The sequence below is a fragment of the Ixodes scapularis genome, unplaced genomic scaffold, assembly GCF_016920785.2.
Source record: "Ixodes scapularis isolate PalLabHiFi unplaced genomic scaffold, ASM1692078v2 PGA_scaffold4__175_contigs__length_147842914, whole genome shotgun sequence".
NCBI lineage: Eukaryota > Metazoa > Arthropoda > Arachnida > Ixodida > Ixodidae > Ixodes > Ixodes scapularis.
In genome coordinates this window covers 117,325,613-117,397,701 of record NW_024609879.1, presented here as the reverse complement: position 1 = coordinate 117,397,701, position 72,089 = coordinate 117,325,613, and the positions used below count along the sequence as shown (strand labels likewise).

Here is a 72,089-nt window from a genome sequence, read left to right as displayed (position 1 = left end):
CATCTTGGAACTACCGCCCCGCCACCTATAGGGCGTTGGAGTTGCGAATATCGCGTAAGCAGTTGAGTGGAAAGGTTTTCTCCTCAGTGCCATCTGGATTCTGAAAAAGTTCCTATCGGAGATAAAATTCTACTGAGATATCCTCTTAAGCTTTTGTGCTGAGCTGGGCACCTTGCATGCTTATTGTTTATGCAGCCCGAAATGGTAACAAAAACGACCCTCTTCCCCCTCACCGGAGAACACGAACTCTAGACGAACGCTGACGCCGCGTTCGGGTATGTCAGCCGAGCGCCGAGTCATTGTATTCATTGTCCCGATCCGTGCAGTTTTAAAGTTAACCGCTTGGGGCGCCACGGTCTGATCTCCTGGATGGATGGATGGATGGATGAATCCGGCTGAGCCCTTTGGATCGGGCGGTAGCTTACGCCACCTAGCCATTTTGTTTTACCATTTAAGCTGAGAATATTTAAATGTGAAAATCTACGTTCACTCCGCACTGCAAATAAAGTGAGGCTATAAAACCCCCTTGCCATCAGAAGTTAAGCTATTGGGGAGTTCCCTCCCCAATAGCTAAAGCGGCCTCTTTCTTGTTGTCCCAGAAATGTTCTTCAACTAAGATTCCGTGTTTTCGGAGTTTATTTCTTGTGAAATTCGGAGGGTGTTTTTCGGAGTTTATTTTTCGCTAGGGATTCGGAGTTTATCGGAGTTTATTTATGTCAGATACTGAGATACCCAATTCCTTGAAATTCAAAGTTTTTTGGGTTTTTTTTACTGCGTAAAATTAAAAATAATAATAAAAAAAAAATAAGGTTTGGGTTCCATCACCCGTCCCGAAGGAACCTCGGCTTGCTAAAAGGCAAACCCCCTTCGTCTGTAGTTCTAGATTGCAAAGCAAACTGATGTGAAATCTCCTCAGGACCACTGACCCTGTGCTGTTATAAAGTTTAGTTGTAAAACTTTGTCTTTTTTGCTGTTTATTTTGTCACTATGACCTCGAAATTCTTAGTTTTTCGGATAAACTCGAATTGACGAAAAATATGCCAGCGAGTGTTTTTCAGATTTTTTCGGATTTATTATTATCCGAAAACACGGAACCCTACTTAGAACATGTATCAGTGATATTGCCACGCGCGTTGCCGAGCAAGCGCATGGCCAAATGGATTCTTATTCCGGCAGCGACAGCAATCGGACGCAGAATCATAAACTCCTCCACCACAGCCGGCCGTCCCCGCCGGCTGTGGTGGCTCGGCTTTTTCCGGCTCCGATGATTACAGGATTGTTCAGCCCCAGCTGCCTTCAGGGGAGGCGATGAAGCGTGCCGTCGTACTCCACGGCAACATAGCTTGTCGCCCATATCGCATCGTGGACTTCCGTCAACCTATCGGTGAAGCAGGCGTGCTCGGTGAGGTTGCCAAGACTGGGGCGTTCCAGATGTCCCATGTCTGGCTCCTCGACCTCAAGACCGACACGGCCAAGACGAAGCTCCTCGAGGCGGGGCGACTCGCCGTCAAGGGACGCACGTGCCTCGTCGTGGACTCTTTTCGGCAGGAGGTGCGGCAAGCTGCACTGGGTGGCGCTCGGCACCACCAACGACGTCATCCTCCGGGCCTTGTCCGAGTTCGGGGAAGTCAAGGAGGTGGCGCACGAGCGTTGGAGGGTGCCGAGGTTTGAAGGCGCCGAGTCGACGACCAGGATCGTACGGCTTGTTCTGCGAGAGGGCGTCAGCCTCGACCGCTTGCCTCACCAGCTTCGGCTCGGCGGTGGTTCGGTGCTCGTGGTCGTGCCAGGGCGGGCCCCCATCTGCATCCGGTGCCGCATGACGGGTCACATACGTCGTGACTGCCGGGTGCCCAAGTGCACCGAGTGCCCGGCCTTTGGCCATGAGCGGGCCTGCTCGTACCCCAGGCAGCAGGACGAGGTTCGCACGACGAAAACGACGACCAGCTCATGGATGAGGAGGAGGTCGAGACAGCGGCAACCTCTGCGATGCCCCCGATGGAGAAGGACGAGGTGCCCGACACCGTAACCGAGGGGGCGAATGCCCCGTCGCCGGAGAAGCCCTCGGCCGAGGCTCCAGCCACTCGACTGGCAGCTGAGCACTAGACTGCGTCGTCACCCTGCAACGTCGAGGCAGGTGCAGCTCCGGTTCCTGGCGAGGACTCAGCCGGTCAAAAGGTGGACGTCGAGGTGGGTGCTGCGAAGCACCCGCTCGAAGATGTCGGTGCCACTCAGGAGTGTCGGCTGCGCCAGATCGAGAAGTGGAAGGTGGTGGCAGGATGGACGGAAGCGGAAGGCCAGCAGCGGCCTTCGGCACCAAAGGGACGTGACAAACTGTCACAGTGAACTGGTACGTCAGCTGACCGTCTCAGGAGTTAGGCGACAGCAGCATGTGAAGGTGAGCGCCGTACGTTCGGTCTGGTCCCACTAGCTAATGGTCTCCTTAAAAAGGTCTGTTCGTTTTGCGACCCTAAACGCTCGAGGGCTCAACGAACGTAGGAGACAGAGGCAACTGTATCGCCTGGTCGTCGAAAAGGACCAAGATATCGTTGCGGTGCAAGAGACCAAAGTAGAGAGCGAGGATTGGACCGAATTTATGGTGCGTCCTTTCACGACACTTTATCATGTATGTGTCAGCCACGCGGTAGGGACCTCGGCGGGGTGTTTGCTGCTCGTGCGCCAGAGTTTGGGCGCGACAGTTCAGGCTGTAACGACGTCTGATTTGGGAGGTTTTGTTGTCTGTGATTTATTATTTTCTTCTTTCGTATAACGAATAATTCGCGCTTATGCTCCAACTACGGTGGAAGAGCGGCGTTTTTTTTTGTTGTTTTTTTTCGGTTCAACACTATTGTAACTGCGAGCGCCTGCTTATTTTGCTTGGGAACATTAACTGCGTATGTTCCGCGCGGGACTAAACAAGTATTACGCCGCATAGTGATGCAAGTACTGTAAGTCTTAGTAGAGTGATTAGTGAGAACGGCCTAGACGACGTGGGAGAATGTTTGAGGAAAGGGAGGGAGGTATTGTTTACCCGCTTTTAAGGGGCCACGCCCGTTTGGATCGAGCGTATAGGTTTCGTTGGAGCTTTTTGCCTTTTCGTTTCGAATACCGCGTGCGACCTGTTTCATTTAGCAACCATTGTTTGGTATCTTGTTGTCTGCGGAGTGAAAGAAAATAGAGAATGGTTTAGCTGGGAGCTATGGAAGCTTAATTCCAAACTTTTAGGGGATGATGTTTTTTAAAGCCAGCGTTCAGGCTTCTTTACAAGAACTAGAAAACTGAAAAACATCAGAGTAGGGGGCGAAGTAGGATCTGTTTAAGCAGGAAATTAAAAATTTAGCCTTGGAAAGGGCGAGTGCGATTCAAAACAAAGAAAGAAGCAATGAAGCGTTACTGTGCAACACATTGCAAATTCTGATTAAAGAGGGCAAAATGCCGGGGTATTTCAAATATGACATTTGTTCGTTGAAGGCCAAACTTGAGCTTATCGATAGAGAGCGATATCGCGGTGCGCTCATCAGAGCGAGGGCAGGAAAGATGATAGCCGGGGAAACGCCCACGAAACGAGCACTCGGCCTTGAAAAGCGTAACGCGCGTCGGAATGACATCACCGAAATAGACTGTGGCGGGACGGTCTCTAGCAGACATGTACAAATTACTCAAAAAAGGTAGTTAAGTTAAGTTACTGAGTATCGACGCCAAAAGTAATTGGAGTAGAGTAGAAATTACGCATTTGTAATAGTAATTGAGTAAACTACTAACTACTCTAAAAAGTAGTGAGTTACTTTGAAGTCACTTTCGAAGTTACTTTTTTATATTTTTGTGGTAGCAAAATGAACAGCAGTTTTGATCAATGAGAAACCATGCGAGCCTAAAATAAATGCAGTCTATTTATAGCTGGCGTTTTCGCCAACATAGTTTATTCGCTCGAAAAAGCAATTGACTTTCAAAGTTCTTGATAGGAGAGTTTTCCCCTTTTCCTTTTAAAGACGTCCCCAGCCGAGGTAAATAGACGTCCCACCGTGGCACTGAATAGAACGGCAGCGTTGAATTTGAGAAACAGGCTGTGCAGGGTCGGGTAAGCGAGTGTCGGCATCTTAGGTGTCCATGACGAAATATGTGGGGTTTGCCTCGGGTAGGGAGGGTCTTTTATAACAAACTTTCCTCCTTTTGTTTTTTTCCTTCGTCAAGTTGAGATTGTTGTGACTGGCCCCTCTTTATGCCGACGTCGTTCTGAGAGTACGCTGAGCGAGTGCACCAGACCGTCAAGGGTTCAAGTCTCGCGCCACGACGATGAGATCATCCGGACGACTGCGCGTCCCGTTGTAGTGCTAGTGCTACGCTACTGAAAAAAAGAAATGTTTTGGTTTAACAGAAGATGAACCGAAGTATAGACCTTTTTCGCATAACCTCAAACCAGTCAGTAACTGACGTACCCTCAACCTGGTGCATTTTTGGATTGCCCGCTGACACAGGGTATGCAACCGCCAAGGGTATGGGCGAAAAGGCTTAAAAACGGACGTCGTGCATGAGTTAGTTCCGAGTGCTCCTTTTTTCCGTACTGCAATTTCCGAAAATCTACGGTTTTCTGGCTACCACCGCGTGGTCGATGGATAAATAATTTTAAAAAGCCTAAGAACAATAGCAGCAAGTGTCCCATCAGCACAAGAAGCTGCAGCGCGAGTGTGGCTCCAATTTTATTGAGCTTCGTATTTTCCCCAAGAATCCTTATTTATGAAGTCAGTCGATTGCGAGCTTGAATCGCGAGAGATTCGTATCAGAATCAACGTCACGTTTAAGCTCACGACCACTTCGTCTACGACAAGAGGACCGATTTTAATCCCCGGTGCAGGTGGTCCAATTAGGTTATAACTGCAAGCCATATGGTATGTGAAAGGTATGAAAAGTTTACATGCCATCACTCAAGATGGAGCTATCAAATGTCGAGAGCTTACCTGCATAGACTACATTAAACTGCTCATATATACTTCGCTGTGGAAACTCAATCAAAACACCCCACCGTCTTCGTCTTCGTTCTCTCGAGGAGGCAAGGTGATGGCCTGGGAGCAGCCAGCTGTATTCAACCGGACAAGCTCCAACCAAGTTATTGCAGCCCACCATAGCCAAGTCTAGCCAAGTTCCCCCCATACCCACACCGTTGCCTACCCAGATAGCTGTGCTGCCAGAACTAGCCGGTATTTCTTTTTCTAAGCCGCTAGACGGCGTCGTCGGCGCCGCAATTCTCAAGATGGCGGCGCCGTTAAAGAAAAGGTCTATACTTCGCCGCTGACGCCGGGTCCAACAAAAGGATCTCCCAAGGGTAACTCGCAATCCTCGCCGGCGACAACAATATTCTGACGCGCCTGGCACGCCTGACAAGTAAATCGTTTTTAACAAAGAGGAGGTCTCCCAGGCATGGATGGTCGGAAGGACACGAAGGATTACGTGAACAAGCATCGTCGCTCGTATACAGTTGTAGCTGGAAGCGGGAACGTGCTCCCATGAACGGATTATCCGTGCCAGGGTTTGTGCGCGGGGAGTCCGGCTTTGCAAAGGCATATGCGCTGACGACAAGGCGACCATGGGAACAGGCGCCCAGCTGCGAGGTCATTACAGTGGCGCCTCTTGTGGAACCTATCGCTTGAGTCAGAACTCTCTAAAGACAGACTACAACTCTCGGAGTGTCCCCGTCTTTCACGGTTGCAGCTGGAAATGCGGCGCCTGCGTGCATTACCGGATTAGGTCAATACCCGACCAAGGCTTGTTAAGCATCTCTTCCTGCGTTCTTGCGTGCCGGTGTTATGTTTTGACTGCTCGTCGCCACCTTGACCCAAGGACGCCTTCCCGAACAAGGGGGCCCCTTGTTAGGGACTGCCACTTCATCAGCCGGCGTCTTATTCATTTCTGCGCTCAAACTTTCGTGATGGGCAAAATTAGCACTATATAATTTCGAAAGCAGTTAGTAATTTGAGTAGAAGTTACCTGAAAAAAGTAGTTAAATTAAACTACTAATTACCCAAATCATGTTGTAATTGAAAGTTACCAAGTTACTCGGAAAAGTAGTTAAACTACAGTAGTCTGAGTAGAGTAGTTGAACTACGTCCAAGTCTGGTCTCTAGTGATCAGTCTGATATAGAGCGTGCCTTTTACGAGTATTACAGTGCGCTTTTAGGGGCGAAGCTCCTTAGGGCTACCCATGTCCGTATGTCCGTCCGATGTCCGGCGTTGGGTACTCCTGCTCACGAGCACGTGAGCACGTGCTCCTGTGCTCGTGTAGGGCAAAAAAAAAAAAACACATCTCCACGTGGTGAATGATGTTGATTGGGGCGAAGCTCTGGTGGTGCACGCTTGTCTGCGTAGACGGTGAGCCGCTGCATGCCGAGCCTTTCGTTCGTTTTCATCCATGTCAGAAAGAGAATGTGTGGTATAGAACGTGGTAATATACGCATTTGAGCATTTGTCCGCAGCGTGACATGGATGAAAACGAACGAAAGGCTCGGCATGTTGCGGCTCAGCGTCTACGCAGACAAGCACCACCAGAGCTTCGCCCCAATCAACATCATTCACCACGTAAAGACGCGGTTGTTGTTTTTTTGCGTACATCCCCGTTTCAGTGGAGCAATTTAAAATTGCATTTCTGTCTTTTAGGCCTCGCCTCGACGGCGAAACGAAGGAGTGGTTGGAAGCCTCCATTTCGGTGGAGGATGTTAAAATATCAATCGAGACTTTAAATCCGGGCAAGTCTCCGGGTCCCGACGGGCTTAGTGCAGCCTTCTATAAGGCGTTCAAGAATGAGATTGCCCCTGTTCTGTGCAGCGTGTTTAACGAAGCTTACGAGCTTAACGTACTTCCGCCATCTTGTTTTGACGTCACATACTGTACTTATTCATAAAACAGAGGACGCCGCTAAATTACGTCAGGTTACATCGCACCGTCCCATTAGCCTTACAAACGTCGATCACAAAATGTTTATAAATATATCGGCTAGAAGGCTGCTATTTGTTATAACAGACCTGGTAGAACCCCACCGAACGTGTGGGATAAAAGGGAGAACTATTGTCACAAACATTCAAAAAGCCCGTAGCCTGCTGGAGTGCTGCGATGTAATAAATAGGGGCGTAGCAATGCTTCAAATCGATCTTGAAAAAGCTTTTGATCGGGTGCCCCATGTTGTTCTTTTAGCTGTTTTAGATCGCGTGAAGGTCGGCTCCGTTATACGCGAAGGCGTGCGGATGGCTTATAGCGGGTGTACGACTAGTCTCATAGTTAATAAGTCGGTAGGAAGCCGTATCAAAGTGCAACGTTCTGTCCGCCAAGGATGCCTCCTTTCCCCTCTTCTTTTTTGTATTTACATAGTCATTTTGCCTAAGCATTATCAGAAACAATGCCATCTGTGGGTTCAAACTTATTTCATCCGAGGTGCGCATATTAGCTTACGCGGACGACATTGCTACCTTTTGTGTAAAACAAGAAAGCATAGTTGAAGTAGTGAGCACGGTCAAATGTTTTTGTTTTGTTTCCGGTAGCGCCGTGAATTGGAGTAAATGCTTGGTTCTTTGGCATGGCGATTGGCCTTCAAGCCCTAACGTTTTATTTTTTTTATGTAAAGTGGTTAACCACTCCTGGTATTTGGGTGTTCCACTCGAGAACTACCGGGACAGCGAGCCTTACTGGCGTGGACAGGTCGCTGAGCTCCGGGAGAAGGCGGAGAAGTTCAGGGGTTCTGAAGTTTTTCTGAAGAAAAACTTCAGAGGTTGGGATTTTTCATTTTTCGCGCGTGCAACAGTTTGCTTTTTTTTTTTTTTTTAGATAGCGAACTGTGGTACGTGCTACAGGTTTTACCCTGTTCAAGAGTTAACGTTCAGAAACTGCACAGCCTTTTGCCGTTTTTATTTGGGGCACGACATGGGAACGTACAAGCCGTATGAACCTGTTCCGGCGCGTACGCGACGGCGGACTAGGACTGTCACATTTGTTTTTGCGGCAGATTGTTAATCGTTTCCTTTTCTTTCGCGACGTCAGTGAGCCCTTTTTACACACCATTTGCCAGGTCAGACTGAGTAGTACTCTATATGAGTTTATTGTTTCTACGTCAAGTGAGTCAGGCGGTGTCCATGGTAACCTTAAAGATGTTGCTGGTTCATGTCGGTTTTTGGCAGCGCGTTTTTCTTTGGAATACTTAAGCGAAGTGTCGCGGAAAAGGTTTATTGGGATTTTTGTGATGTTGTATTTCAAATTCCTTTCTATAGAGCTGTGTATTGTGCAGGCCCAGACCAAGAACTCTTAAAACGTGTTAAGAGAATGATAGTTCCGCCGGCTGTAAACAATCCTTTTTCCTTTTTTTAATTGCACACCGGCACGTTAACTGCAAGGACGTGGATGGCGGCGAAAGGAACCCTTGTCTCGTGGGGTGACCATTGTTCGCTCTGTAAAAACCTGAAACAGCCGAGCTCGTCTTTGTGGAGTGCTGGGACGGCGTCTTTCTATGGGACGTCCTCCAACGCACTCTGGAGAAAGGATTTCCGTTAGACGTACACGGCATCAGGTATCTTTCCATAGAAAATGAGGACGGGGTGCCCTTATTGAGCCTGCACAGTATATGTGGAGGGGTCAGATGGCTACGCGCCATGTCGATATTGACGCGCGCGAGGCGGGGCACCGATTCCGCGAAAGTATTGCTTCTTTGGTTGAAACGCATAAAGCTCAAGTGTGCGTGCCAGACTGGATTCCACTCGTAGAATCCTTAATGACCATGAAAATATTTTAAGCGGTTGCGCCTTGCCCAGGGCGGTCTGGACATTTCATTAGTCACTGCTTCTTTGTGTGTTTTTTGTGGGTTTTTTTTTTTGCATCGTCACTCTCCTGTATATATGGTCATCTACACAACGGCAATAAAGAAGAAAAAAAAGTGCATTGCCGATTGGTTACCGCGCTTGGCTCTCGCGCGGAGGCTCCGGGTTCGATACCAGGGAGCGGACTCCTCTTTTATTTATTCTTTCAACTTGACATTCTCGTGAGTTCGAGAATCTTGTCGTCTGATCGAATTACGGATGTTCTACGCGCCGAACGTTCTACGCCGAATGTTCCGGGTACAAAAGGTGCTCCGAGCGGCGGTTTGGAGTCTCATCCCAGCCCTCGATGCTGTTGTTTCGCCGACATCGACGCCTGCGACGCTATCCTTTCTCTATTGTTTGGCGCACAAGTTCGCTCCCTTACCGCTCATTCACACTAGAAGTGGATCCGCGCTCATAAAGCGGTTGCGAACGCGGTTGTATATAGATCCAGTGCAATTGCACGCGTACTTGATGTCATCGAGTGCGCATGCAATTGTTCTGGATCTTTATACAACCGCGTTCGCAACCGCTTTGCGAACGCGGATCCGCTTCTAGTTTGAATGAGCGGTTAAACGTTTAGTTTCTTCGGTTATTCGCTACCTTATTATTTGTCATTCGTGACAATATCCTGATTCTTATGCGTGCTAATAAATTATTCTGGTAAATTAGGTTTGCCCAGCTGTATAATTGTCGTTGTCACTGACGTCTATACAAATTACGCATTGGGGAAGTATCTTCAAAAATATTTGAATTACATATTTCTAGGTATTTGTACTCTACATAAGATACTTTACACTGAAAGGAACTTGAGTAGTATTTGAAATACTTTACGAAGCAAGTATTTAGTAACTTAACCTAAATACTTTTATCGAGTATTTTGTCCAAAATTGCGCTAGACACGCCACGCCAGGCGTGTCAGAGGTGCTCCCCTCTTCAATCTGACTTCTACGCCTCCGCACATCGACGCGGGGACTGCGCATGCGCATAAGGAATAATTAGAGAGATGGATAGATGGACGCGGCTTGAGCCGGGGCGTCGTGTCATGTAGCATATCAGCCCTCGTGGGGCATGCCAGTTCTACTCCTTTTCATAAACCTTTCACTAGTCCGTAGTGCATCAGACTCGAGATCACCTGGTGGGCTTGTTGGTTGAACATTCGCTGCATGTAAGCGATGGGAAGTGCTCTGCTTTGATTAGCCCCCACGAAAATCTTAAAGTGCTTAGGGTAAGGAGAGCTGTACGAGACACAAGACATTCTGTCCTGGGGCGATGCCTGAGTCAGCGCGCTTGAGCCACCCCAATAATGTATTACCTTCGATGCTTGACGATTCCTGGCCCACTCTAACATTTTAGTTGAATTTGTTCTCAAACTTCCTCGTTCCTGTTTTTTTCTTTTAACGAAATCTTTGTTTACAGTTTTCTGTTACTTCAACATTAAAAAATATATATATTGTAGCGCGCTACTTAAAGCTAAGTAAACTAAGTGGTTTCTTTTTCATTGATGTAAATGGGATTATATTATGGTATGGGATGTATTTTGAGGGTCTTCCTTCTTCGTTTGTCGGTAGCAACTTGGTAGCAACCTTAGCTTCTTTTTTGTCTTCCCCTTTCTTTACCATTAAGCGTCAGTTGCCAGCAAGTGCGGAGCATCTATAGGTCTGGCGAGCCTAGCGCAAAATAGAGCAACACATATTTGGCGCCGGGGCACGCCGCCGCCGTTGAAGCGTAGCAGCCGTCGACGGTTGCGCTGGCTATATATTATACGCCGAGGCGCCGGACACTAAAGGCTCTTTCACACACTTGCAACCGAGTAGCTCCGGCTGGGACGAGACCGGTTTTGAAGCCTCTTGTGACGGCTTAGGACCGGATGCGCTGCAGCGCATCCGGTCCTACGCAGTCGCAAGAGGCTTCAAAACCGGTCTCGTCTCAGCCGGAGCTACTCGGTTGCAAGTGTGAATGGACCCTAAAGTGCCGGCTCTTCGCCAACCTCTCGTAACCATGGCGCGCGCACGCGCTGCGCCACGTTACGTGGGACTATATCGAGCCCTTAACTGTGTCCAGCAGTGTCCAGCGTCTCGTCTGTCATGCCTCCGTTCATTTGAAAGTCACGGCAAGGACCAAAGGTTTTTTTTTTGTTTGTTTTATTTTCTTTCTGAACAAGATGTACGGCGGGGAAGATGACATCGGGTTAACAAAAATGCAAAAAACATTGTTTTTCTTTTATGAGCGGTGGTCAATGCTGCTTCGCTCCATTGAGTAGCTCTGCTGAACAACTCGTGGGCCTCGTGGAACTTCAGGGGTAGATCAAATTCAACTCGTGCGACCCACAATAGTTTCTTTTTCTCGATTTGCGGCAAAAATCACGGAGTAATAAAGCGTATGACAGGATGTTCTCAGTTCAAAATTTACGACCGGATTTCCTCCGGTATTTTTGTCAGACCAGCTGCATTTCAGTAACAAAACATAATGGTTTATAAAATAAAGGGATACGTCCGGTTGAAAGGGCTCGACGCTCGTTGTTTTTAGCAGGAGCAATTATGTCGAGCTGGAAAGGCTCGTTATTCGACGCGCGCTCTCAAAAATAGCTTTAAGGTAGCGGTCCCACGGCGGCCATGATATATGACACTTTCCGCGCGTTTTCGAAAAGCGATTGGGGCGTGTTCAAGCTTGCTAAAATTATGTGTTATATATCACCTTGTAGTGCACAACATTATCTTTCCTCTGGTGCAGGATTTGTTTTCCTAATGCAAAAAAGCTAATTCAGTGGGCACCCGCGAATATCGGCCTTTTTGGCAAAACATGGTTTCGTAGGACAGTGGCGCAGGGTGCACTATTGGAGCAATTTCTTTCAAATTTTAGAATGTCATAGAAGAAGGGTGCGTTCATTGCCAACCGAGGCCCTTTTTTCGTGTTTTATGTTATTTTGACAGATATTTACTTTAGAAAAACTGACTTTGCGGACGCAAATTCAGTCGCGAATTTTTAGGCGCCTACTCAGTCATTTTATCTAAAACGTCGTACAGGTGTTTACAATTATAGTCGAAAGAGCTACGCTAAATTTCATTGTAATATGACCTAACGTTGTTCAAAATTCTCACGTAAAAATTGACAAAAACAGTTAATTTTGGCAAACTTCATTTAGTAGTACAGATGTACAGCGCTTAGGGATTGGCACAATTGAATACAATTGTAGGCCCGTAAAGAAAAACCTATCCTGCTTTGTCAACCGAGGCCCTTTTTCTAAATTTCACCTTTGATTTTCCATAAAAAAAGTTTGAATATAGGCGAAATCACAAATCCATTGATAGTCAAAAGCGAGTATTTTGACCCCTTTTGTCAGACATTTATAGGCCGATATTTTTAGTATGAAATAGAGTTTACTGTCCCTTGTCCTGATTATTAGCCCATATTTTCGCTAATCGTGCCTAATTATTAAAGAAATCATATGAAATACAGAGAATATAAATTGGATGTCGATTTAGTTGCGCCCTCTATGTGGTGGTGGCTAAAATGTGACTACGCGAGGTTCAGGAAACTGCCAAAGATGTCGCTCATTCCAGCTGTGGTGGCCAGCTTCGGAAACTAGTTGTACACTTGGTTTCTTGTAAAATAACGTGCTAGAAAACTTGGTCGAAACTCGTGTGGTCCTTTATAACACGGTACATTCTGCTAATGTAGCTTTTAGGAAGATTTTCAATCGCTTTTCATATTATCAAACGATTTTGTTTTTATGCCAGGCTCGACCCAGGGGGGTAAAGGTGGGTGAGGGGGAGTGGCAAATCCCGTGCGCCGACATCCTGGGTGCCGAGTGAAAGATCGCGAAAGAGAGCGACAGAACACGAGAGAACGAAACCAATGTTGCCAGTTGAAGGACGACAGTTGCAATGGTAATCGCGAAGACGGAAAACTCTCAGCAATATAAACAGTGATAATTTAACGTTGTAAACTAAATTCTGAGCTATTCTAACGCTTTTAAAAAGCAGTATACTCATTACGCGGCATGAACTTCTCTTCTGTCGAAATCTCAGAAATCTGGTGGTTGCGCGGTTTCGTATTCCTGGGACGCGGCCACCCGCGAAGTCGGTTATCTGGTTTAGTTTAGTGCAGACGGGAGGCCGTACATCTGCGCGATATGCAAAAAGAAAGCTCTGAAAGGTACGCGAATATCTTTCCACCGGTAAGTTCGTGGATTGTTGAATTCATGAAACTGCTCTGATGATATAATTATATTCGTGAGATCGTAGGCCGTTGATAACCATGTGTGGGACCCCGAGGGTTTGCCTGCATACTTCGCCGCTTGCGGCAGCCAGAATGCATGGGAAAATAACGGACCTTTTCCTCTAGAGTTAGTATGTATGATCTTTATGGCTCCGCAAGCTCACTCTTTGCTGAATACAATCGTTCACGCAATCGATATCGAAGTTTCAAATCACCAAAATGCTAAAATCGTCAGTTCCGCGTCGATACGCAGCGTGACGCAAGTGCTTCTGGTGCGTGTCTACGTACGTGTTTACTGCGTGGTTCTTCGGTTGCTGCGAGTTTTCGCGTATTTATTGTGCACTGCTTACCTTCGTCTGCGCATGCCTCTCATCCTTGTAACTATCCCTGCTCTGTGTGCCTAGCGTGAAGTTTGTGTCCGTCTTTTCGTTCGCTGACAAAGCTCTTGTCGGTGTCCTTCCTACTGGCTGCTGTTCGTGTTTGCGTATCGTGTGTGTCACTTTGATTACTCTTTAGGTCGCCTGTTTATGGGGTGGAGCAAGCGATGGGCGTCGCTCCAGGCGTGGGTCGTGATTGGGGAAACAGCATAGCAGCCGACGCCGACTTTGGCCTGTTTCTTCTGCGCACGCACGCACTGTGGTTGATATCGCTACTTCGCGCCGTGGTAATGCGCTGATCTACAGGGCGGTCGGCGCTCGCGTGATATATTGTTGAAAATTCTCGAGCGTGTTACGTGTCGAAAGCCATAATAGAAGCAAAGTGGATATTTTGCCGGCAGCCGGCATACCGTGGCTCTGAAAACAAATTGCTAGGAGTGCTGGTTCCACGCCGGGGTGCGCGCAGTCCGTGCTTCTGGCCGCCCCGGCCGCCCAAATGCGTTTTTCTGATGCTTGTTTTGTTTCGAATAAACAATAGATTGCTGCTGGTATTTGCCTTTGCAATCTTCACTCTCGACAACTCTCTAGTGCTCGCTGGAACTCCGTCAAATTTGATGATAATGCATGTGTAGGTACAACCGGAACCTCATGGTTGCAAGAATACTTTTCTTGGATTGTGTGCATCTTTCTGATAAGATGATCGGGCTCCATAAATTGCACTTGCCCGCTTCGGGAGCACGGCCAGCGTAGGTTCTCTGTCGGTCATCGAACCTCATACACGTGAAGCGATGTCAAAGCTGTGATATACCCGGAGTTTTATTATTATTATTTTTTTTTTCTGAAAGAAATGACACTTTTGGTAAAGAAAATATTCCTACGGGATAACATTATCGGCTGCGGCAGACGTAAGGGAACGGGCGTAAATTGACAATTAGTGGCCTACTAAACTAAAATTTGCCATTTAACTTTTTAGTTAGAGGTTCTATGGTCCATGTTGCTGTTGCGATTTTCAAGACCATTAGTAAAACGTTTCTGACAATGAGGCCCGTGTATATTTACGCTCGTGCTTTTACGTCCGCCGTAACTGATGCTATCCCGTAGAAATCGTATTTTTATCGCCAGTGTCTTTTTTTTTTTTTAATTAATTTTCACTCTTAGAAAAGGTCACTGTCGTTTATCAAGGAAACTATTTTGAAAATTCGTGGAAGCGTTAGCTGCTGCCTTGGGGATCCGAAGAACATTCACAAAAACACCGCGCCACAGGAATTTAGGATCGTAGATTAAAGGCAGTTAGCGCCGAGCCGGCCGAGTGCGGTAAGCTGTCACTGGGCGTGTCGAGGAATCGAGTGACGGGTGTCTTTTGGAGTACGCCGCTGCCACTCCGTTGGGTCGCCCCGTTCCGTTGAGCCAGCGGAGGCTGACCAGCGGACCATGTGCTCCGCTTGTCAGCTCACATGAAGGCACCCGGTTACGGTACCTTCATGTGGGCTTTGCTAAGGTGATGCCAACTGCCTGTTTCCCTTTCCCAGACCCTCTCCCACCGCCATTTTGTTGCTTCCATTGTTTCCTCGTGCGCCGGAAAGTGGCCTTTGTGTCCACTGGGGGAAAACGCTAATCCACCCTCCGTGACTTCCACAACGCTGCTCTGAGCTTGTGTGATAAGGCATCATCACCCTAGCACAACGGACATGAAAGATCCCTAGGGATGGCTAAACGGAGCGGCAGTGGGCAGTGTGTTGTCAACGCTAAACTGCCACCGTGCAATGTTTTTTTTTTTTTGTTTTGTTTTAGGGGGAAGGGGGGGGAGGGGAATGGTCGGAGCGAGGTCTTGGTTTCTGGTTCTCGTGTGAGCCGTTGGTGGCTCACGGAAGGCTCATCAGCGCACGGGGACCACAGCCGCCTTGAACGACACTCGCAGCTTGATTCCCCGAAACCAGCACTGTCTGCTGGCTCAGCAGCGATTGCCGCTCCGTTGAATAATGCCATGTTCCCGTCAAAATCGTAGTTCTCGCAACGTTTCTAGTTGTAAACAGAAAGAAAAATGGCACCCGGTAACGGTGTCCAATTTCCGGTGAGATATCCTATATAATTATTACACGAATGGAAGTGCCGCAATCCAGATATTTTAATAAAATTCTGTTTTATCGCGATGAAGATATATATATAAAAAATATTCAGTAGCTCTCTCACACAAAATTATACAAAAACACCCCATGAGGTGTATTGCGACTTCAAATTTTAGTGTTCGGAAAATCGCATAAGAACGAGAGTCAATCCTATACCTATAATTAGAGTATCTTCATAGATTGTTTCCGCCTCCCCGTAACGCTCTCCAAAACTGGATCTGAAACTCTGCAGGCAAACCTAGCGCGCCTTCATTGCTGACAATAAGCCGTAACGTAACAAAAGAAAAAGAGAGAAGGTGCGAAAAGTCCTTTCCTTGTGGCGAAAATTGATAATGCAATGTTCTCCTTCTCCGGGGATTACTTTCGTCACTAGTTGCAAATTCCACTGGTCATTTTGGAGCAATGGCGAGATAGAGCTGAGTCATGTATTGCGTTCTCCGAGATGGAGAACGCAATGCGCGCGGAGTTGCTCCACGTATACACCAGTCACCAGTGAAGTCGAGCGAGCCGCCACGGACAAGGGGGTTATGCCACCTCACCACCGTCAACCGTGCCTTCAAAAACACGGGACGCGATGCGTTTCTGCAGCAGAACAAAACATTGAACAAACAAGGCGCGAACTTTTATTTTATTTTGTTTTCAGGTGTGGCTCGCAGGGCTGAACAGAATACAAAAACGATACGCCGTGCTTGGATGACGTCGACTACAATGGTACACGATCATAAGAAGAGCATAAATCCTGTCAGATACTTTTGCTAAAGTGATAAGTGCATATATAGTTTTGGCCCCGATGCAGCAGCAGAGACATTAATTTCCAAATTAGAGTTCGAAGTATGCCTTCGATGCTAGCACTAACAAACTCACTTCACTCACAGGATGAAAACGTGAAACTTCGTATCATTCGGACAGAGATCGAAAAACAACACGCACCGTTGAACTTGGACACACAAAATAAAAAGTTTTAGTAGATCGTACGCAAAAGCTTCGCGTACGCAATGAAATTACCGGTCAGAGGTACGCATGCGCAACCGAAATCAGCATATGAGTCATCAAATGATGAAGAAAAAACAGGTGTGAGCATGCCAAAGATATTCGACATTTATTGTTGTCAATATTTGTTTTTGATCCACGTACTTATATCAAGTGGAAAGCCGTGAAACTCCACATAAAATTATTTTCAGCAGTGTTTCCGACGGTAGTGCTCGCTCGATCGTAAAATGCCGCTTTGCTGCTACATTAACGAATGAAACCAGGAAACCACGTTCACCTACAGTGTCCCGTTCACAAGAAGGGAGATCGGAATTTCCGCTACGTTACAAGTATTGCCGTGAGTCGTGACTGAATAACGGTATAAAGTTGCTTCTCTTCGTTTTTTTTTTTTTTTTTTTTGTTTAATATTCTTTTTTGCACGACATCGGGGACGGATTATTTTGCTTCCCTGCACTCTCGCTGTGACAAACAATCCGATGGATGAGTCACCCTATGACAAATATTCCAATGCGACGAAACATCCTGTTACCAGTCGGCCTGTGTGACCAGTGCGCATTTGAAGAATCGCATTTGCAACTGAATGGCCTCACACACATTGTCAACGAGTTGGAATTTTCGATGAATTACCCTTCGACGAGTCATCCAACTACCGATTGGCCTATTCAATCAAATGCCCGTCGACAAATATTGTTCTTGGTTTATTTGCCATCTGCCACGAGGGGAGAGTGTGGGGCTCGTCAAGCCGACATCTGCCAGCATTTTGCTCCCGCCTCCAGCGCCTGTACCTACTGACGCCGACAAGTTAGCCTAGAAATAGCCCACTGACAATTCTATAGCCGCTAAATATATCTAGCGAGCATGATTTGTTTTCAAAGAGGCGCCCGCCTGTCGGTGCTTTTTTGAATTATACATACGTCACGATGAAAACGTTTCGCTGCTAATGAGTGAAGACCGACCAACCTATTTTGTCCAATTGACCGCGTATGGGAGAGGAGAATGCCACTGCGTCAAAGACAAGACGTGTGCGAGCGTTGCTAAAAAGAGAGACAAGTATCGATGTTTGAGTATACTTGGTTTCACTCTTAGAGCGCAAACAAAGGCTAGATGTCCCGGAAACACATACACAAAGACAGAAAGCCCTTTATCACGGCGCATTGGGTGCGTTGTTATATTAGTGGGCGGAAACACCCAAACAAAGATAGTGAACGCCGTGGCGTTTAGGTGTCGAGCTGTTGGTGATGCTTGATCGGCGAAATGTGTCGGCCGAGCTCCATCTGAGGGTGATATGAGGCAGGGCAGTTCTGGGGTTTTACTTGTTGTTTATTCTGTTTTCTTTCTTTTTTCGCACGAAATATCGCGGCTCACAACAGCTTGGCATCGTCGCTCGATGAAACTCTGTTTTATCATGATTGGCGTTTCATCGAAAAGTGTACATTTCATCGAACGCCGTTTCAGTGAACGCCAACTCATCAAGTAGCTTGACAATGCGTGATCGAATTACGTTTCTGCTATCAAATTATTGCAAATATAATAACTACGCTCGTAATATTTCGTAAAAAACAGTAGCCTTTAGCGAAAACCATGTTGCTTAGTTTCGACCGTCACCAAATAGTGAAAAAAAATCTCTCTCTCTATATATATATATGTATATTTTACTAATACAAAGTCTGGACAGTTACACTCACCAAGTAAACCATTTCAGTTGTAATTTGAGAGTGTGTTGTGTTTATCCCGCTCTTATTTATTACTTTTTTTGTTTCTCCCGCTTCTGGCTATTTTAGTATGTAGCGGCACGCTACAGCGAGTAAAGAAGACGAAGAACACCAGCTCGAGAAAAACACCATCACTTGCACGCGGGGGCTCGAGATGACAAGGCGAAGGGCTCCGCGATCTTTAAATTTTGATTCTTCTGTAAATAATGTAAATATACAATTTATTAGCAAATGAGAATATCTTTCTTGCTACAAGTATAAGCTTCCACCAGCTCGCTTGCGCGTCAACTCTAATTTGAAGTGAAACAAGTTTGTAAATTAGGGTGACATATAGTTTTGGAATATTATGCCAATTTTTATTCTATTTGGTGGGCCACGTACGATTATTAAAATATATCCTTTCATACGAATAATCGATTAGTAAATCGAATGGCAATTGGGACGAACGATTGGAAGAACGAATTCGCAAATCACACGGCAATTAGGAAATTTCAGCCATTCTTGGTTTCCGATTGGTCGCGTTCAGTAGCGGCTCCCTCAGCTCCGCACGGAGTAGCTCGAGTCAGAATTCGCGGAGTCTCTACTGACCGGCAAAAAAAGTGCGGTGCTTCAACTGCTCCCGCCCAGACGACTTGATGTATTTGTATACACCCATGACATCGGCCGCGATCGGCGATTGAGGTTTTGTTAGCCGACGCATGCGTCAGCGAACGTTTCATATTTCGATACTCTGATTTAGCTACAGAAACAAAAACATCATCCAGATTATGTTCACTATGTTCACCACTGACAAGATAGTCGGTAATCAGCGACTTTCCGTGCAACGCCGATCAAGACAAGGCACCAGATCAACGTTTAGCTAGCTCCCTTTGACGACTGCCATCAGGGCCGGTTTTCTCGAAGCGATGGTAAACCCATTTTGGTAAACCACGGTGCCTAGGAAGGAAAAAATACCTAGGTACTGTAATAAACGGCTGGATATAGAACAATAATTATTTTTGATTGGGCAATAAGGTGCGCCATCTATCGCTGAAACAAGCCAGTCATTTTGTTTATCCTCTTTTTCCGCTGGTTCTTATCGATCTAGTATGGTATTTTAAGTCAAAATATAGTAATGTTGTACTTGAAAACCAATTTATTTGCTTCCGATGGTACGAAGAAATTTTAGCTACTATGCCGTAGTTTGTCGACGAATATTCGAAACTCTAAAAAACATTTCCTCCAATATGTTTCGCCATAAACGCATAACTTTCCTTCCTTCCAGCCTGGCAACGCCGGTGCTGTAGTCTCGTTTTTGTTCCTTGCAACGCACGTTTCTGCGATTCCTGCTGATCTCAACTGTTTGCCCTCTCTTCCATTTGCCCAACCGATCCACCGGTGACGAAAAGCTAAGCTTCTCGTCACCGTTGAATCGCTGGCCACCGGGGATACGTAGAAACCTCGATGCTGTCGGCATACTGTCGGCGCACTGCGAACCAAAAAAACAGTACAATGTCCCAGCTGTTCACCAGGAACGAAGACTTTATTGTAGATAACCCCCTCTCTCCGCAAAGTAAGCGCGGCTCACGAGTTGGCATGCATAGTGTAACAAATTAAACGTGTTAGAATAAATATATACCAACACTGGTTCGCAAAAGATTTTTTTACTCACCATAAAAACACTTGCAAGGTTTAGGCACCGTCATATGTCTTGGATCCCGGACTGCTGAAGAGTGATGAGTTCACGGAATGCTGCCGTCGGTTAGTTTAGTAGTCCCTCTGAACTACCGCTTTGCTTGACGTGCTAATAGGTTGATGGTGCGTCATTAAAATAACAGCCGGATCGAAATGAATGTTCAGCAGAACCAAGCAGAATTATTAGCCCTCGTTGAGCGACGCCACTGCCATTTTGCTTCTAGGTACTGCTCCTCCCTCGGCGCCCCTTCTCTCCAAGTCACGTGACCTAGAATTACCCCTTCTAGGGACAATAGTTAACTTAAAACCACGGTTCGCGTTCGATAAAACGGGCCCTGGGCCCGTTTTCTCGAACGCGAACCGTGGTTCGCGTTCGATCAACGTCACTCTGAATATTGTTTGTGCCCCGGGTACCTTCCTGTCGTAGCAATCTTTTTATTGTGCCCACGTGATTTCTATTTTATCTTCTTACTGGTGTTTGATCATAATTCGGGCATTGAAATGGTTTTTGCTGCCGACCCTGCCATTCTTTTGACCCTCTCGCAGCAAAGGAATATTATGCCGGCATTGCACACGAAATAAGAATGTAGACACTCCGTCCCATATCTCAAATTACATCACAATGTGTTTACACAACTGTAGTGCATAGGTACGATAAGCAGGGTCTGAGAAAATAGTAGTTTCAGTATTTTCAAAATACCTACGAAATAAAATAAAAAAAAAAGAAACACATTTGTTCGTTAATAGTGGATACGGGCATCCCTCGTATCCAAGTGCATTAAAGGCGGAAGCGCTGGGGGAGTGGAGTCGAGGGAAACAAATAAGAGCTCAAGAGTCCACGAAACAATTTTATTTCACAATAGCTGGCCATAATGTTCAGAAAAAAGGCTTCAACTTTGTCGACAGCATAATCGTTTATTTTCGTTAATACGCGCTGATTTCGGCGCAAAAGATTCTGGAGACACAGAGCACATCCCCCTTTCTCCTCAACTGCCCCATTTCGCCCCAAATGAACGAAATGAGCCATTACATATCAGTCTGAAAAATTCCACTCTCTCTCCGCCAAATAATCCGCTTAGTGGCGCTCATCGGAGTTTCAACGTAGAGCCACAAAATACAGCTACGCTTCAGAGGAACGATACTACAGCCATCTCCATGGGTGCCGGAAATCATTGTTGCTATAATCTGAATTAAGCCTTATTTGCAATCTCGACAGCCTTCTCGCCATCAGATTCCGCTTTGCGTTCCCTCTAAAGCTTTTCGGCAAGGACGACGAACGCGAAATCCCAATATTTCGGGCTGTCCGAAGAGATGGGCTTGTCAAGCGAGCTCCAGCGTTTCACCTCGAGGCCCGATCCACTTAGCGCATTTTCTACCATGGCCTTAGTCAGGCCAAGGTCGGGGAACGTAGCATCGCCGACGGTGTACTCGATCGATCCTGCAATGCCGCACAGTATCAGGTGCCCTGCCTGGCGAATCAGGCTTGAGACGTTTCGAGTGACTGCCCGGTAGGTGGTTTCATCCCGACTCGCCGCCTCGAGGCAAAGGCTGGAAAGGACGACGTCGAAGACTTGCTTGTGTTCTTCGGGGAGGACATTAGGGTCCAGGACGTCGCAGGGGATCACTTTCTTGGCGGCCGCCCGTGTCCTTTCTTCGATGTCCCTGGCTCCATTCTTTACGTCCCTGCGTTACGTGGTTGTTGCTTTTAGAGTCCCCGATAACTTAACAAACGCGGAGCGTGGCGAGTTCTATACATCCCATAACCGCGCGGCAGCCAATTGGGTCGCGGCATTAGGCGATAGAACGCCGAAGGGCAAATCACGAAGCAAGAAGCGTTAACATTATAGGCCACGCCCCTGCCTTTCTCAAATTGTCACTGACCGGAGTAAGAAAGAAGTTCCGGTTCCTCGGAGCGTGCATCGAATGAACGGCGGCGACCGCCGACATGCTGCACACTGTTGCCAGCAGTTACTGCCGCGGTTAAAATGCAGCGGACCTTTCGAACCGGCGAATTTAGCGGAGGGTGTTCATGCGGCCCTGGAACGTCTCTTGGCTGTCTGATTTCCCGATACATTTTGCCGTCGGCGACGAACATGAAACGCGCATCTAATCTGCCGCGTTAATTTCGTCAATAACGAATATCCCCGTAGAAAAAAAAGTCCAAATGGGGTTTGAACGGTATTAGCGCACACATATGAAGAAGAGAGAAGAGACAGAAAAGAGCGCTACTCACAACTGTATTCACAAAGATGAAGAAAAGGAAAAACATCGTCAAGATCCCCATAAAGATGACAAAAGAAAGAAGAGGAAGCAGAAATATAAAACAGGAATATAAAACACAAAGTCGGGTGTTCCCTCGCGCGCGAGGTTGTGGAAGCCTTCTACATCATATCCGCAGCTAATAAATGTATTAGTGTTGCATCGGTATAACCTTAACAAGCAAGGAAACAGACTTTTTAACACAGACAATGCAGAACTCGCAGGAGTCACGGGTGCCACGAGACATGAAGCGACAGCCAACCACGGATGAGGTGCTCGTCTTCCCCTCTGACAATGGTGACTCTGAGCGAGCGAAGACTGATGCAAACACACTTCGCACCACGGCAACGAAAAGGCCAACAAAGGTTTTGGTGTTTAATCAAAGAACCAGTGTCTCATGCCTGCGCGCGCGAGGGAACACCCGACTTTGTGTTTTATATTCCTGTTTTATATTTCTCCTTCCTCTTCTTTCTTTTGTCATCTTTATGGGGATCTTGACGATGTTCTTCCTTTTCTTCATCCTTGTGAATACAGTTGTGAGTAGCGCTCTTTTCTGTCTCTTCTCTCTCCTTCATACGTGTGCGCTAATACCGTTCAAATGTTTAACTACCAACTAGCCCAGTTATCAACCCTTTTCCAAATGGGTTGCAATCTTAGAATGTAAAGACAAAGGCCGGAGTCACCTTTCTCGCACATCGTTAAAAAAAACATGGTATTCGTTGTAGACATGACGACAAAACTATCTGTGGACACGTCTAGTCTGTGTCCGAGCCATGTTTGCTTCATACATACGTCTATGCTTGGAACTGAGGCACCCTACATGGAACATGTCTGCTGACGGTTTCGGTATGGCCAACAGGACTGAACCATCATACAAGAAGACACCACGTATGAGACAGAGAGCGGAGACTTTCTTTTATAAGATGTATTTGGAGCTGCGGCTAAAGGAACCTCCCTGTTATGCCCGTGTCCCACTAGACCGACAGACAGAAACAAAAGACAGCGACAAGCCTCAACCCCATGCAGAATGTTCGCGATGGCACCCTTGGCAGGCGTTTAGTCGTTTGGTGCTCGTGAAGTAAGCACGAGTGATTGCCTGCCAAAGATACCATCGCGTGCATGATGCTCGTGTTTCAGCATAGCCTCCTTTATTCTACAAAGCCTCTCGAATAGCGAAAGATTCTGGCTTGAGGCTTGTCGCTGTCGTTTGTTTCTGTCTGTCGATCTAGTGGGACTCGGGCATCATTAGTTCGCTGCAAGTCTACAGATCTGTTAAAACCCCTTCTCACATGCATCCTTCCAAGATGGCCAGTGGTTCGCTCATGAAGGACCAGTCCATGGCATCTGAAGCCCTTCGAATCCACTTCTCGACTTCCTGTCGGTTTCTGGGCACCAAGTCACTGAAGACAATGCTCTGAATCTTCTTTCTTGTCGCCGGAAAGACGTTGGCAACAGTGGGCCCACACCCAACGTCCAGAAGCGTTCGCCAGGAGTCGGACATAGCTGTAAAAATTGATCTCATTGAACTACTCGAAGGCTCGCAAAGATCTTAAGGCCTGTTCACACATGCAGCGGAGCGCTACAAGCATAGCGATGACCTCGCGCTAAGCGCGTCCTGACGGGAGCGTTCACCAGCTTTGTATCGCGCCGTCAAAACTGTTGCTCATGGCAGACGACAAGTAGCTGACGGCACGTGAGGATCGCTACATCAGCGCTTCGCTGCATGTGAGAACCGGCCTTTACTCCCTATAAATTTTAGAGAGCTACGATATATCGTGAAGCAAAAGTAAATCAAATTCTACATGAATTGGAGTCGTTTGTGGGATGTGAAAATCACGGGGACGAAAGACAAGACAACAACTGAGCCATAAATAACCAAAACGTTATGGCACTTACGCAACCCGTAATGAGAACCACTGCGACAGCTTCAGGTGGAACGTCGCAGCCGCTAAGGTGTCATTTCGGAAGAGATGAACTGAATGAACGGCAAAGGTGCGATCGCGTACTATTGAGTCCGCATAGACGTTTAGTATATTAAATCGAGTAACTCACGGAACGAAATCTCCATAGCGTTTTTTGGAATCGATAAGGGTGCATTAAGTAGAGAGCCCTTCGTGAGTTGGTTAAATAATTTTATTGGACATAAACTAAGACTGCCTTGCGGTAATTGAAGAACACATCTAAAAATCGCGCGCCCAAGTTACAATTTCATAAACGACGGAATTGCATATGTATGCGTGAATCGTTCCATGTCGTTGGTGCGGTTGCCTGAACGTCTTATGCAATGTTATTGGACGCAAACTAACACAGCCTTGTGGTCACTGAAGAACGCTTCCAAAATTGCGCACTCAACTTTCTAATCTATAGCTCCAGCTAATCTCACGCCCGTGGTTTTGCCGGCTTAACACCCATCTAGCTTTATTGGTTTTATCACCCCGAGAACCTTTCTAGCACAGTTAGCGAAAACGTTATGTTTTTATTGTTTCCATTAGCAGCAGTCTCATGTTTATGTTTCTACGTGCCGTTATGGTGCAGTCACGTGACGACGTGTTGTCAAGTGACGTCTGAATGTCACGTGACGTCATGACATTACATGACTCACGGTGTCATCCGACGTCGAGTCCCTTGGCGGCACTGCAGACAACGTGACTTGAGATGACAATGTCACGTCATGGCATCAGCTGACGCCAGGTAACAGGGGACGTGATGGGCGACGGGGTGTCGGCGGCCTGTCGTCAATGCGGATACCTTTGGCCGAGTGCCGAAAATGGCCCGCGTCGATATGGAGCGCGGTCTGTGGCGCGAAACCCGCGAATGGTCCCACTAACAACTATCGCAGTAATAACCGGTGTTTGTCTTTACGTTCAGTTTCGGTATTGCTGACGCTTGCCGCCGTGTCTTTTCAAAGCGTCGCCAGGTGCTCCTTTTCTACCACTCTTTTCACCTTGCGTTTTCCGCAAGCTTCTGGCGACTCGCGAAGTCTTCTCGAAGCGTTCCGGCTTCCTCTCTATTTCCTTTTCTGCTTTCTGATTTTTTCGTGGAGCTAAGCATGCCATGTCTATTGGCAAGGTGCACGATCAAAGGTGTTGCTTAGTTTGGCATTCGCATTGGTCAGAGGCTCACTATGATGTCGGCGGTGTTCTATAGACGCTTTACACACGCGCGAGAATACAGCCGCCATTGCTGACCTCTTGTTTACCGAGATACCGAGGCACTGAAATTGATGTGGACGAGCCTCTACAAAAGCCAATGCTGGGGGAAAAGGCAGAATAAGATCTAGGATGGCAATAACCTAGCCTGCTATGGTAATAATGAAGTGAAGTAAACGTAATAAGGGGAAACAAAAACTGAAGGTCAGTTATGGCGGTGCCCATGCACAGCTGCTGCAAAGCGTCTATAAACGCAGGAAGAAAAAGGCAGGCGTCCGAACCAGAGCTTTGGCTCGAGTCAACTTCTTTCTCTTTATTACCCTGGCTCCCAAGCCACGAGCGCTGGCAGAGGCTGGCGATCGTGATAGTACAGTGTTGTGACAGCCAGCATTGCGAGCCTAGCGCACCTGTCTGTGTCACTATAATGTCCATTTTATTATTAATTTCGCTTTTATTGACAAAGATAAGAACAATGTCAGCAGTGATAGAGTGCAGACGAGCTGGTAAGGAATCTTGTACACCCTGAGATAAAGAACAATAATAAAAAAAAAAAAACGGACGAAGGCAACAAAATTTAACGTTGATATCAAAATGTCAGACTCTCAACGTTGACGGTGAGAGTTTAAAATGAGATACCTTTATGCTTCCGTCGTGTTTTTTAAACAGACCCAAGTAACTTGTAGTGTGCTACTGCTGATAAGTAGCGAGGAATCGTTTTTTTTTTTTTTGATAATATAATTGATAATATTGATTTGCACTCAGAAAGAGATGCCGGTGGGAGCAGAAAGACCGAGGGTTCATGCCAGAGGCCTGCAGCACCAAAAGGAGAAAAAAAAATAAAGGAAAAGAAGGAGGACTGGGAAATCCCTATAGTTAGTCGTGGCCGACACCGTGGAAGCCCCAAAACCAGCCAGCGGCGCAGGCTGGTTTTGTCGCGTCAAAAACCTTTATATCGTCAAAAGTTGCGATATAAGTTTCCTTTATATCGCGTCAAAAACCAGCCAGCGCAGGCCCTGGCTGGTTTTTGACGCGATATAAAGGAAACTTCCGATCACGCTGTCAGGAATGGAAACCATAATGCCCTAGTCTTTCTAGAGCGAGAAGCAGAAACAGCCGACACCGACAAGCCTCCAACACGTTCAGCATGCACGTGAAGGACCCAAAGTCAGGCTCGGGAAGCAAGCCCGGGAGACGAGGGCCTGCCAGAAGTACCTTGGTGTGCACGCTGCACATGCTCGAGGTTTGTCGATGGCGGCTTCTTCTTGTTTGTCGCTCCAGTGGGACTCGGGCGTAAGAGTGGGCCACCGAAACATCTCGACGCTTATAGTCGGTGACAGGTCAAGAACTCAGTGGGTACTCCACCTTGAGCGCGATCTGCCGGCCTTTTATTGCATGGTCAACTTTCTGGGACATTCCGTGTCCCAGAAAGCTTTTTAAACTACCAAATTATAATTGATCTTTAAGTTATATGATGCCCAAGCAACTACAGTACTCGGGAGCATTACAATTTTTCGTCAAAAAAAGAAAAGCAGAACTGCATAATTTTGTGAACTGAACCCATACTATTCACCTCGAAAAAACAAAAGAAATTGGAGGGCCATGGAATAAAGTTTATACGCGTCCAAGTTTTAATTACTGGTTATTAATATTTTATGATTGTCATCTAAAATATTCCGGAGGAACATTGTGACGTTTGTTGTTGTTCAATTGAAATTCTGATTTTAGTGCCTGGGCCGAGGCGTTGGTGTGCACGAAAGTTGGGGATCGTCACAGGGGCAGCCAAAGCACGGCGAAAGTTAACAATTGCCTGCTGGACGCGGAGCCTAGTGCCGTCCACTATGCCATGGGAGGGTCGCTACAGGACAATCTTGAAATCTGAGCGGGCTTTTCTTGTTTTATTAAATGGAGAAGAAAGAACGACAAACAATATGATTAGCGTTATCGAATGTATACTTCGTCTCAGCTTAGCATGGACTATTGTTAGCCGTGCATATGCTAAAAGCGCGAGCTGGTTGCTTTGGATGAACGGCTGCATCATCGCCCGTGCAGCGAGTGCTCCGGTCAAGGCAGTCAAGGCTAGCCGCTCGTGCTTTCGCAGCTTTCGCAGCTAGTCCATGTGGCACTAGTCCATGCTAAGGTGAGACAAAGTATAGACCTTTCCAGAAAAGGGCTGCTGGCCGGTTTCATTTTCAGTGTTCGTGCGTATCGCGCGTGATTTGCTCGCTTTCCGAAGCGACGCACACGCGCGTGCTGAGCTGTGGAGATCGCACGCTGAGCTGTGGATTTGTAAACATTGGAAAGGTCTATACCAGTTTCACTGTAGCGCCAAACAGAAATAACCAACACCGACAATCCTGCAGCACGAGGAGCATGCACGCGAAGACGCCTATGGCTGGCTTTTTGTTCGTGATGTAAACACGAGTGACTGCAAGCTTGACAAAATTACCCTCGCGTGCCTGCTGCACGTGCACGATGCTTATTGAGGAGTTTCAGCGACGGTGTCACCGCCCTGGCGGCCGGTTGCCGAAAGAGAACGAGGGGGATAGGTTCGCTGGGCGTTGGCTTTGTGTAAATGCGTTGGCCGCGAACGTAGGCTTATAAACTTCGGCAGCAAGAATATTACGCGACTCTAGTGTTCCGGTACGAGCAACATAGATGACACGAACTGCTACGACGAGCTACGACCACCCGCCGCAGCGATGCAGGCGTCGAAGGAGCGCAACCTGTGTACTACGCAGTCAGTCGCCGTCGCCCGACGCAGGTCGTTTGGCATTCAGGACTTTCCGTCCCGGGTTCTTCGCTTGCACTTGGAACCGAGTATTATTCCCTGTGCTTCTGTATGTGCTCAGTGGCTGGATGTGGACCTCATAGAGCAGAGTTCTTCAGACTCGACAGCGACTCAAAGTTGACGGCGGAGGGGCTTGCAGCAACGCTTTCGGTTGGTGCACGGGTGCGACGACTACACGGATAAATTTTAAGATTGCTGCTAGCAAGGTGGGCCATAGTCGCTTTATGTTGACACGATTTTGAGTGTAAGTACTCCGTGCAAAGGCGAATCTATCGCGTTCTTAATCCACATTTGTTTTTGTTTGTTTTTAGCACGCACGACCGATTGAAAATGCTTCTGTACCTATCACGGAGTCTTCGGCCTTACATTACGGAACTCCCAATAAAAAGTCATATCCGTTCAGCGAGAAAACTTCCCTTTCGAGTGACATTCTTTGATTGATAATTTCGCCCGTGCTTAAGTGCTTTAATCAACACGATCGATTAAGTTTGCTTCCCTATTTAGGACATTTTTGTGCCACATGCGGCACTAATGCTTGGCACGATGTATTCTACTGGTGGTATTGTGAATTGGTTTACTTCCAAAGCTAACAGTATGACAGGTGGGACCATTCAATTTGCTAAAAATGTGATATGGGAATGTCGTTGCATAACTAGCGTTTTACGTTTAAGATTGATAAGAAACATGCTCATGTGATGACGCACGTCTACAGCATAAGCTTTGCAGATCCAGAATGGATGTGCTACAGGCTCAAGACTTTTAATGGACAAAATTGGTGATTACATGGCAATAAATATTGTGGAAAACTGCCCATTGACTCGGGTGAGTTTTGATCGTGACCATTGGCGTGCTGTTGGCAAATTAAAGGGACATTGCATCTAGATGTGCTTAAATATCTTTATTTATTTCAAGGTTCAGTGGACCACTCTGCATCATTACAGGAAGGCACTCTCAAGCCACAACAAACAGCAGTGAATATACAATGCATAATAACGGGCACCAGTGTCCAGGCGTATAGTCCGCAGAAGCCAATTTGAGCCTAAAAATGTTTTTGTTTTGTTTAGATAGTTTGCATTTGGTGTACAATTCGCAGGGCCCGATTTCCGTGCCCAGTGCATAGTCCGCCAAGCTGGTGCGTTGCGTCTTTGTGCTTTTTTTCCTGGGTGGCATTTTCTTCAGAAGTTCTTCGGCGAACGCTATTGAGCCTGAAGAACTGCTCTTGAGGCCCATATCTAGCCACTCGGCACACACACAAGCACAGAAAATAACACTCGGTGCCAAGTACAAACGCAGCACCTGGGCGGAAAGCCGTGAATGCCAAACGAGCAGCATCCGGTGACGGCGACTGACTGCGTTGCGCCCCTTCGGTGCCTGCATCGCTGCGGTGGGTGGTCGTAGCTAGTCGTAGCGAGATGATCTACACTTCAAGCAAGAAATCTTGCCATACCATAGTCAAGATATGTGTGCAAGTGTTCGACGACGTGGGCTCTCTCACGTTGGTGCAGTTGTCATCAAGAAAGGTACATAACAATGTTGAGTGTTTGAGGCTGAAACTATGACGCATACTTATCTAAACCTAAATTTATCGGTCTGTGGCTACAAACATTTTCGTTGACGTTGCTCAGATCATGTAACCATTCAGGCCTCAAATTAAATGGTGTTTCGAACTCTTCGGTTGTGTATGAAAACCTATTTGCTCTAATAAAAGACATTTTGAAAAGGACACATGTCTTCTGCTGATACATATCTTCCAATTTACAATGCAGAAGCAAACAGAAAATCAACTGCATACATCTACCACTTGGCATAAGCACCTTTTGCAATTCATTCTTGAGCACACTGAAATATCAGCTAAGGTTGCTCTTGTTTTAGAAGCTTTGCCCTGTTCTGTAAAAAGAAAACAGTTAAAAAAGCTTTACCTTCGTTCTCCTCCTCACATTTAATACAGACTTGTTTGTCAGCAGATCACACACAGCAGATATCACCGTGGCACATACAACTCGAATGACCGATGAGACTATTGCTATTACAATAAAGCTTTCCACAAGAGCCAAAATGAGGCTTGTAGGGGTGCACAAGCACATGGAAATGAGATTGGCGCTTCCGGGGCTTGTTTACATTATGCGTAAAAACAGGACGATCGGCGACCAGCTGATCGCAATATAACACCAAGGATACCGATGTTTCGATACATAGGACGCAGGATAAAGACCTCAATCGTCCCTTGTATGCTGTAGTTGTCATACTTTCCATCCAACCGCTTTTTAGCACAATTAACTAGAACAACCCAAGAGTTCGCAACACCTTTTAATGCGAGGCCTGAATGGTTACATCATCTAAGCAACGTCAACGAAAATGCTTGCAGCCACAGACCGATAAGTTTAGTTTTAGATAAAGTACGCGTCATAGTTTGAACGCGCGAACATTGTTGATATGTACCTTTCTTTGGACCCGCGTACATTCGGTTCAACTCGATGACAGCTGCACCAGCGTGAGAGCTCACGTCGAACACTTGCACACATATCTTGACTATGGCAACATTTCTTGCCTTCGACTGGCTTGAACACTTCATCTGTAGCATCACGGTAGGTCTTGGTTGAAATGATGATCGTCTCGCACACGGCAACAAACAGAGAACGACACGCTTTGTTCTATTTATACGCTACCGGTCTACGGGCGTCGCAAATCTATCCCCCTCTTGTCCGCCATGTTGGATCTATCGGAGCGCCCCCTATATTCGCTGAAACTCCTCAATAGGCGTCGGTGTTCGAGAGATACATGAGAGACACCGCATGTGAACCCGCAGACAACTGTAATCACTCATTCACACTGGAAGCGGATCCGCGTTCGCAAAGCGGTTGGGAACGCGGTTCTATAAGGATCCACAACAATTGCACGCGCACTCGATGACGTCAAATGCGCGTGCAATTGTACTGGATCTTTTTATACAACTGCGTTCGCAACCGCTTTGCGAACGCCGATCTGCTTTCTGTGTGAATGAGCGGCAAGTGCGCTTTGTTTCTACTACAGCTACAACTTATCTTGACGTTAACCGAAACTTCGAGAGAGATGAAGCTCTGTGTACTTACGAGAGTTGAAGATGAAGTGGAGCTCCCTCTGGTAAAAGGAGTGCACGTCGGGGATCCCTTTCATTGCCTCCGGGTATTCTCTGGGCCGGAATTCCCGTATGTATTTTTCTCTGACTTCCTCGTTGCTCATGGTGCTGCGGTTCCAACAATACAACGACGGTGACGTTGTTATTTTTTTTACAGTCTCTTAGGTGCCCGTTTCCGGCTTTAGCGGCGTCGCCGTCGCCGTCGGCGAAACCGCGCGGTGCATTATGGGACGCGCGGCGTCACTGATGACGTCATCAGGGACGATGCCGATGACGTCATCACGATGACGTCACACACAACGCTACTGATGACGTAATCACAATGACGATGACATCATCGTGATAACGTCATTGTCGTCGTCACGTGACCTCACAGGGGTCACGTGACCCCCGTGAGGTTACGCGACACCGGTGACGTCACGTGGCCCCCGTAAGGTCACGTGACCCCGCTGGCTTCACGTGACCCTCGTGAGGCGACGGCGACGCCGCTTGGAGGGAGGAGTAGCAGACAGGATGAGGGTCGTGAGAAGGAGGAAGGGGGGGTATACCTTCCCTTCAGGACCCTTCCCTTCTCCTCCTCAAGAACTGCGCTCTAACGGCTTTCATTTTTTTTACGATTTTTGTTGAGAGGTAAAGTTTCGTGCTTTAACCTGACAAGAAAAATAAACCGATGAAAAAGTTGAGGACAATGTAACCTTTTTCTAAAGCGCGCACGCCAACTAGCAGCTGCTACAGTAGTTATCTAAGTCCGACATTGTTTGATCGCGTACTCTGAGCATATTGGGAACGAGGGTCTTGTCAGCGTTCGGAGACAACTCGAAAAACAAAAGAACAAAAAAATATTATTTTTTTTTTGTTTAAAGCTTCCGGGTCCGCTTCCATCTGCGATAATCTATATCTGTTACGGAAAGTTCGTTTGATAACAAAGATGTGCACTGAGTTGCCAACCTCCTCAGTCGTTTCTTCCCCGAATTTGATCGGCGAATTCCCTAGATCTCCCTAGCTCTTCAGAAGATGTGTTCAGTTACGTCAATATTGAGAATATCCTTATGGGCTAGCTTAAGGGGTAACTGCAAAGAAAAAAAAGTGTAATCTTAAACAGCCTAGTTGGGACAAGCATGTCACAGAACAAATTTTCCGCGAAAAAACAATTGTTTACATTTTTGTTTGTGCGAGACTACTTTTAGATTGCGGCTTTTTCGTCCGTTTTAAATGGCACGCCACAAAGTTGGTGTTATACGTCACAGAGTGGCTGCTATACGTCACGGAGTGACGTCTAACAGCCACTCCGCGCGCGTAGAAATAGCGGGAGTTTGAAATGTGGAGAAATTGTGACTCCGACTAAATTACGTCCTGTGGCGTAAATATTGCTCAAAAATGTTTGTTTTTTTCGCGGAAGATTTGTTTTGTGACATGCTTGTCCCAATAAGACTGTTTAAAAACACTTCTTTTTTTTTTTTTGCAGTTACCCTTTAAGAATAGATTCCCTTAGTTGGATGGACATTTAAGTGCTAAATTTGTGTCGTTAAAACCTTTCTAGATAATTAAACGTTGTTACTTTGGCATTGTGTGGCCCCTTAAAATCGTTGTTGTTACCATTGTAGATAATGTCTGGCCCCGACAATATACAAAGAAGCCTTTCCCCCTCTGCACTCGGCCGGAACGAGGAGGAAAAAGGGAAGGAACGTGTCTTTAAAACCCTCTGAAGCCCATTAAAAACAATCCCTAGATTCGAACAAATTTCTCTTTGCCCCTAGACGATGACAGAAATCCCTGGATCCAGGGAAAATCCCTAAGGTTGCCAGCATTGTGTGCACTGAAGCAACTCTGCTGTCAGAAATCCTTAAAGCGTGTGCTGGTCCTGCACTTCGACCTTGATTCACTCAACGTCGTCGTCGTACGTGATTCGGTCAATTCGGCTTCACGGTGTTTTCACCTTTTCAAATATTGCGTCCAAGGGAAGGCGTTCGCGCACCTCGAGCGTCGGTCGAAGCTGTGCCGGGCACTCTTCGCTTCCAAGGATCCCGCGGAAGTTGACCCCGAGAATAAAGTTTCGTCGATCATCACCAACTTCATTCAACGCGGTCGCCTACTCCCTCAGAAAGGACCACTGAACCCGCGAAGCCCCTGTTGTCTGCTAGCAAGGCAAAACCGGCTGTAAAACTTTATTGTGACCTTTTGCGATCGCTTTGTGGTACTGGGACGATAGAAAAAGTCTTGATGACTAGATATTGAAAAGACAGTATGCGTACAAAAATGGTTTACTTTTAGAGCACAGCTCTTAGGCGCCCGTTACCGGCTTGTACGGCATCGCCGTCGCCATCGGCGTAACCGCGCGTTGCATTATGCGATGTTTCCCATAATGACGTCACACGTGACGTGACGTATGACGTCACGAGGTTCCCAAGTGACGTCACGAAGATCACTCGTGAAGGTCACGACGAAGCTCACGACCTTCACAGTGAAGGTCACGACCTTCGCGAAGCCTTCACGAGTCACGTCACGAGGAAGGAGAGAGGGAGGAGGAGGAGAGGAGGAGAAGAATATTGTGCAATCTGCTTTATGATTTCCATACAGGCCGTTTGTTTAAGAAGTTTAGCTTATTAAAAATTTATAGTCCTTCTAAATACAGATTGATCCTGAGCTTAAAATTAGAAAAAAATGAAGCATAATAAATCGTTGTCAACCCTTGCGGCAATGACACCAAATCAACATGGGCACTTAACTAGACACATGGAATATTGGAAGGTTGTCTAGTGTTCTACTAAGTACGGTAGGCAAATGTTTGCGATATAGCACACCAAAACTGTTAAATTTCCTTCAAGAAAAATAAGTTTGCATTGACACTATGTCCTTCAAGTCTTTGCGTTCTTTTTATCTGTAGCAGTGATTTACCTGCCCCCACTCAATTGATTCTTTAAATTCGTTTATGCTACATAAAGTGTACTAGGTTTCTTCTCTTTCTTTCTGATTCCTCGTCTGCAAGGACTGTGCATGCAACTGTTTAGGTAATTAATAACTGTCTTGTAATTTCGTGGGCTTTTTTTTTTTTACTGCAATGCCATTGTTTGGAGCCGAGGGCTGGTCAAGCCTTGTTTGAGATTTTTACCCTTCGCTCCACCATGCTTCATGGAAATAAGCTATTATTATTAAAGGAGAAGGGGAAAATGAGAGGGCACGGAGGAGGAGGATGGGCATACCCCCCCCCCCCCTCCGTACCCTCCCCTCCTCCTTCTTAAGAGCTGGGCTCTAATAAGGCAATACAGGGAATTGTAAAGGTCTTTCATTTTTCAGCAGACAATTTCTAACCTCACGTAGAGCGCCTATGCATTTGTTCATTACAATGGCCCTAGCAGCTGTTTTGAGCCGAGAGCTATGTTGTGACGTCAACACTTACGGGGTGAATTGGGCGAGTTGGTAAACGTAACACATGACCAAAACAGCTCAAACGACGAAGACGAAGCGAGGAAACAAAGACAACAGAACGTGGTGTGCCCAACACTATATGGTGCTACAATAGGGGTTCCCTTCTCCTTTGCTTTAAAAAGATTCATCTTGGTGGGGCTATTCATTCAGTTCTGGCTGGGCGTGGTAAAATATACAGGCGGCCTGGCGAACTAACTCCAAAATTCTGAGTCACTGATTTGTAACTACCTAAGAGGTTTCTCTTCTATATAAACTTAGGTTTCTTAAGTTGAAGAACAAGCTTTAGTTTAAAGCAATCTGTGTTGCTGTCCATTATTTTTACTGGTCTCCGGCTTGTTATGGAGGTGGCTATAGACGCTTTAAATACGTGCCGAATTGAACCGCCATTGCCAACCTTCTCCTGTCTGACCGAGATGCCGAGCCACTGAAGTGGGCATTGACGAGCCTCTACAAAGGCAAGGGAGAAGGACACAGTAGCACCTAAAGAGGCTATAACTTGTCCTACTGTGGCAATGATGAAGTAAAGCAAACGGAATAAGAGGAAACAAAAACTAAAAGTCGGTAATGGTGGAGCCCGTGCGTAGCCACCTAAAAGCGTCTATTCTTTTTTTCAGTTTATATATAAATAAAAACAGAGTTACCCAGCTATTCAGTTCGCCGGCAACAGTCGAAGACCCTTTCAACGCACCGTAGCTTTAGCAAAACACTATGTAGCCACCCGGAGTATCAACTCTTCAGGACATTCCGATCGCAGCGTTCGATGGTGCAGAAGTAAAATTCAACGCATCAGCGCTACCTACAGGGCGAGCTGGCGTTTTTTCTGTATCGCTACCAGATGTTGTTTCTGGTCGTTTGAACTCGCTGCAAAAAAACATCCGGGAATCGTATTTTATGGCCTCCTTTGACCCCACTCATTTTTATCCCGCGTCCTGCATCCGTTCCTGCGGTGCTTGACATCACGTGACTTCGTTACGACAATTATGACGATGAATCGTCCTTGAGCGTTGCCAAGGGCGTGCGGTCACGTGGTCAAGGTCGCGTTGGCGACAAAGTACTTGTAAGGCCAGGGCCGGATTATCCAATGTCAAATGGGAACTCCAATGTCTCGGACACCCACGCGAAAGCAGTTGTTCCTCGACCGGCACCAAAAGATGGTTATGGCCTCGTCCCCCTAGAGCGACAAACACCGGTTTTTGTCCGACGACACCACAAAGTTCCGTGTCGCCGATGCTGTCCCACTGCATCGACCAACACCCGCGACAATCGCCGACAAACGACGACGAGCTATCGACGACGGACGAGTTCTTGTCTGCCATTGGACTTGAAGCGCAGCAAGCAGTCCCACTGAGGAGCGTCTCTAGGAGACAAACTTATCCTCCTCGCCCGCTTGTGCCATCTGTTGCCTCCCTTCCCACCCTTCTACCCTTCCTTCCGGAACGAGAAGGCCTTGGCGGCCACTCCTCGTTCCCGCAGTTCCGGTCCCTCGATTGCACGTAGTGGTCGCGGGCGCGGCTTGCTGGCTGGCACCGGGCGGGCGGTCGTGTTGCGAAAGGGAATTTGCTGTGGCTGGTTTTGCTCACGAAAACTTGGTGCGCGAGGTGGTGCTTCAAGACGCCGAAGTCCACGCCCCTGCATCAGGATGAATACACCCATGTGAGAGGACTGACCAAAGTAAGACCGCTCACCACGAAGTAGGACACGACGTTCCGCGGCCATTCCTGCAGACGAGAGACTTGTCATCACGTTCTGTGATAATCGGGATGCCGTATTGTCCACCAAAGAGAGCCTGCCCTCGAATATTCAAATATGAAGTTATAAACATCCTCAAAATCGGCGGGAAATTCCGTGGCGCTCACCTAGAATGCCTCGAACGGCCCAAAAAAGGAACGATTCGGGTATTCTATTTCGGAAAAAGTATGGTATCGATTGTCGCGACTCTTTGCGGAAAGTCGCCAACGGCAAATGAAGAAAAGCGGTACTTTTAATCAAGAAATAAAGTATTCGTCCCCACTTTCACCGTGTTTGTCGGCGCGTTTTATGCCAAAAAGGGCTAAACACGAAAACCGTGTCGCCAGACTGTGTTTGTCTGCGTATTTTGAAGTGTTTTGTTGACGACTCCAGTCCCACTAGGAAACAACACTCTCAATAAAAGGGTGTAAAAGGGTGTATTGTTACACCCTTTGTCCCATATAATACGCCCCAAAACTTCAATTCGACGTACAGCGCCTATACAGTCGAACAACCGGCCCCGAATTTTACGAGGGGCTTGATAGCCGTGTGGTACAACTTATTGAAATAGCTAATATACTGAAAAAGCTGATATAGCTAATATAAAAAAAAATCGGGATTTTTTTGGCCCTACTGTAAAAACTCGGTGTTTCTTTTTTATGTGATCTTTGACACGTACTTCAGCTATTTAATAAGTTATATCGCACCGTTATCACGCCCCTCGTAAAATTCGGGGCCGTCTGTTCGACTATAGGGCGCTGTACGTCGAAATGAAGTTTTGGGGTGTATTATATGGGACAAAGGGTGTAACGATACACCCTTTTACACCCTTTTTTCTTGAGAGTGAAGTTTCCTTGTCCCCGTTTTCTGTGTCAGTGTTGGGCAAAATGCTCGAAAAAAGTATTCAAGTTAAGTTACTAAATACCTGCTTCATAACGTATTTAAAATACTACTCAAGTTACATTCACTGCTGTAAATTATCTTGAGTAGACTACAAATACTTTGGAATGTAACTCACTTACTTTTGAAGATACTTAGATTGCGTAATTTGTACCGACGTCAGTGACAGCGACAATTGTACAGCTGGGCCAATCTGGTTTACCAGAATGGTTTATCAGCACGCAACAACACAAAACGGGGGAAAAGAGTATCGTAAGGCTACTTTATGCAGTCCTACCACAAGGAGTAGGAAATGGTCAGGAATGACAAATGTTGAGGCGGACAATAACTGAAGAAACTAAACGTTTAATGGGGCGAACTTGTGCCCAAAACAATAGAGAAAGGCTAGCGTCGCAGGCGTCGATGTCGGCGAAACAGCAGGATCGAGCACTGGGGAGGAGACTGACTTCAAACCGCCACTCGGCGCACCTTTTGCACCCGCGTGGATTTCTGGAACATTCGGCGTAGAACGTTCGGCGCGTAGAACATTCGTAACTCGATCAGACGACAAGGTTCTCGAACTTACGAGAATCTCGAGTTGAAAGAATAAATAAAAAAGGAGCCCGCTCCCTGGAATCAAACCTAGAGCCTCCGCGCGAGAGCCAACATTTCTGGGACAACAAAAAAGAGGACGCTGGGCAGGATATCATACCGTGGCACCCCAAGTGGTTAACTTTAGAACTACACGGATAGGGACAACGAATACAATGACTCAGCACTCGTCTGAGATAACCGAATTCGGCGTCAGCGTTCGGTTGGAGTTCGTGTTCTTCGGTGAGGGGGAGGAGGGCTTCTCTTGTTACCACTCCAACCTTCATGAACAATGCAGCATGCACGGTGCTCAGCACAACACAAAAGCACTCAAACTCACATCCTCTGACTATACTGCCTTCGGGAGAGATCCGGCACTTAACGTCACTTCGTTTACTTTTAGTATTTTTACACTACACCGTGCCCGCACTCTATTAAATAAGATGACATGAACATTCCCACAAGGCCTGTGGGCATCTGCACAGGCCTTGTGTTGGGTAAACACCGAGGTGTTGGGAAAACAAACCAGTCAAAGCGCCTCGCCAATAGTGACATCGCTGAATATCACGTCCTGCGGCGCAACTTAGACGCATCGTTTAACTACAATCCACATTCGCTATATGGGGAGTTCACTATAAACGAACTTGGGATACGGATATGAGTGAATGTGTAACAAAGATTACCCACATAATAGCCACGGCAGTGGTCGAGCCTTCATCAAGTAGGTTGCATTCAGAAAGGCACTCAACGTTGGGGGACGCTTTGTTGGCATTTTAAGAGGTCATCCTAGCTGCTAGTTCGTTTCCTGTCCTGTTCCCTGCTTATCAATGTTCGCTTACAGAGAGTGTTCGCGAGAGTATTAAGCGACGCACTGACAACAAAAAGAAATAAACCATAGAAAACCTTGGCGTTTTGCCGTACCGGGGTCAAATATGCGAAAATCAAAACAAAAATATCTTTTTTTGTGTGTGTGTGTCTGTACCCACTTCTAATTTTTTATATTTGGTATTTTCTTGACACTCAAGTTCGCATTGTTGTCACTAGCTCAACCAAAGTCACCGTAGCTAATAGGAGCTAGCAAACAGGATTTGCTCGCTCGAAAGAATGTTCACACTTGCTCGTGCTACGCCCACGCCACTTCATACCGAAGCACTCGGACAACGGCGGAATGTCGAAAACGTATTTGAGATAATGAGTACAAGATACTCGAAAATTTAATTAAAACAGAGTATTAAATACTCTCGATCAAAAGTATTTCGAAGATACCAAGTTATTTCAAAAAGTATCTTAAATACAGTATCTTGAGTAGAGTATTTGAGATAGGCACGAGTCTGTTCTGCGCCGTGTCCGCCAGGTGGGATGGCGGGCTCCGAAAAACAGGCTGTCTGTAGGTGTCGTCTGTCGCTCGTTGTCGTGTGTCGCTGTCGTCTGTTGCTGTCTGTCGCTCTAGTGAGACGCGGCTATAACGGTGCTCAAAGTCCGCCCGCCGAGCACAGAAATCTACTTCATGTATGTCAGCGATAGACATACACACAGAGTGACACAATACATGCAGAACTTCACTGTTTGTATGTTAGCGACCTTCAAGCTGCTTTCACGGCTTTGTTCTACCAGCCCATTCCGTTATAAAATGGTAAATCACATTAAATTGAGTTGAGTTGATTGGATATACCTGTGTGATACTATGCTGAGCGCAAGTTCGTCTGCTTCTTGCTCAGGGATTGAGGTGACGTCAAAACGTCAAGTTCTGATTGGCTGTGATTGGAAAGATAGTGGGTAGACCTCAATGTTAGCTGCCTTGATATCTACCTACTACCCTTCAATCGAGCCAATCAGAGCTCGGCGTTCTGACGTCACCGCAACCCCGGCGCAGGAAGCAGACACACTTGCGGTCCGCATAGCTAGTCGCAGACAGTATAGAAATCGCAAGGCGTGCTGCCCTACTGTCTGGCCCGAGGTGGTGCACGCATAAGGTAAAATAACAACCAATATATTTGTTCTGTTCAAAAAAGAGCAAAAAAAAAAAAATATACCACTTGTTTCAATCTACGGCGCCATTTCTCCGGGCGACGCAGACGGTGCTCGTGCTGACCAAAGCATGAATCGTGGCCGGTAGGCGCAGGGCTGCGGAGGCCACGGGCGGGCTTAGTTCCCCCCAATAGACCGATCTCACCAAGCGTTCAGCGCATGCGTGACGCCGCCATAACTTTAGTTCACAGGAGGCGGGCTGCAGTGCACGAGGGGGCTTGTGCCGTCTGGTGCTCCTCACGCGCAGAGCTCCAGCGAGGTTGTCGCACGTGCAGAAAGACTAAAGTTCCCTAGATGCATTGCGGCAGCGCTGGCGTAGTCAAACTGGCTGGTGAGAACGGTCTATAGTTTGAAAAACCGGACACAAATGCACCACAAAAAGGATTGCTCTAAGTTTCAGGTTGAAGGAAAACACATTTATACGCTAATGGCAGATACGAACATCTTTCATATCCAAGGGCATTGGAGCGGAAGTGCTGCGGGAGGGGAGCCGAGGGAAACGAATAGGACCTAAAGAATCCACAAAAAAAAAACATTTTCACTTCACAATGCCCGACCAAAAGGCTCAGAAGAAGGACTTCCGTTTGTATATATCTTAATTGTTTATTTCTGTTTTTGTGTGTGTTCATCGTGGTGATTTCGGCGCTAATATAATTTAGAATAATATTGGGCGCAAATCCCTTTTTGTCGTCAAGTGCTCCATTTTGCCCCACGGGACAAAACGGGTCATTAAATGTCAGTCATAAAAAACACATCTCTTTTCGGCGAATAACCCGCTTAATGCCGTTCATCGGAGTTTCAACGTAGCGACACTAAATGCAGCTACGCTTCAGCGGAACGATATTACAGCCATCTTGGTGCTTGAAATCACTGTGGCTCTAATCTGAAGTAAGCCTTATTTGAAATCGCACGAGAAAACGGCTTTGCGACCTCCAGAAATGTGAAACACAGTTCGCGACAGAGACAGAACGATATCGCTTGCGGCTTCTTGACGCCACAACTAAACTCCTGGCACTCGTATTTTTAAAGAGCAACGACCACCAACTGCACCCGCTCAGGACTCGTCACACAAAATGGCGTCGCCCACAAGAAACTCGGAGCATCGAGTGCCGATACTCTGAGTCTGAAAGCCCCGGCCTCACTCCTCGTGCATCATACGGAAGACCCGCGGAGTTCTGCGCAGAGAGGATGGCAGAGTTTTCCGCGGAAACGCCTGAAGCATACATAGTTCGACGCATCTTTCCTTCCTTCGTAGGCATGTTCGAACATGTCTGAATGCAGTTTTTGTATTAGAGGACCGCCATATATAGAAGAAGCTCGCCTCGGACAGTGTCTTCAAACTGGCTTTTGTGTGATGCATCGTGACAGCGACTTGAGCGATATTTTGTTCTTAACATCGACTGTGCCCATTGTAGAAACGGTTAAGTTCGTCTTCCGTGGTGTCGAGAGTAGAAACTAGAGCCACTAAATATATGCAACGCTTTTGAACGACGATACGTTAGTCACCCTTGCGCTTAAAATCATTGTTGCCTGTAATTTAATACTTTACCTAAAATCACACACACACACACACACACACAAAAATAACTCTTTTGAGTCCTCCAGAGATGTTAAAACAAGCTTCGACAGAGAAAATATTGGTTTTATTCCAAGTCCAGAAGCAGCCGACGCTACGCGAGTCGGGGCCCTAATCGGGACACCTGGCGAAAACGTCGTCGAGGAATCTGGTGGCCGTGATTGGCCGACTCTGCACTTGACCTTGGTCAAGCTTGGAGAAGAGGAAACCACCTCTCAGGACAAGCAGAGAGCTAGCCTGGGGTGTTTAACGCCATCACTATTGTATTGCACTGGCGAAACTTCCCATGGAAAAACAAAAATACAGCACAATTCCCCTCCTTTATATTCTCGTCACGGCTTTTTAAAGCTTTTCGGCTAGGACGACAAACGCGAAGTCCCATCTTTTCTGACTCTCAGATGAGACCGGGTTGTCAAGTGAGCTCTAGCGTTTGATCTCAAGCCCCGACCTGCTCAGTGCATCCTCCACCATGGCTTTAGAAAGGCAAACTTCGGGGAAGGTAACGTCGCCAACAGTGTAGCCTGTCGATCCGGCAATGCCGCACAGTATCAGGTGCCCTCTCTTGCGGATCAGGCTTGAGACGTTACGAGTGGCCCTTTGATAGCTGGTTTCGTCTTGACTTGCAGACTGGAGGCAAAGGCTTGATAGGACGACATCGAAGGCTTCCCTGTGTCCTTCGGGAAGGACATTCGGGTTCAGCACGTCGCAGGAAATCACTTTCTTGACGGCCGCACGCGTCCTTTCTTCGATGTCCTCGACTCCTATTTTCGCGTTCCTGCGTCAAAGGGTTGGTGTTTTTAGCACGATGCCTGGAACGAGTTCCTTGACTGGCGTGTTTACCTTCCTATACCACCCGTGCATCTAAAGCGGTTCTAAAGGAACAACCAATTGCGTCGCAGGGGCCTGTGTGTCACGCTATCGGATGTCTCCACAATGGCGGTTGGTTGTAAACAAAAAAGAATGTTGTCTAGAAAGCCGAGCGGAAACAAGGATCGCTGTAAGCGCGGCGTCCCAACTACATTCTGCTTTTGATTTCTATCGACTGTCTGGAAATAGAGCAACCTGCAGAAAAAGGGGAATCTTCCGCAATCACCTTGCTGCTGTAACACCGTCAGGATCGCGACGGGTGAGAGCATGACACTTTGTTTCATATCATCAGGCGGAGATCTAGGAACCACGTTTGTGGACCCGTTCAAAACACCAGTCAGAGACGCATGCCAGGCACCGTAGAGTTATGCCCGAGTTCCACTAGAGTGACAAACAGAACCAAACGAAGTCGACAAGCCTAAAAAATATGCAACGTGCTCGCGATGGTACCTTTGGCAGTCGTTTCGTTGTTCGGTGGTCGTGAAGTAAGCACTAGTCATTGCAAGCCTGCCAAAAATATATCCTCGCGAGCCTGATGCTCATGTTTGAGCGTAGTACATAGCCTCCTTTATTCTACAAAGCCTGTCAAATTGCGAAAGACTCGTGTTAGAGGCTTGTCGCTGTCGTTTGTTTCTGTTTATCGCTCGAGTGGGACTCGGGCATAACTAAAACTAATCCGTGACACGTTCGTAGTTTTTCAGTATATATACTGAACGGATGGAGCAGCGGCACTCCCACAGTCCTAGGAATGCCTGCGCGTGGAGAGAACATGCTGTACAGCGCTCGGAACCCCAAAAAAGTGCGCTGTCACACAATTTCAGGGCTCTACACGCGTCGCAACACAAGGGTTCTCCGAAGTGAGAGATTGCCATGATTGGGACGCGATCCACAGCCCAACGAAGGTGCGGTAGCCCCAAATAAGCGATTATTGTCATGACTCGATACTCACCCACTGCTATGAAACACATTTTCTGGCGAGTGCTGACTATTTTATCATAACACCGATGAGATTGCGACATTGGCTGATAGCAACGCTGACGAACGAATTAGAAAGTAGATTTCGAACATTGTAAGCCATATGCCTAGCGTTTCAAAAGCTTTCAGTGGCCCATACGTTTCTATGAAATTCGTATGGGGCTATATATTGCGGTCAATAAAGCGTGACCAGATAAGGATGTTTCTAACACATAATTTGACGTGAAGAAAGTACTCACTGTCAGGGACAATATTAAAGGTACTCGATTCCCCGCTTGCTCATTGTTTCGTTGTAAATCGCGTTTACGGGTCGAGGTTTTTTTTTTAATTTTATACGCCTCGTCATTGACTGGACGTGCTCTCAGACGGCGCCGACTGGACCACCGCGTGCGCGCACCAGCTTGTGAAGGGGTTCCACGGTCACACGGGATGTCACAGCAGTGGAGAATGGCAAGAGAATGATCGTGCTTAGCAGCGATATGAGACTCCTTACCTTGCTCCAATAATTTAAAATTTAAATTTATTATACCGTTTAAGGGCTTAATCTTAGTGTTTGCTTTTTATTCGAAATTAAAATATTTCACTAAATGGCGCAAGCAGCCGCCCGGTTAAAGGGGTTCAGCCATATCCATCTATCGATCGTGCTTTGCTACAGAAAGCTATGTCCTCGCACGAAAGCTGACAATAATTTCATTTTCAGAGGTCGCTGAAAGCTTAGTACCAGGACGCCTTTGAAACACCAATCATCGGAATTCATTCCGTTCAGCCAAGGAGGAAAGCGAGCGCCGAGCAGTTACAGGCTGGAGGGATGACCGATGTCACTGGTAAAAAAAAAAAAAAAAATAAAGAAGACGATAAGCGCGGGCGGGTAACTGGCGCGTGGAGCCCATTTTGCTACTTGATTAGAATAATGAAACAATTTTTATGTAAATTGATAAGGTACGCCCTACTTCAAAAAAACTAGAGACAAAGGAATCTCCATGTCAAGGGTCAACTGTTTATGAGCAAATTTGTGAAAACCCTTCTCACTTGTATCCTTCCAAGATGGCCAATGGTTCGCTCATGAAGGACAAGTCCATGGCATCCGGTGCCTTCTCAACCCACTTCTCTAGTTCCTCTATGTTTCTTGGTACCAGGTCACTGAGGACAATGCTACGGATCTTTCTCGCCGCCGGAAAGATGTTGGCAACCGTGGGCCCACAGCCAACTTCCAGAAGCGTTCGCCAGGAGTCGGACACCGCTGTACAAAGAAGACGGGTGCCATCATAATCAAAGCCGCTGATTATTTTAGAGGGACCGTGCAACGGTATTTACTCGGAATGTTTCTCATTTTACGCAAGCTTAGTGGCACTATAGGGGGACCTAAGTATACTCGAACGCAACCTCACTGGCCAAGAATCTTATTTGTCGCTACTTAATTTTAAGTATAAAACAGGACCTTTTTTTATCTTACGCTTGCGAAAACTGGATGACGAAGCGGTTGGGATGGCATCCTTGGCGCTGTTAACAATGCGATCCCCATGATTTTCTTATCAAACTTTGCGATTGCCGCGGTGACGATATTTGAACGCGGCCGATGCAGTGAACTGCGTGAGATTTCGATTTGGGCTCGTAATAATCAATGCCTTGACATGCATTAGAACTCGTGCCCGCTGACTGTGTGACAGAATCGGCGAACTCAGCCCGCGCCCTGTGCTTTGCCAACCCAAGCGCGTGACTATGATACACATAAATTAAAAAATTGAAATAATGAATTGTAAAATAAAATGATAAAGTTAAAATTATAAAAAATAATTAAACTGTAAAATGTAAATTAATAAAGTAATGTATAGTAGAGTAAACAATATTGCATATGATACACAGGTTCAACATTTAGACCTCATCAAAAAACTCGAAGCATTTAGTATAATGCCTTTGAGTGCTTTATTTAAATATATAGCCATAACAACAAATTACTTCTCCAGAACAGAATACAAACATCCGGTACAGAAACGGCTTCTCAGAAATATAGACAGATATCCTTCGCCAAGGATACATACGCATTACGGAAAAAGAATGATAAGTTTTAAAGTTCCTTATATTATCAGTGAGATACCAGAACTCATTAATCTAGCACTCTTTTAAAGAAGTTAAAAAACAAATTCATAACAGTGTTTGCAAAATAAAATGTAAACATTTTTATATACTTTGATGTTCTCTTTCATAAATTACTTCACCTTATATGTGTCGTCTAAATCTGTTGTATTGCGAGGCAGAATTGTTTTGTTCTAAACGCTTACGGTTAAAAGTTGTCGTTTTATTGTTTGGTTGTGATAAAAAGAGAACGTTCCTGTTTTTTTCGGCGGGCGTGATTTTTTGTATATCAACTGTTTGGTTCTGATAATAAAAGAAACAAAGTATCCTTTTTTTTCTTGCTTTAATATGTATATTTCCAAAATGAGTCAACCTGTCATTGGTGTATTGTTATTTTGTCTCTTTTTCAACGGAAATGGCAGCGTTGTTTAGATTACTATTCGCGGCTGCCGGGCCACGTCGTACAAGCCTCGAGGCTTAAGCTTTGACGGACCCGATTTTCTGTATTGCTAAAAAGAATAAAAATATTAATATTATTATTAGTAGTAGTATTTTTATTATTGGCGGCATATAGTATCATATAATATGATCGGCTGCAGATCACGTGGCCGCTTGTTCGGGCTGTTAGTTCAAGTGGTGAAGTTGAACGCTTCACGTTTCTACCGACTTTTGTTCTGCAACTTTTATTTCGTAGAAAAAAAAACAAAAAACTGACGTGTGTTTTATTGGTGATGAATGTCGAAGTATAATCTTAGGTGGTATTTACTGAGAGTGCAAAAACAGTTGTCCTTCAAGTTCTCGAAGGTTGATTAAAAGGGGCGAACGTGACGCAAAATAAGAAGATGACTACCTTTCTTGCTACGCGAAACAATGCGCGAGGCTGGGCTGATATTTTACGATCGCTCCGCATGCAGCGCGCGAAAACTGGAGAATGGAACGTTTGAAAGCGAAATCAATAAACCGATCTCACCGAGTGTTTGGCGTTGGCGTGACGCCGCCATAACTTTAGTTCAATGGGAGGCAGGCGGCAGTTCCCGAGACGCCTCGTGCCGTGTCATGCTCGGCACGCGCAGTGCTTTAGCGAGGTTGTCCCACGTGCTAAAAGGCTAAAGTTCCCACGATGCGTTGCGGCAGCGGCGGCGTATCGAAACTGGCTGGTGATATCGGTCTATTGTCATGTCGTACCGTTAGGACATTACCGAGAGCGTGCCAATACCCTATCTGTTCCAACTCGTATATGACGGCAAGGGTTCAAGAGCCTGACCTCTCCCTCGTGTTTTTCAGTGCCTTCCCTTGCCTCGTAGCCTCACTGCAGCTTTTTCATCATAGCGTGACTTTATACTTCATTTGCACATCTAGGCTTACAGAAAAGAAGTTTAGGTAACAGCGTTGCAACATGCGGGCTAAAAGTCAGACATGAACCATTTGTTCTAATGCGTCTCCCTGGAGCTCCTTGACATGTTTATGAACTTCTTGTTTTCTATGACGAAGCACTAATTTTGACGTTTTTCTGCCTTACTCGACAAAAAAGTCACCGATTCGCGTTGGGCGTCGTGCGTTTAGCCCGAACGAGGAATATCCGTCTTTTTAGCCGCAACTGCGGAGGTGTCATAGAGACTATTAATAGTCTATTGCAGGCTGCAAATAGCGAGCAAGCTCCTCCCGCCAAGCCCTAAACTTTTTCCAGATCAATGGAGCGAAGGCTGAAGAGGAGGCAAACGGAGAGGAGGAAACCACCCATTACGGCAAGGAGAGAGCTTTGTGGGCGGGCTTCTCCTGCTAGTCCGAGCGTGCAACGGACCCTAACCTGATGAAATACGTACACTCGTCCGGAATATTAACTTTGCACTAACATTGTGCTCGTCCTAGTGAAATGTGAAGAATTGTCAATGTTGCGTTCGAGCTAAGTGGGCCGTGCCTTGAAAGTTTGCTGTGCATGAAACAAATGCCATACACAATTAACGTTTTAAACTTGTACTGCTTTAATAAACCTATCATTGGAGTCAACCGCTTTCTTATAGGACAGTAAACTCGAGATCTGCGTACTTACGAGAAGCAAAGATAGAGTGAAGCTCCCTCTGGTAGAATGAGCGGGCGCCAGTGCGACCTCCTAACTTCTTCACGGAAACTCGAGGCAGGAAGTCTCGGAGGTACCGTTCTCTGATCTCCTCGTTGCTCATGGTGCCTATGGTCCCGTCGAAATAACGTTGAGCGGTCAATTCCTATTTCAACCTGAAACGCAAACTAATCAATAGAACAGTTGCAACAACAACAAAAAAGAGCAAAAAGAAAGAAAAAAATATCGGCGAACGGTTTGAAACAGTTTTTGCTTCTAGACGCGCAGTTCGTTTGTATTGTAGAAAGTGAAACCAAGCAGCGCCACTGCAGCAGTGTGTTGATGTCTACACGAACCAACGAGGTAGAGGGGCTTAGAGCGATAAACCGGGGTTCCGGTCTGCACTCGAAAGTGACCCCCATAAGGCGGCTGCCATTGTACGCAAAGTTGACCACTCGTCACATGACCAAACCAAATACGTGACGTCACAGGAAAGATGGCAGCTCCCATGCAGTGCCTGGCCCCAGCTGGGCCGGAGCTTGTTGGATGCTTTGTTGGTTGTGGTTCGTCTCGGCGAGTTGATTTCAGACGCGGAAGCCCTCATATGAGGCCGGCTGAAAACGACTCCAGAGTTCAGCGTGGCGTATGACGTATTTATAACGTAAAAATACGGTGGAACGGTGTGCATTTCGCTGGTGACCGACGGGGATATTGCCACGAAAGAGACAGTCGGCCCTACGTTGCTCGGACCTCTGATTGATTCGGATACCATTAGGATGAATTTTAAGGCGACGTTCCTGTGCTCTCGTTGACCATCGGAATCTTCGAGGTCTGCAGTGAGGCGTGTGCCATGTATCTGGATGCACAGTTTAGCGACGGAAATTACGTGAGTCGTGCTTGGCAGTGTGCAATCGTGGTGCCGTTTCGTTCAAATAACCGAAGGCTCACTTTGGTTGTGCGGTGAACCGGAGAGCTGCCTTGAAGCTGGTAGTCCCCGTGCCGTGCCAAATGATGCTGTGCTGCTTCCCAAATTGTTCCGGTGTAGACGTGCACTTTTACGGAGCACAGGTGTGCGGCGCACCGAAGAGCTGCCTTCAAGCTGGTAGTTCCTGTGCCCTGCTGTGCTGATTCCTAAATTCCTAAACGGTGATGCTGTGCTGCTTCCTAAGTTGTTCTGACGTAGACGTGCACTTTCGCGGAGCACAGGTGTTGCAGTTGGTATTGATTCCGCTGGTCTGTCGCACGTTTCGTCGATACAAAAGTTTCATCAACACTCGTTACGGGAATTGCGAGCTGTATGGACATTTCATCGCGCGTGTAACCTAGCCAGTCCATCCGTTCACGCCGGTTTGCGACAACAGTCTGCAGCGGCTCATTACCAGAAAAGTGGTCCCACATCCATTTCAGTTCAGCTCGTCCAAAGCAGTCGACAAACCCCGAAGGAGACGATTCATTCGGACAGAATGCCAGTATAAAGCAGTGCAGCTTCTTTAGTAATCAGGATAGACTCTCTTCTGTCTGTTTTGTTATATTGTCACGGATGCTTAAGTCCTATTTTCTATCAATATTTACTATTCTGAAAAGTTGCAGGTCATGCTCACCTGTCATTGTATGTCCTGGTGGAGGTGCTGCGCACCTTACTTATAGCCCTTCACTTTGTGTGGACCCTGGTGGCTCCTCAGCCGAGTTGCCCGATGACAAGACACGGGTGGCAGATTATCCCGCGTCTTAAACCCCCGGCGAGCCGGGAACCAAGTCCTATCCCGAGCCCGGCAGAAAAACCGCAAGACGAGCGAGTACCACAAGGACGGACCTCGGAAACAGACCACGAAGAACCTGAAATCCGAGCCAGTCGCTGCTATACCAGCAATAACCATTGGAATTTGGTCTTTTGCCAGAAAAACCAAAGCTGACTAAGCCAACAATGACAAACCTGTAGCAGCAGACCGCGTCCGCTCCCACCATCGTTTGCATGCCCGTCGCACCTCGCACTCCGGTGCCCTTTCACGCAAGGTGTATGAAGACGTCGAGGGCTGGATTGAAATATACGACCGTGTCGCTCGCCACAGTGGGTAGACAGACAACCAGCTCCCGCGGAACCTATACTTCTCATGGAAGAAACTGCCAGGCACTGGTTTGAGAACCACGCATCCTGCTTAACGTCGTGAAAAGTTTGCAAGATCGAGCTGAAGTGCACGTTCATCAACCAGCATTGATGAGAGAGTACCGAATTCCTTATTCTGTCCAGGACACGGCCCCAACGAGAGCATCCCCGCCTTCGTGGAGGATGTTTTGCGCCTGATCGAGCACCCACGCCAACCCTGATGCTGCAGAAGACTAGAAGCTAAGAATCCCATGTCCCTCATGTGAGGGACAAGACCTTCGGCACCCTTATCCGCAACTACAGGACAAGTTACAACAGTCGAAGGGTTCATAATACCGAGGCTTCCAACATTGAATGTACACTGCAGGCCCAAGCCTGCCAATATCAACAGCTCCCCAGCGTCTCGATACTCGAGTCGTCCAGCTGCAACTTCGACGCCAGCCTCCCAGGCTTCCGCGACATCATCGTCAACGTTGTCGGGGAGGAGATCAGGAAGCTACTTCCTGCCATCAGTTGCCCGGCTTTTATTTTGACTGCCGAGATTGTTTCGGAACAAGTTCGACGGGCATTTCAACTGGAGTCTTCTTCGAGCGAAGCGGCATCTGACGAACCGAGGGCGACTTATGCCACAAAGTCACTAAGACCGCCACCAGCCACCCGTTACTATTCAATGCCAATTCAACGAGAGAACCCACCACCGAAGCATTCATACATGCCCGAGCTTGCTGCATTGATGCAGAAAACTACCAGGAAAATTTGCGGATTAGAAGCCAGCCCTGCAGCTTCAGTGCATCAGATGTCAGTGGCCGCGCATGAGGTATGATTACAAGACGGCATCAGTCGGTCAACGTTGTCACTCGACCAAACTGAACACCGATGTGCCAGGAGCGTCATCCGAGAACAAAGACCACAGGTACTACGACTGAACACCTGACACAAGACCGTCTCAGAAAGAACTCGTTATGAAACCATTTGCAAAGAACCAATAATTATGCAATTAAGTGGAAATAAACATATTTGATACACTAACCAAACAAACATATTTCCGTTCGTTTTTGCGCCTTCAGAGTCTATACACTAAGAATTATGTTCACCGCGCGTGCTGGACCTTTTGAGGACACTCGCACCTCTGACCCCTCAATATTAATTAATGAGAGATACCAGACTGGCAGACTGGTTGCATTGGGCTGCACTCGTTCCAATTCTCCTGAACATATGGCACATCCGAAAGCCAACTCCAGTGATGTGAAAATGTTATTTATTAATTTATTCCCTCCAGGGGCCTTTGTAGGCATTCCAAAGAGGATACTTAAAACTACACACATGATAATAACATTAAAGCACACTGCTGTAACTTGTTAATTTCAAAAACAAACACACCTCTGAGCATCTAGTTTAACAGTATGTGTTGATGCATTCTTTTATATCAGGACACTTCCTATACATATGACACAATAGACCATTTGAAAACCCCATCAAGCAACACGACTGTCGCCATTTTTTTTCGGCGTAAAGCACACGAACGTGCCCCAGTTCACGTCGAACGCTAATGCAGCATTTGAGTCCAATAGGCGCTCAGCCGAGTTCACAATGATGGCGGACATAACACTCTTGTTGAACAAATTCCCAAAGTATGAAGGCCTTGGGCAATTAGAGTAGTAGCTACTGTAATTCGTTCCATCACAATTTGGCAAACAGCAAAGGCTACAGTCTCGGTGAGTCAATATTCACGTTGGAGAGAGGCACATGACAACATATAAGAGTGCTCGTCAGCACAGATTTTTCACACACCTTCACTCCGTCTCTGTGATTGGCACGAGGGGGCTGTGGCCGTTGCCATTTCCCAAGTTACGGTAATACGTAGCATAGGCAGCCCCATACTTTGAGAAAAAGTCTATTGAAAAGATCGAAAGGTCTTTTCAATAGACTTTTTTAAAATTTCAAAATCAATAGGCTTTTTCAAAATAGTCAAAATTTTTCAGCGAGACTGCTCTTCCGACAAGGGATAAACACAAATATGAGTAATCTTGTCCAGGTGATCAAAACAAGTAAATAATTGACCGACTGATACAATGTACTCTTAATGAAAAAAAAAAGCATTGCTGCAATAAATCCTACGAAAGAGAAAAATGTGCAGTTAATCTATGCGTACAAAACGGTACTGTTCTTATAGCAAGACGAATAGCTTTGAAGTAGGTGCCTGCAACGATTTAGTCGTCCCCACACTCAATAAAACGCCATCCTCGCAGCTGAAAATAAGTGTGCACTTCGCACTCACAAAAAAAAAAAAAAGGAAGAAAAGCGATCGAATGTAGAATCGTCGATTAGCACAAAAGGTTAAAGATTCCAGGAGCTTCCTCACTAAAGGTTTCTATGGTTATTCGGTGACGCAGGGCTGAAGGCACTTCGCCCTGCGCAGGGCACTTCGCCTAGGCCCTAACGCGACGTGTACCTTTCGCTTCGATTCTCAGACGTTCAAACGAAGCTAGAAAAATGCGAATATTTTATGCTATAGGAGTTATATCATAAAATTGCTGACAAATACAAAACGCAAAGATCGCAGGAGCTTCCTCGCTAAAGTTGGCTATGATTATGCAGTTACCTAGGGCCGAAAGGAACTCCCCTAGGCCCTACGTCCGACGGATACACCTCGCGTCGATTCTAAGGCATTCCAACGTTTAAACAAAGCTAAGAGAATGCGAAGATTTCATGCCAAAAGCACTCAAAGTTCTATCGATCCTCGAACACATCCGGGAATCCGAGCACCGGTACAGCGATACGGCTGATGCTGTCTCACAAGCGTTAGTATCCAGATGATCAAGAGCGATCTTGCGCAAAAAGGGTATAAAGTTTGATTCCTTCATGTTTTCACATTATACCTGCGTGAGCAAGCACGAAAAAGCCCGAAGTCGTCGGAAAGCAGCTGCACATCACGGCTGCCGCGCACCGAACAAACTCGCCTCCGCCTGCTCTGGGCGCTGCCATCTTACCGTTTACGTCACGGCTCTTGGGAGGTCACGTGACGAGTGGTCAGATTTGCGTACAACATGGCAGCAACCGGCGCGGTGCCGCTTCAGAGCTTCCGGTTTATCACTCTAAGCCCCTCTACCTCGTTGAGCTCTACGGAGAAAGGAAAAAGCTCTACAAATGTGGCGTACGTAGTGCGAAGCCCTATCAGGTGAGCTTCTACTACACAAAATGAGGGCGCCACAGTTCGTTCAAAGCTTCAGCGCAGGAGGCCTATGTTGGCATCGCCCACGCCGTAGCCTTGACTGCGCTGTTGGTTGCTGTGCCTCAGTTTGCTCTCTCGAGTCAGTTGATTTGCAAACTTTGCCGGACCGTTTAAGAAACATTTAGAAAGAACTACCTCGCAATATTTGGCGCGTAGTCTTTTTAGGTCATACTGAAGAGGGCTGCATTGTTTCTTTCAAAAACAAAAACGAAGTGGAGTTGCTCTTTGAAGGTCAAACAAAATAGTATTTTTATGGGTTAAAATAATTGCCAGAAAAGATAATCAATTCGATTAAGCTATCAAACGATTATATCAAAAACGCTTAATTATTTTGTGAAATTTTGTCGTACTGAAGTTATTCAGCGCTCTTGTAGGATTCGACGAATAAACCATACCTACTTCGTGGGTTGGCTTCAACCTTGTCTTTATCGCTGCCGGATGTTTCTCTAACGGAACCCATGAACTCTACCAACTGCACAAACACGTACAGGAACCCTTTTGTATCATCTCGTTCGAATCCACTTTATTTTTATTTTTATTTTTCTATCCTGCAACCTGCATCCGTTCCTGCGGTGTTTAAAGTCACTGGACCGGGCGGCGCAGCTGTAGCCTTGGGTATTGCATCGCGCTCCGGGCGTCTGAGGGAGCGAAAGATCGAGAAGAAGGGAGAACACGCCAACGTGTTATCTCTTCTTCATCCTGTCCTTGTTTCTTAGGCGTTCAGTTCAGAGAGAAAGAATGACCGATGAGCGCAAAAAAGACAAATAGGGAAATTGAATGGGAAGAATGGAGAGGATGGTAGCGGAGACATTTTTACCTCCTAAACGTCCTCGTGTGTCCTAACATCAGAAACCGGAATTTTAAAAGTTAAAAACTAGACGTTGCTAATATGAGACGCGCACTTTCGTGCAAAAGTTGAAGTGACTCAAATACGAAAAACAAAAACAAGCATATTTACAATAACATTGTTATTTATTCTGGTGAAGGCTCAGCAGCCGTTGCATTCATTTTTGTGCACGAAACGGTGACTCGCGGGAAAAGCAAGAACACAGTGTTACCGCCTTTATTTCAAAAATATATGTACACCCTTGCAGGCTTGCGCTGATGAGGCCTCAAAACCAAAAACTCACGAATCGTGACTGTGCACGCTACCCTGCTACCACCCAACTTCGTTGTCGCGTCACTTTTGAAAAAGGACACTGTAAAATTGCCAGTAAACACACAAACATGACACCGATAGAATTATCTTGTACAATGTCAACTTATCTGGGAAAACCTGTATGAGGTAAATATAAACCTAAAAACGTGTTTTTCGCCCGGAAAAAACAATTCTAAACTTTTAGGTGTGGCGACAATGCTAAACCAGGCCCAACTACAAGAACTATCAGAACGAACTGAGACTATTGTATCCAGGCAACTGGGGACAGAATGGACATATGACGATTTAGTAAAAACTTTTAAAAGAGAGTTAGAGAAGTTAAAAATCAAGCAAAGAGGTAGAAGGAGAAGGAAATACACACCGAAAAGCTGGTGGGACAGTGAAGTTAAGGCGGCCATAGCAGAGCGACAAGAGGCCTCAAGGGAACACAGTTGGCCGAAGAAAAAGAGGGACACACCCGCTGACGTAGTATCGAAACGGAATATGTTTCAGGAAAAAAGAGGAGAAGCATCTACTTTTATCCCGGCCAAGACTGGTAGGGCTGGAGAGCAGTGGATGATGGAAAAAAAAATCAAAATGATAGGACTGCAGGAGAAAAGATCTGTGAGCACATTAATGCGTAGTGAAGAAAAACGGAAGAGTTTCAGTGTTGATTGACCACACAAGACGGGATAAGTATTAGAGGGCGAGGAGGCAAGGGAATTTATTCGACGTACAGTCGAGACAACATTCTCAGAACTTGATCCGAACGAGATTGGGCTGGAAACAAACAGCAACACGGCACAAGACGAGAACACTAGCGAGACAACTGGGACGACCACAAGGGAATGGGACAGAGCAGAAAGTTGAGTACCTGCTGGAACGGCGACAGGCCCAGATACGGCATAGGAATGAGACTAGTCAAGACACTAGGAACAAAAAGAAAATTAAAGTTAAGACAGAGAAGCGATTAAATAATAATGGGGGCAGAGGGACTCAATGATTGGAGATTGTAGCAGAATGAGATTGATATACAGAGGCAAGCGAAATAAGGAAAACATCATACCGCCCAATAACAGTAACTTCGGTACTGTAAAGAGTAGCGATGGAGGTAGTAAAAAGAAGAATGAGCCGAAAATATTTTAGGTGAGCTGCAGAACGGGTTCCGAAGAGATAAAAAATTATATGATAACTTATTCATCATCACTCAATGTATATGGGTGGCACGGATGAGAAAACAATCGTTATGGATAGCATTTCTAGACATCAAAAAGTCGTATTACAGTGTGAGTCAGGAAAACCTCTGGCTACAGCTGAGAGAGTATGATTTACATGCACAATTGATTAGGCTTTTAGAAAGGGTATACACAAACAGTACAGTTGCTATAACACGGGAAGCAGAAATAACTGCACCGGCAGAAATAAGAAAAGGACTCAGCCAGGGTTCTCCACTATCACCTCTACTTTTTATAAAACACTTGATAAGTAAAATGAAAAAAATAGAATAATGCAATTTAGATTTTGATGTGTCATATATGGAGAGAGGGGGAAAAGTAAACAAAGTTATACCAGGAATGTTCTACGCAGACGGCATTGTACTGTTATCAGATAGCCGGGATTGGTTACAGCAGCTGATTTAGATCTGTGGAAAGGAAGGAGACTTCCTGGGCCTGAAACTCAGTAGCGACGTGTCGGTAATAATGGTTTATAGCGATGAGAAAGGGGGACCTGTTGAAAGTTTTCGACGTTTTAATGGAACACGTACAGAAGCGTAAACACCTAGCAGTATGGCTGAATGAGGGAAAACAACACTTAGAAGAACAGAAAGAAAATATGCCAAAGAAAGAAAAATGAAATGCAGGAATTATGAAGCATAGGGCACTATGGAATTATAATAATATGAAACTGTTTAGGGAATACGGAAATGAGTCATGGTACCGGAATTGTCTTTTGGCAATGCGGCAATACATGAAATCTGAGGTCCGTTGAACTTAGAAACCCGGCAGAGGAGAGTGGGCCGACTCGCACTGAGGCGCATAGAAATGAACCAAGTGAAGGAGTGCAGGGAGACATGGGCTGGGCATCTTTTGAGGCTAGCGAGGCGATCAGGAAGTTAAAATATGAACAAAGACTGGACACAATAAGGATACACGATAAACGAGAAAGGTATATAAACATGCATGAAAAGTTTGAACACTAAATGAACAAATCAAACCCGAAAACTAAAATTCAAATACTAACAGTTAAGTGCAAGGGAAGGACAGACTACCTCTGTGAAAAACGAAGTAAAAGAAGCCGAGAGAAAATGATGCAGGAAAAATCAACTTTGACTATGTATAGGGGACGAAAACAGGAAATTAGGAAGGAACATTGGTAACATAATTTACTGTGGCGTCCGTTGTTATTCGAGGCTAGAGCAGGAGTATACACGAACTCATCTCTGTGACGTCACGGCGCGGTGGTGGCGCGTCGGTCGCACTTCCGGACTGGGGCTGTGGGCAGAAGTCCCCATGCCAGACCTGTATTCCTGCGTTGTATTGAAAAGAAACCGGAAAAAACCTGCCGCCTCGTCAAAACGCCGCGACTGGGGCCGTACCAAAAGTGTCGAGAAAGGTTTGAAGGTCAGCTTTCACGTGCTCCGTTCGTCCGAGAATCTGGATATGTGCCGTGAAAAGGGAAGAGCAGACGCCGTCGGACAACGATTGCTTGGGTAAGGGTAAGAAGCACTTTGGGTTGAATTAACGGATACTTGTGGTCATCAGATTTATTTGTTTTGTTCCAACATGAACGCCAAAAAACTCTCAAGTTGTGCGGACCACCTGTGGACTCCGTTCAGTGCGTCTTCAAGTTCAAACGGCCGCCTGATCGTTCGAATTATCGTCTGCTCTTTCAAACATTTCTGCTTGTCATGTGCTCTCTTAGACGACGCCGGTCTGTAGACCAAATGTCGGCCCTGTACTTGCGATAAGAAGTGAATGCAGGCCTCAAAAGACTTAAATTTGAAGGTTGGTAAGCAGGCTCGATGTAAATAGTAGATACAAGGAGATGTTGGTCATTGCTACCAGTGACCAACACCGACTTGTTATGCCTAATTCAGTTGGTCCGATTCTGCTTGCGATTTTCAGTATCGTCGTCGACCATCTCAGCTACGGTTCACGCTTTTGCAGCCCGAGCGGCGTCGCGACTGAAAATTTTGAACAAAATCTCATCACGCGAATCAGGCTTTAGCGTACAATCTGCGGCGTCCACGCGGAATGAATCGCCACATGACCATTATTCACGTGAAGTTTTGCGGTGTAACGAGCCTCGGTAATTTCGCTGACGCCGCTCAAGATAGTCAGACATCGCCAGAAAGGCGTAGAACCATCAATTCGAACGCGAAAAAGGGCAGGGGGACTCACACCGACGCCGACAACATCGTATTTCAATGGTTTGTTTATGGGCGACGGCGAGCTTCTTGCCCCATCGCGCATGCGCGGCTCCGGTGGCGTCCGCTAGGGGCGCTCCGGGCGCTCCGGTTTGTTTGTAAACATGAGTTGGTTTATTGACGACTAAGATATATCGGACAGAGTATGAAGAAATGGATACGCGGTGTGCCGTTTGCAAAGGGGAAGACGAAAGCATGTGGTGTTGAGGTGCACAGGGCTTGCTCCCGCCGTCCCGGAGCGGGCGACGGATTTGGCCGGAGCGCTGCAGTTTGCAGACGAGAATGGAAGAATGGATGATAACTGCATTTTAATAACAAAGAGGAGATTCGAAGACTAGTGGAAATTACCTGGGGAGATTTTAAATCGCGTACAACTACCACAACTAAGGACAGGCGGGACAGAGGAAAGTTACGACTCCCTACCGCGTGGCTCCGGTCTAAAGTCTCCAGCCTGTCTCCCCGTAGGCCAAGTTCGGGGGTAACGCCGACTAGGTTTGACCAGAAAAAGAAAATTGGCGCCTCCCTCACCTGGGGGGAAAAGGCGAAAGGTAAAGTTTTTAGTTTTTTTTTTTTTTTTGTTAGATCCTTCGAAGGTCATCATGGTGATTTCCCACACCGCCTGGTGATAGTTACAAAATTGCTGAGAGTAAGCAAATTAGCGAAGGAAAAAAAATCACACTTTTAGTTTTTAACTTCTAGGCTAGGTGGTGCAAGCTACCACCCGATACAAAGGGTACAGCTGTTAGCATCCACCCATCCATCCGTCCACCCATACTTCGCCGAATCTTTAGAAAAGTTAAGAAATAATTCGACTTTGTCGACTCCTAAGATTCGGCGCAAATTTTCGATTGGGCAAATGTTTGGCCCATCGCAATAGTGTTCCTGCAGAGACAAGAAAATAATTATCTTTTTCTACTCAACTGATAGATCACCCGCTTCACAGTTTCTGTGCTTTCCTAGGAGCTGCAGATCTTTTCAAATAAGGTTTTTGCAAACCTCTCCTCTAAAGGCGTAAATGCGCCAGGGTTCATAGCAGGACATCTGGAGGAACTTCTTGCAGATTGCTGAACAGAGAAGGTCTTCTGGCTGTTCTGGCACGCAAGCGAAGATTCTTTGCCACATCATCCTCGTGTACCAGATTGGGAATGCACGCCAAAAAGCACTCTTCAAGCTTACCCACGAAACTAGGCAAGGGTCTGTGGAAACAAAGTGAGCTCCAAAAATGCCCGTGTCGTCCTGTGGGCTTAGCACGTGGTACGATTCGATCTGCTTGCAAATTTCAGGTGCAACGTCGCTCCTACATAAGAACGAAAAACGAAAACAAATGTGGGCGGAAGCTTAAGTGCTGCGTTCACGGGGTTTCTGCCGCACGAGACTCAAAGACGCGATTAGGATCGCACGAAATGGGGGAGGCACTCACTTGATCGAATGACGTTTTAGCGAACGCCCACGTTTGACCGAATCACACTTTAGCGAATAGTCGGACGCCGCGATTCGGCGTTTTCGGGTGGGCTAAGTGGGTTCATAATTTTTGCAATGAGCCGCCGCAGACTGTCGCCGCGAAGCAGCGTAAGCGCAGCGCGGCGGGTGGGTCAACGCGCGCCCCCGTTATTCGCTAAAACGTCCATTCGCTTAAATGTCGCTGTTCGGTAAAACGCCATTCGCTCATGTAATATGGACCCATGAAACGGGCTTGAAACGAAACCGAGGAAAAACGAAACTATACCTCTCACTTCGGAACTCCTTCTGGAATAAAAAGAACAAGACTTTCAACTTGCTGGAGTTTCCGCACCGTATCGCAGCGCAGCAGCGCCAAGGCATCCTCTTCCGAAAGCACCAGAACTTCAGAAGTCAAATTAGCGCTGACCGATCGAACACCACTTTTCCCCAGAACACTCGGTTAGGAAACTTACCCTTGAAACTTGGACCGCTGGCGGCCATCGAGAGCAAACTAAATTAAAGCCCCTCTATCCTGGGAAAGCGGTGCCTTTCATTCAGGCGTTTCCCCAGGAATTGAAATTAGGGGGGGAGGGGGGGGGGGGTGGAGTCTAAATTTTTAGGAGCGGGGGTGGCTAGGGGGGTGGGTATTGAGAATAGAGGAGTCGTTGCCAATTAAGGGGGTGCCTTCAGAAAAACAAGAGGGGTGCCCCCTAGGGGTGCGTAGGGAAATCACTGAATTCATTGTTGTGGAAATGCTCGAGATACGTGTCGCGGCCAACTTCTGAGAAGAACATGGCGCCTGAAATCTAGCTCAGTGTTGTGCTGTGCCGCCATGATCTTCCCAAAAAACTTCACGTTGCACGTGCCTTGTCAATCGACGCACCTTGTGCTACTTTTGAAACATGAAGGAGCTTTAAACTAAATACGATAACAGCGCCACCCTTTAGCGACGAGTTAAAGGGATTCTGAACCGAAATTCGGATTTCTCAAAATAAGCTTGCAGAAGTGTTCGACAGGGCGCCATAAACTACGAAACATCACTCATATAGCCATATCTCGAGCGGATGGCCGTATTTCTGAAAAATAAAGGAGCGAACGGGGGAAAATGTTGACGTCCTCTTATCGTAGAAGAGTTGAGAAGGAGAAGAAATGGCCTCGCTCCCTCTTTTCTCAGCGCCCTCGCGGAGTCGAAGCGAAAAGTGGAGGAAATGGGAATCGCGAGGTCACGCTTCTTTTCGGCCTCGTGCGAGTGCGCTCTTCTCTTACAAAAATACAACGATCCGTTGGATATACCGCTTTATGAGTGACGTTTTGGGATTTTTGATTCTGCGTTGTTTTCTGAAATTCGATTTTCGGTTCAGCATCCCTAAAGGGATACGTCAACGAAATTCGAAATATAGCCGTCATGTAGAGATTCTGCGTGTAGGAATGCTTTCGCATTCTTACAGATAAACGGTCTTAAGTGTCTTCTGTAATTTTAATAGAATAGGGTGTTGTTGCACGCAGGGGCACGCTTCATTTTGTAAGGATGTAAAAAGGGTGCGGAAAAGGGTTCTACACTCAAGTGAGAACACCTTTTAATTTTTGAAGGGTGTTTGCTGCATTGACAGCCACTTCTAACTGCTTGTTTTAGCGAATATATCGAAAGACTGCCAGTCACAGAACTTTAAACGTGGGGAGAGCTTCGTTGAACTTGGATATGCTATGCTCTACCTGAACTTTTGACTACGGCGAAGCTACGCTCGAAGGTCGGACGCCTTCGCGATTCCGGAGAAGGTGAGACACCAGCGTAATTCCGGAGTGTCTGAATTGTCGAGTTGATAAGGTGGCGGAGCAGTTCACAAGGTCGTTATTTCCACGTCGTAATACACAGCGTGCTTTAAAAAAACAGCTTTTTGACTCAAAAATAAAAAAAAAATGCATCACCGAATGCTCAATCTACGCTCAAATACAGTCCTAGCAGTCCAAATTAGATGCTAAAGTTTCGAGTTCAACCCTTATTCAAAAGCTGTGAGTGATTTTCTTCTTTTTTTTCATTTAATGAAAAAATGGGGCTTGCTAATCCCTACTGAAAAAAAAGTATATGAATGTACATAAGAACTGATATCCAAAGACTGATATGCGACATATGAAACTGATATCAACTCTCCAAAAACTGATATGCGATATAAGAACTGATATGAAATACCCAAAACCTGACATGCGACATATAAGAACTGATATGCAACATATGCCAACTGATATGAATTTGTCAAATAAACATGTCAGAAATAAATTAATGCAATTTTTTTTTTCAGTGTACGACGTGCCGCGCGGGAAAGCAAACAAGTGGCTTGGAACCGCAGTGGAGCGGCTTGGTTTACTGGCTTTCAAATAATTACGGCATGAGCGTTTACTTTTTATTAAGAGATTCGTCCCCTGAGCCGTTCTAAATACTCTCAGAGGTATGACATTGCTGAAAAAAATCCAACACGCTGAAAATATTATTTATTGCGTAGGTGGTCACCGAAAAACTCCGTACTTACAAAACGACCTGTATAAAAGGCGGAAACGCAGAGCTCCGAAGTAGTTATTGAGTGTGCGGTTGTATTCATGTTTGTTGTGCCGTGTATGTGTATGCACTCAATGTATTTGTTCAACTGATGCTAGTGGTATTCGTAATGTATCTACATGGTGGCGTGGATAAATAAATATATTTTTGGAGCACATGAATTGGGCGGTACCTAGCGCCACCTAGCCTAGTGTATGATATGCGGCATATGAAACTGATATGAAATAGTGAGTTCTGATATGAAAAAGGTGTCCAATAAACATATCAGAAAAAAATTCATATATTTTTTTTTCAGTAGGTTTTCGCTCGTTTTTGAGTAACGGCATGGCGCCCTCCAGCTCCATATATTCGAAAATGCCTTTGGCCGTAATTTTTTCACTGAATATATTAGAAAATAGCATAAACTTCCAATGAGATAAGCGTTGGTCTTGTAACATTAGCATTTGGTTCGAACCGCTATAGCGACACATTTGAGCAGAAAATGAGCGTTCGAAGATCCATACTTTATTTAAAAAAAAAAAAAGAATATTTTTAATATCCTGTATTTTTCTTTTTTTGAGTGGTACATACATACAATTATACATAAAATTATAAAAGCGAAAAAGGGACGTCGTGCACAAAATAATACGTCTTCTATGTCCATCTTTCTTTTTCATAAAATACTCACCAACACAGCTCAGCCGTCCGAATACACACAAGATATTGTCGTCAGTGGCCTGCGCCGCGTCTATTTCGTCGAAACACCGCTACATGGAAAATGATCAAAGACAGGCGAAAGAAATCAATGTCATGTATCTGCCATCTCATTGGAAGAGTACGGTAAACAATCATAGCCAAGTATTCCATTTACCTATACGTTCCTTATAGAGCAAAAATGTGTATAATATGTCGTATTGTTCTTACATGTGGTATTATAGGACATGTGGGATATTACTTTTTTCAGTAGGGCAAGCCTAAAAAAAATAAACAAGTTTGACTTACGGTGAAACGCGCTTTTGATGAAAATGTTTTCTTAACAGTGTGCTTTGTCCGTCGGCAGCAGCTTTCTGCCAGCTGCAATGATCGGGGCATATGCGGAACTTTCCAATGAATATTTTCGTATCGTGCTACGCAAGTGGCAGTGCTTCTCGGGCTATGTACTGCTTCCTGAACTGTTCCACCTTTACGATGTCAACAAATATCAAGTCAGGAGATCTGTTCAAAGCTTGCACGGTTACCATTTTTTATGTCCTCTGCCTAGCTACATTTGCTGAGAGCGTCGTTGGTAAGTAGGAAATATTTTAGTGTTGCAAGCTTATGACCTCGACGCTTTAGTCACAGACTTGAGTTTCATTTTTCTCTGAAATTCAAAATTTTAGGCGGATTTAGTGTTTGTTTGCTTCATGCCAAATGATTTTTTAGGGGCGAAGCTCTTTAGGGTCTAGCCTTGTCCATCCGTCCGGCGTCCGTGCTCACATCGATTTCCATCCCATTTGTCTGTCCTGAATGAAACGTTGCATATAGCCGCTCAGCGTCTATACAGGAGAGGGCGCTGCGATCAAATGCGTATATAATCGCATTAAACTTTGCATGCATTGGCTCAACATTTATAGACGAGAGGGCGATGAGGTCAAGACTCAAATGCTCAAATGCGTATATAACCACGTTCCATACCACACATTCTCTTTCTTTCATCAACCGTTGACTTAAAGGCGGGCGCTCAAAATTTTCTTCAGCGTGGCAGAAGATTCCCCCTCTTTTCTTTTTTTCCTCCTCCCCTTTCCTCCTCCATTTTCCTCCTCGCTTTTTACGGCCTTCTCGCACGAGTGCTAATGGGCTTAGCGGTTCCCCGACAAAATCTCCATACCCCTTCAAGGTTCTCTGCTTCAATCCCAAACACCAGGGATTAGTTAGGCAGGCTGGATATGAGCTCGGAAGGGTTCGAGCTGGCTCGCTTTTCTTCTTTTTTTTTTTTTGCTCTTTTTTTGCAGCTCTAAAACACACTCAGATAGTCAACACCAACTAGCCCAACAACAAGTTCTTTTACATTCAGATACTTCCGCATGCGGCCACACACGCTACAATACCGCATATTTATCTCGAGTGAACGGAACTTGAACATCACAGCAGAAGGAAAAAAGATGGGTATTTTTATCTGAACTTTGAGCTCTACCCAGAGAGTTGAAAATTGGTCGTTCTAACAACGGCACACTGAAGAGTGATTGTATCACTATACTGTTTTTGTTTTTTGTACAAAGTAATAATCATGAGTAATTACAGGTCAAAGATATTGCAGTCAGAGGGACACAGTCTGACCATTTCTGGGGCATAACATTTAGGTTCGTACTACGGGTGCTTTCTCGAGTGACAGTTGCCTCGTTGAAGCTACTAAGAAGAGTAAAAACTTCCATAAAAAGTGAAACGGTTTATGGTATATTTCATATATGAAAAAAATTACATAAAGTGGTAGGCTTAAACAATCATGTCGTATTACACCTGAGACTGCGGTGGAAGAAATCGGAAGAACTTTCAGTAGAAGGAACAGACACAGAGAACGTCTCAAACTCAGCTCTTAAACAATTTGGCAATTTTTGAATATAGTCATGCGGACTAACTGTCCCCAAGTACAGAAAGAAATGCAGTAGAAATGCAGAGCTCTATTGTGTTTTTTATGTCCATACTTGTCTTTCGCGCTGTACGGCAATTAAAATAAATTCTGCAGTATCTGTAGATTATGCCTTGTTATGTTGTCTCTACAAGAAAAGTAACCAAGCAAGTTCGGTATCGTGCCACAATTTGTGCATATACAATTTTATGTGCGATTCAACGTCAAAACAGTACTTCCGCGGGAAATAATGCATCCGTCGTTCTTCGTCTTCCTGAAGCTGTCAACCACCGGTCTTGGCTACAGGACTTTTGGGTCCACAAAATATCACGCCGAGTATAAAATTCGCCTTTTCTACCAAAAGTACTGGAAATTATTTATTTTTCAAACAGGTCGGGTGGTGATGCGTGTTTGAGTGTAGGATCGTTGACTGGGCACTGGTTTGCGCCAAGAGTGCAGTGTTCCCTTTCATGCTGCCTGCGACGGGTGTTGAAATTTGAATATAGTCGAAATAAAATCAACTTAGAATTATTCTAAACTTGCGCTTTCTTCAGGCATCAAGATTTTGATCGTACCTTTTATTCATTGTCGTCTTCGATGAGGGAACAACTTGCCGAGGAGGCCGCGCTGTCCGCGTACGCGGCTTGACAGGTCGCGAATGCCTTTCACGAATCTTTAAAGACCAAGCATAAAAATGAAAGACGCTTACAAATCTCTGTAACGCGAAATTAGAGCGCAGCCACTTTACGCCAATGAAACCAACTTTATGTTTTGGACAGACGTCTTGCGAGAGTGCAGTATATTTAATTATGCCTAATAAATTAAATGTTTAGGACTAAGTAACAAACTTTTTTAAATGTATTAAGAACCGAAATGTCAATTGGAAAGTTCTAGAGCTCCTTGACAAGCACCCGATTAGCTGTTTGCAACGTGGTACGGCTCGCGTGGCTTCCTTCTGACTAGAGTAATAAAACTTATGAAACATGACAAAATACTCCGTGATAAAGCGCCCGTTCCACCATAAACTCAATTTGGAATGTCCCAAGATGTGTGTTTATAGGACGAAAAAAAAAAAAGAGATGCATGCAAGAAGCGGTGCCCCACACCTTATTTATATCAGAAAAGAACTGCCCTCTGTTTTATATAAAACGTTTTTTTTTTTGTTTTTTTTTCACCTACTAGTGATATTAGAAAAAGAAACGTGCAAATTAACGCTTTGTGAATATGAGCTATACGGCCAGGCGAAAATTGGGTTCAAGAAAGAACGCAACTAAAACCGAGCGATTGCCTAAAATTCGCTAATTAACCTTTTAATTAGAAAAGAAAACGGCATCATGTATTTAGAAAGTTGTTGGCCATATAATCGCAACCCACCAAACCGTCCATTCTTAAAAAGATGTGACGCGCGTACACTATTATACGGCGTCCTGATACGGCGTCCTCCTGATTTGGGCGCGAAAATATAGTTCTGATTTTATGTGGGCTCCATCTCCGCGTGGCGCAGCCTAACGCCATGAAGCCAAAGCGACAAATCATGCGCATCGCTGTGATAACGCCACTGTAAAAGGGGCGAGGAGTGCGGCGGCCGAAAAGATTGCGGTAACACGATTCGCGTCCAAATGAGGCTTTTTAGGACGCCGTGAGCCACTTCACGTGCACTACATCTCTTTAAAAATGAATGACTTGGCGTTTTTGATAATTACAGATAAGGCACAAACCGCAAGTGCGTAACCTGACGTCTTTTCTAAAAAAAATGTGTAGTCGTTAAAAAAAAAAAAAAATCGCCCTGTATAAGCACGATTGTAAGGCAGTTCTTTACGTCCGGCGACATCATTACGGCATGGAAGGAGGCGTTGACCCCAGATCATACGCTGTGTATGATCTGTGGTTACTGTTTTTTTTTTTCGTACGAGGATGAGCAAACATTTGATACCAAATAAAATAGTTTTAGCATTCACCAAATTCGGCTTGTTTACTTGTTTCAAATCGATATTTGATTTGATTACACTTATTTTGTACCCGCATACGCCTACTTTATTTCCTAATGAGTTGCAAGTGATAATTACATTGTTTCTCTTTGTCGTGGGAGGTCATCACAATTTATTATTAACTATAGGAGCTATGCGATTACGCGGAGGAGGCGCATTTGAAGATATTTAAAATTGTTCTAACTACACAAATATCTTCAAACGTCTTGCTGTTTGGGTCCTTTCCTACAAGCAGGACCAATAATAAAGCCAAAACCTTATAGAGGAGACTATCTCTATCAACTCAACGCGAAAACACGATGTGAAGCGTGTCTGCGTACGTTGGAAAAGAGATGGCAGCGAGGGCAAACCATAGCGTCGAATGTCCATGCATCAAAATGTCCGTGCACCGAAATATCCGCGCACCCAAAAGTCCCACACCGAAAAGTCTTTGCAGCAAAACGGTCGTACACTGAAATGTCTGTGCACCAAAAAGTCTGTACCGAAATGCCCTACAGCAAAACGCTCTACACCGAAAAGTGCTAGACCCACTACGGATGCGATCCTCCGTCACCTCTGCCGGTTTACGAACCATAATGATTCAGAACCACTGGTCTATGGAGCGCCATTCCTGATATACAGAAAACGCCGCTCGTACTTCCCGTTGCCGCCATGAATCCGCCTAAACAACGAAAGATGCCAAATCAGATATTTATAATAAAATTGATACTTCAATGACTACTCATTTGAGCAGAACAAGGTATTAGTGCTCTTACAACAGCAAGAATCGTCCTCCAAACCAATGCTAAAAAAGGGCCAATGCAACTCGTTGGGAAGAGCAAGTGCCAAGCTCGCTCAAAACAGCTACTCGGTTGGTCCAGCTCCTTGTCGCAGGTGTGCCGGCTGGCTTCTGGATAAGCTTTTCAAATCCTTGACGCTCTCATTTTCTTCACCCCAAACTTGTCAAAAAAAAAAAAAAAGAACAGGCAGCGGGCAAAAAAACAAGAAAAAAATCGGAAAATGGCGAGGAGGAAACGAGAGGTGATTTCCTCCTTTCATAGTGGCGAGAAGGAAAGTGAGGGTCGGGTTCCTTCTCTCTGCTTGCGGGCCGGCCTTTAAGCGGTGGGGATGCCTTCCCACGGCTTCTAACGAATCCAAGCCGATCCGCTAGAAGAACTACTGGCTCTGACTTTTCACCGACCATAAAGCAGTAATAATGAAGTCGAAATGCAACCCGGAACTCAGCACTACCCATGAGCAGTAAAAAAAAAATCAGCACCATCAGCACTACTTATGAACAATAAAATCTGTATCATCAGCACCACCAGAGCTTCGCCCCAATCAACATCATTTACCACGTGGAGATGCGGCCTCCTTTTTGTGTTCCATTTGTACAAGTGTGTGTGGAATGCCCACCAGAAGTTATGAATCATTGTCATATGTTGATAATGGTTATGTTGTTATTAAGACAATGGCAACTATAGTTTCGTCCAATCCAATTCAATATTTCAATTACTTTTTCTTATTTTTGTCACTTCGCTCATTGATTCACGGCGTATTTAAGAAACTTGCCTTTAGTTGGTTTTTGATTTTGTGAAAGCTTCTCCATGTGCCCGACTTCATTTGAACCCGACATTTTTACGGACACAGAGTTGTACAAAATTGACAACATTACGAAACTGTAGGTTAACAACGCCAGCCAATAAAATTATGCCATAATGAGATTGATGTCTGAAGAAAAAGAAAACATACTTTAACACTTTACACTTTTTTTACATTCATCACAAGCGCACCCAACAGAAGACAGAATTTGTCCACAGAATTACGAATTACTTTATGCTTGAACAAAGGCACCTCTGACATGTAAAGCGCGGAATCGTATATCGGCTCAAATGAAGTAAGGGTCATAAATATTGACCTATTTAAACTGTCGGGCGGAAGTGATGATATTTCTGGAAGCAACAACTTCCACCAGGCAAACAAGCTCCGGCCTCGAGCAAAGGTGTGTGCTGAAGACTTGGACAGTTATAATTTCAAGTGCTCAGATCAGGCACGTAGCCAGGGCGGGGAAGGGGGGGGGGGGAGGGCCCCCCCCCCCCCACCGAAATCGTCCATTTTGCTGGGACCTCCTCTCCCCCTCCCCCTCATACAGCATTTTGTCTTGGGCGCCCCCCCCCCCCCCCCAAACAAAATCCTGGCTATACGTGCCTGGTTCAGATATAGGTATCATGTGAAGCGGAATAGGCGGCTGGCTAGGGACAACATTTAGTTGTGTATCCATAAGAAAAATGTGTTCATTGTCCCAAAATTTAATGTATATTAAAACCAGCGTGGCTCATGTGCTGGTTGCGTACCGGAAAGACAACTTGTTACCCTCTCACAGAAGGAGTGTTCCGTAAGGTTCGATTGCATATGATTTCAGAAGGGTTTTATGGTACATATCTTGTAACCTAACAGGACAAAAATATGCCACCCAATTTAATGACACTTAAAAGAAACAAGGCTTGTTTCTTCGGCATCGTAATGTGTCATATTTAATTATCGTACACTTGGTATGAATCCTAAACTGTCAATGCATGATGTTAAATTCTTAAACTTATTGAGGTAGCCATTTGGGTCAGTTGGCTCATGATCACATAAAAAACCTGAAAAAAACGCACACACTAATACGAGGAAGTAGAAAGACAAAAGCACACTGGGAACTGGTTTTTATTTGTGAAAACTAATCATATATATAGCTTTGAACTAACACAAACTCTCTCCTAAGTTCTGTGTAACTCGCGCAAAAAGAAAGTATACTCATTCCCCGATAAGGAAAGGGACGTGTCACGTATGCATTGTTTGTCCTTTGCCTGGATTTCAAAGGCCTTGTGCAATTCTCTAGAGACCCTATCCGTGTATCTAGCCAGAAACTTACGGTCGCCAAAGGACGGTGCACATGGGCGACGACTGCAGTGAGTGGCAAGATGTCAGATGGATTGGCCTTCGTCACCGCGGCGTGTTCGCGTGCACGATCATTGAAGCACCTTCCCGTTTGGCCTATATAAGACGAGCCGCATGACGTAGGAATGTTGTAGGCAACACCCGTAGTACACTCCTTGTATTTTGTGCTGTGCTGAAATCAGAGGGATCTTTCGATACAATGGGACTGTTGATCCTACTGCACGGAGTGTACTACGAGTGTTGTCTGCAAAATTCCAACATCACACGACTCGTCGTATATCGGCGAGACGGGAAGGTGCTTCAATGATCGTGCGCGTGAACACGCCGCGGCGACGAAGGCCACTCCATCGGGACATCTTGCCACTCACTGCAGTCGTTGCCGATGTGCCCCGTCCTTTGGCGATACCAGGTTTCTGGCTAGACACCCGGACAGTGTTTCTAGAGAGCTGCATGAGGCGTTCAAAATCCAGGCAAAGGGAGAAGAATGCATAAGTGGCACGTCCCTTTCCTTATCGGTGAATGAGTATTCCTTCTTGTTGCGGGGATTACACAGAGCTTAGGAGAGAACTGTGTTAGCTCAAAGCTATATATATGATTAGTTTTCTCAAATAAAAACCAGTTGCGAGTGCGCACTTCTCTGTCTACTTCCTCGTCCTTGTGTTTTTCTGCTGCTTTTTTAGGTGATCATAAACTTCCCTACAAAAAGATGAGAATAATTACATAATCCTAAAACATGTTCCAGAATCGCAGATGAAACTGGGAATTCACTTTGTATTGGACCAAGAATTTGTTGAGCGCCGGAGCAAAGTTCCTAATACTATTCGCACGAGAACTTATCTAACAGCCGTACTAAATAACGTGAGTACTTGAAAAAAAAAGGAATTTGTATTATTAAACCTTGTGGATCGAACAAAAGCTATGACGCATCATGAAACAGCGAGAAATGTGTGGGTTTGAACAAAATAAAATAAATAATAAATATTATTTTTCATGTACGATAATTGTAATTTACCACAAGGGTGCAGTTTGTAAAGGGAGCCAAGGGCTCGTCAAGGTGTTCCGAGACAGCTTTTTTCCTTGGTCTCCTCCAACGATACCACATTGATGGTAATAAAACGTATTATAATTAAATTGTATATATATTTTTTAAATATTGAAGAAAACTATATCCACTAAGAAAGCTTTATAGAACTGGTGGGCTTCAAAAATTGCCTTATTCCCCTACATAACAAGAAAAAATATGCTGTGTGTCATTAGGATGCATGATTGAGTACAAAATAAATGGTGGCAAGAAAAAAATTACGACTTTGGTCCCATTCCTCGTTTTGTTGGATCAAAGGCTAGAACTGCCCATAGAAATGCTTTTCTTGTTGGTATTTGATGAGGAGTTAGTTAGCTTTGTACTGATCGCTATGGAAAGTTCGTTTTCGGTTGTGATACCTTGAAATGGATATAGTTTTATTTTATCAATGGTTTCATAAAAACAAATGTATGAGGCAGTCTTGTGGCAAATTGTACTGCAGCAGCATGAGAAACAAACGCTTCTAATTTCAGTGAAGTTTGATTTCGATGTAGCTCACAAAGTAGTTATTTGATTTTACAATAAGCGGGTACTGCCTCTCCTCAAACTGAGCTCACTGGGAAATTTCCGTTTTTTACCGTCAGATGATAGCTTCTTTGTGAAAACGAGAGTGTAATTTCGCTAGTTTTCTTTTTTAACGACTACTGAGGTCTTTTGACACACTCGATCCACGCCTTAAATATAAGAAGCTGAAATACTATATGGACATTATTTAATTTTAAAAGAATGGCACAATGTACCCGGTACCATCGCCAACCAGCGCTTAATGAAAAATTGCGTTTGGTACCTCTTACGCTTACCCTGCCACATTTTATACCCGTATCTAAGTATCTAGGAAAACATCTTCTTTCATTCAGACTTTAACTTATCTTTTATTTTGTGTATTCTCAAAGTGATACTATTTTTTCCTGGCTTCAAATTTAAAACTTGTTTGGTTTTTCTGTTCTTAGATTTTGCAGAAACGATTGTAAACCTATCCCCGTTGTCACACCAAGAAAAAAAAAAAAAGAAGCTTTGTGAATTATTCACGCGCTGCGCGAAATAGTTCTTACAAGATTTGGTTGTCGAAAAAAGAAACGACGCCTTAGGGTATTGAAACGCATACGACTTGATAAATTAAAGTCCAGCTTATCTCAGTTGCATATACATATGAATCTTAATTGAACACATGGAAGAGGAAATTAGTACCGTTCTGCAAAGAACCAGATGTTGTTTTTTTGTTCTTTTACTATGGTTCCTGAGGTGGCTAAGAGTATAGATTTGTGCAATTATAATTAATGTTCAGTCCTTCGATTTTTAGGTCCAACTGCTCATGAAGAACATCAAGTATCCGAAAGTGGACCTCACTCTCGTTGGAATCACAGAATTGACAGTACGAAGTGTCTACGTCGAATATAAAACGCCGTATGATATTGAAAAGCTAAGATTCGAATGTTTTGCCGTCATATTTCCTGTGATGCTAGTCACATTATTCCTCTTTTATGCATTCATTCATTTTAATTCATTTGTTTATTTTTTGTGCTCATGAACAGCTTGACACCTTGGTAATGATGCACAACAGAATGTTCACAGGTTAGTTACAAAAGTCTCAAAAGCTACGAAATTTGGGTTAAAAACATCAATATCTGCTCTGAGGGTATTGTAGAAGTGTTGAATACGGGTCATGGGACTGGTTTGGATGATGTGATTAACATGGAAAGTTGGAGAAACTCGCAAAACTCGACTCAGAACGTGAATATTATTAGCAGATGTGAGATCTGGGCAATCAATTAATCCATGAATACATCTATACAAGAAAACAAGATCGCGTTCACGCCGTCTGGAACTCAAAGTTGGGCATTTGCATCGTTCCAAGAGTCTCGCATGAGCATAATAAACGGTACGACCAACGTAACGAACGTAAACAATTCGAAGAAAACGTTTTTGAACATTTTCAATCATTTCTTGGCTCGTAGAACTAATACAATTCCAGACTACAGAGGAAAACTCCAACTTGGTCCGGATTAACGAGAAATAAACCGAAGAATACAGGTTGATGTGGAGAACTCACGCGTGATTCTAGAAATTTCACCCAGCTTACCCAAGAGAAATTTATAAGGTTTATAAGGTTGTTATAAGGTTCTACAGAGTGCCCCAAGCATAGCTGCTTGGGTCGTTCAATCTCTAGCGCTCACAATGGATGAT

At 45.6% G+C, this 72,089-nt stretch overlaps 2 protein-coding genes across 2 annotated transcripts; both read right to left on the bottom strand.

The window, feature by feature from the left end:
- Window positions 1-21,178: 21,178 nt before the first annotated feature.
- On the bottom strand, window positions 21,179-31,343 carry LOC115332992 (nicotinamide N-methyltransferase-like). Its single transcript, XM_040212635.1, has 3 exons — window positions 31,214-31,343; window positions 23,477-23,690; window positions 21,179-21,611 (listed from the first exon to the last, which is right to left on the bottom strand). Exons 1-3 carry the CDS (start codon window positions 31,341-31,343, stop codon window positions 21,179-21,181), a joined length of 777 nt encoding a protein of 258 aa, XP_040068569.1.
- Window positions 31,344-41,890: 10,547 nt separating this feature from the next.
- Window positions 41,891-47,562, bottom strand: LOC115324234 (nicotinamide N-methyltransferase-like). Its single transcript, XM_040212642.1, has 3 exons — window positions 47,433-47,562; window positions 44,339-44,549; window positions 41,891-42,242 (listed from the first exon to the last, which is right to left on the bottom strand). Exons 1-3 carry the CDS (start codon window positions 47,560-47,562, stop codon window positions 41,891-41,893), a joined length of 693 nt encoding a protein of 230 aa, XP_040068576.1.
- Between the last annotated feature and the right edge of the window lie 24,527 nt (window positions 47,563-72,089).

Excerpts from the sequence above, each read along its gene's own strand:
- LOC115332992 (XM_040212635.1), bottom strand. The coding sequence starts at position 31,343 with ATGAGCAACGAGGAAGTCAGAGAAAAATACATACGGGAATTCCGGCCC. Across the intron at positions 23,691-31,213 it reads CCACTTCATCTTCAACTCTC|CTATGTCCGACTCCTGGCGA; the intron begins GTAAGTACACAG and ends CAATTTTTACAG. Across the intron at positions 21,612-23,476 it reads GCCATCTTGGAAGGATGCAT|GGACGTAAAGAATGGAGCCA; the intron begins GTGAGAAGGGGT and ends CACGTAACGCAG.
- LOC115324234 (XM_040212642.1), bottom strand. The coding sequence starts at position 47,562 with ATGAGCAACGAGGAGATCAGAGAACGGTACCTCCGAGACTTCCTGCCT. Across the intron at positions 44,550-47,432 it reads TCACTCTATCTTTGCTTCTC|CGGTGTCCGACTCCTGGCGA; the intron begins GTAAGTACGCAG and ends TTCTTTGTACAG. Across the intron at positions 42,243-44,338 it reads GCCATCTTGGAAGGATACAA|GAACGCGAAAATAGGAGTCG; the intron begins GTGAGAAGGGTT and ends CCTTTGACGCAG.